This window comes from Liolophura sinensis, chromosome 6, assembly GCF_032854445.1.
Source record: "Liolophura sinensis isolate JHLJ2023 chromosome 6, CUHK_Ljap_v2, whole genome shotgun sequence".
NCBI lineage: Eukaryota > Metazoa > Mollusca > Polyplacophora > Chitonida > Chitonidae > Liolophura > Liolophura sinensis.
This window is the reverse complement of record NC_088300.1, coordinates 32286339-32358427: the sequence shown is the minus strand read 5'-3', so window position 1 is coordinate 32358427 and position 72089 is coordinate 32286339. Positions and strand designations below refer to the sequence as shown.

At 38.3% G+C, this 72089-nt stretch overlaps 4 protein-coding genes across 4 annotated transcripts; 1 reads left to right on the top strand and 3 right to left on the bottom strand.

Annotated features, from left to right (window-relative positions):
• Positions 1-11657: 11657 nt before the first annotated feature.
• LOC135469086 (uncharacterized) lies at positions 11658-13630 on the bottom strand. The gene is made up of 2 exons (XM_064747610.1): positions 12961-13630; positions 11658-12238 (listed from the first exon to the last, which is right to left on the bottom strand). Exons 1-2 carry the CDS (start codon positions 13585-13587, stop codon positions 12095-12097), a joined length of 771 nt encoding a protein of 256 aa, XP_064603680.1. The 5' UTR covers positions 13588-13630; the 3' UTR covers positions 11658-12094.
• A 138-nt stretch (positions 13631-13768) lies between these two features.
• On the top strand, positions 13769-33095 carry LOC135467101 (tRNA pseudouridine synthase Pus10-like). Its single transcript, XM_064744862.1, has 18 exons — positions 13769-13853; positions 15602-15736; positions 17102-17269; positions 19635-19721; positions 20155-20189; positions 21072-21183; positions 22502-22563; positions 22727-22775; positions 23336-23409; positions 24316-24401; positions 25006-25131; positions 26587-26643; positions 27875-28007; positions 28500-28617; positions 29595-29638; positions 30070-30168; positions 32248-32347; positions 32763-33095. Exons 1-18 carry the CDS (start codon positions 13836-13838, stop codon positions 33093-33095), a joined length of 1836 nt encoding a protein of 611 aa, XP_064600932.1. The 5' UTR covers positions 13769-13835.
• A 3473-nt stretch (positions 33096-36568) lies between these two features.
• On the bottom strand, positions 36569-50574 carry LOC135467623 (putative transcription factor p65 homolog). Its single transcript, XM_064745401.1, has 12 exons — positions 50435-50574; positions 49053-49151; positions 47250-47620; positions 46094-46242; positions 45120-45211; positions 44643-44774; positions 43417-43515; positions 42920-43014; positions 41275-41413; positions 40731-40805; positions 39626-39691; positions 36569-39243 (listed from the first exon to the last, which is right to left on the bottom strand). The coding sequence occupies exons 1-12, from the start codon at positions 50448-50450 to the stop codon at positions 38600-38602; spliced, it is 1977 nt and encodes a 658-aa protein (XP_064601471.1). The 5' UTR covers positions 50451-50574; the 3' UTR covers positions 36569-38599.
• A 4076-nt stretch (positions 50575-54650) lies between these two features.
• LOC135467100 (uncharacterized) lies at positions 54651-71876 on the bottom strand. The gene is made up of 12 exons (XM_064744860.1): positions 71716-71876; positions 70265-70368; positions 69694-69833; positions 68445-68623; positions 66571-66656; positions 65564-65737; positions 64098-64187; positions 62505-62584; positions 60716-60851; positions 57372-57497; positions 56354-56491; positions 54651-55458 (listed from the first exon to the last, which is right to left on the bottom strand). The coding sequence occupies exons 1-12, from the start codon at positions 71874-71876 to the stop codon at positions 54662-54664; spliced, it is 2211 nt and encodes a 736-aa protein (XP_064600930.1). The 3' UTR covers positions 54651-54661.
• Positions 71877-72089: the final 213 nt, after the last annotated feature.

Sequence of the window (72089 nt, the reverse complement as noted above, 5' to 3'; positions counted from 1 at the left end):
CCCGTGATCTTTAATTGATATTGAATATTATAATCCCCTCATTGTGCGGGAGCGGTGAGGACCTTAATGTCCCAATGGCACAAATATAATCGACGCCGAGACGGCATGCAAATTTCGCAAACCGTAATTTTTGAAACGCATGTCTCGATTGCTGAAGGATTGGTTCGGCTGTTAATTCGAAAATTAATATCATCTTTTTTTCTTTTACTGTGGCTGCTTGTAGATACTGTTCCCTGTTAAGACAAGAATTAATGTTATAACTCTCAAACACGTTGTCAATCGCCTTTTCAAAGGTGTATAATATAATTAAAGACGCACAGCATAAAGAGTAAAATCAGAGCAGCGACGAAAGCGTGACAGCTGGCAAATGATCACACGTAACCGGTGAAAGACAGCCTCTTGTCATTTTACCTCAGTCAGCTTTTTATTCTAAGAGTTCATGTAAATGCATAAAAAGTAGCAATTTACACGCCCCCTAGCACCATGGCTTAAACAGAACTAGGTAAAAAATGCAGTGATGTTAAATGTAATTTATTAGACGTCACTGGTCTAGATTACTCAAAATGCTGTGTTGTCATCACATTCAACATACGGTCACATTAAACAATGCAAAGGGACCAGACCTGGGGGATGCTTGGGCCACCAGCAGAACCCTGGTTTTTGCAGAAATACAATATAATTAAAGACGTACAGCATGGTGAGTAAAACCAGAGCAGCGACGAGAGTGACACTTGGCAAATGGTCACAGGTAACCGGTGAAAGACAGCCTCTTGTCAATTTACCTCAGTCAGCGTTTTATTCTAACAGATCATGTAAATGCATAAAAAGTAACAATTTACACACCCTCTGGCACCATGGCTTAAGCAGTACTAGGTAAAAAAAAATGTTGTGATGTTAAATGCAATTTATTAGACGTCACTGGTGTAGATTACTCAAAACGCTGTGTTGTCATCACATTTAACATACAATCACATTAATATAATCTAAAGAGACCAGACCTTGAAGATATTTAAGCTGTGCATTAAGGAATGCTTATGCAGTGTATTAAGCATCTTTTAACAGTAATCCAGGCATTTAAACTTTTGAATCGAACAAGTCGAACTAACGTTCCCCAAGTTTTGAATTCGAACTTCCGCCAAGTCTCGGCAAGGTATCTGATGGCTACGTTTTACCCATTTTATAGCCCTGATGTTTGTACATATGTGCCAAAGTATTGTAAATTTGTACAATTATTGTGTATATGTAATCAGAAATGGCGGGCTTTTATTAAATATATGTACTTCAAACTCTTCATACACATAATTTGCGCATCTCGTATAACTGACGACATGAGTTATTAGGTGCTAATCTGCTGTCACGACGTTAACCCCGGTCACAAAAGGGCTATTTCATCGACTCGGCGTGAAATACGGTTTGTTTATAAAGCTCGCGGCAGAGCAATTTGCTGCATTCAGATCAGGAAACCATTCAACGTTGGTATAACTTCTTCCGTGACAATGGGAAACAAGTTCTCAACTTCAGCCGAAAGACACCTTGGCAAAACAGACAGTACCAGCACCAGTGAGGCGAGTACTTACAGTAATTTGTACTGCGCGAATGGCAAAGATGGAACCTCTAAATTAGTCCGACCTTCCAGAAGTCAGCCAGGAAAAGGAAGGAGGATGTCCACTAGAAGATCGATTCTAAACATCTGTTTTGGACCCCAAAAAGCTGAAGGCAAGGCTTACCCGAAATGCGAACAAGCTGATGCTTTGAAGACGCAAATCGCAGGTACGGTGGACGAGAACCTTGAGAAGAATCCGTACAAGAGAGAAGTACTACGACTGGACAAGCTCTGATAAAGCCGATTGTGGGAAGGCATCTCTGGAGGAAGAAGAGATCAAAGGCTACAGTGAAGGGCGACGACGAAAACTGAGCAAGTGCCGACGTCGTTCAAGGAGTAAAGGAGACGCAACCAAAAAGCCAAGCATTGCTTTGACAACAAGAGGTGATCGACTAAGTGAGCGTCGAGTCAGCTTTTCAGAAGTCATATTAGCTGAGGGTGAACGACGTTCCTCGGTCACCATAGAAGAAGTCGGACATGGTGAAATCTTGATCACCAACACTTCGCTGCTCTCGGAATCATCAAGGAGGGACATCGCGTCAGCCTCACTCAAGACTTCGGAGAAAAGCAAAATTATGAACAGCAGAAAAAGGCGGTGACGAAGTGAAGGAAAAGCAAATATGTGAATGTGCGATAGTAATGGATAAGAACTATCCAAACCAGATGAATTTGAAGAAGAGACAAATGTCGAAAAACAAAGGCTCTGACTTAAGTCAATGCCGATGTCAGAACTGCCCGAGAAAAAAGGTGACATGCAAGAAAAATAGCAATGGTGACAACGCTTGCATCGGTGGCGTTGTGAAGGCACGTGGAAATAAAGGATGGTGCGATGCACCGAAAGAGAAGCATTCCTGCAAACTGTGAGCCGAATTACTCAGTAACCGTGGAGATTCACCACAAAAGCGTGCTGCCCCTGAGGAGTACGATGCTAGCATCAGGGACAGTACTGCACGCGTCATATACGTGAAAAATACGCCGGCAAGTCAGTAGTGTTCCCCTTATGTCGGCATTGTATTCACTATAGAAGAACTTGCAAAGACACACACTGACTTGTTAAGTATTTCTAGATTTTGTTCACAGTTCTCCCCTTCACCTCTCTATCTCAACGAGTTGCTGTTAATACATTTTAAAGACATCGACATTTAAGAATGTGTTTACTGTATATAGTTTCCAACTGCCAAAATGCATCATAATAAATTATGGCAATTAAAAATCAAAAGTGTTTTTATGGTTTTTAGGCCATATTAATAGCATTGTTCATACGCATATTAACAGAATACAGTTATCTATATATCGCTTAAAGGATGTTCTATGTGTCATTCGTGATTATGTGTATGTCTTTTATTTACTTTTTAATTATAATGGCATTTTCAGTCCCAGCCTTAGGCAGGACATTCTATTGGTTCTGCCACTTTCAAACTTCGTGGAATCTTAGTGACCATATAAGTGGTCAACGACGCTCGTGTGGCCGTTTGGACAGCTTATATACGGTTGGTTGAGGTCCACTTGTTTACCATCGATATGGTATGCATAAATATCTGAAGATGTGGAAAATTTCGTAGGTAAATGTAACTTATCAACAAAGGTCACCCCCCCCCCCCCCCCCCCAAGACGTCGGTCCTTCATCCATTAAACTAAGGGCCTTCGTATAAGGGAAAAATTCAAGAGCATGGCATTCAAAAAAAAGGACATCACCAAACATAGACATAGACCAAATGGATATATAAATCTCTGAATTACCGGTATCATGCAGGAAGCCTGTAAAGAACAAATTTTTATTTTTATGACGTTGCATAACCGAAATATAGCAGTTCAAAGTAAGCAAAATCGCGCACATTGAGACAATTCAAACTGTGCCACAATGTAGTTTTCAGCTTTACTCAGACAGGCGCGATCTGTTTCTATAACCCGACAACACAGTTGTTTCCGCTGGCTCTGTTGGTATACTATCACAGCCCCGTTTTGTTCCATAAGCTTACCTTGAACACCTCTGTACTTCCCTAACTGGCTTCAGTATACTTCTGCTGGGCATCAAAGAATGTGTCTTCAGTTCACGTAGTCACAGTCGTCTCAGCTATCAATTCCAGGTAGGTGTTCCCACGTGTCATCACTAGTAAACCCACACAAGCATGAAACTAAAGTGGGAATTGGATAAATTCCAACTCATAGCAATGCTTCCTCCCCGGCCGTACGTGAAAGGGAAGATCCGCCAGCAAGTTGCGGATGGTCGTGGGTTTCCCTCGGGCTCTATCCAGTTTCCTCTCACCACAATACTGGCTGCAGTTGTATAAGTGAAATATTCTTTAATACGGCGTAAAACACCAATCAAATTAATTTTAAAAAAATAACGCAGCTCATCCATATACTCCTCACTGGGCTATATTTGCCGCTCTCAACGGGTCGTCGACCGCTTATACTGTTGCCAAGGTTTCACGAACAGTGAAAGCGGGGAAATCTACAAATTTCTTGTCCAATCGTGGGATAAAACCCGCGAGTATAACAGATAGAAATGAAAAGATCCAAACGAATGACAAATGCGCAGAAAATTCTCTGAATCAACTGATACAGCATATAGAGAACTGTATTTACTTATAAGAAATATACAACATATGACGACCAAGACGGCCGAACGAAATTACTGCCGAAACATAGTGATACGCGTCATGAACAAAAGTAAGGTGAAGAACTTTCAAGGACGGTTTGTACGGAATAGCAAAAGGTGAGGGTTTTCTTTTTTTAAATGTGTGTGTTTTTTTTTTATTTCTTCCACTTCTGCCGTCGAAGTTTTTCTTTTTCTAAGCAGCCCCTCCGCCCCCACCCCCACCCCCACCCCTCCCAAAAACTATTAGTGGATGATTATCTCGGGGCTCGAGATAACTAAGTCGGGAGTGGAGATAACCAGTAAATCACTTGGCCGCAGGTATCGCGATTTAGACGAAGCCACGAACCAAGCTGCAATCCGATTGGCTGATTACCTCGGGGCCCGATATCTTTTTTTCTGGGCGCTTTTCTTTGTTTTTGTCTGCTTGAAAAAAAGGAAAACCCCATTGGAACCCGATCTCTTTTTCTGGGAGTTTTTTTTATGGGGGTCTGCTAAAAAAGAAGGAAAAATTCGCAAAGAAGACATAAAAAATAAAACGCACATTAAAAAAAAAATAAAAAGAAAACCGCCATATCCCTTTTACGGCTTCGTAGTTTTGCGGTCTTCTGGACAATTTTTATTTCCGTGGCGTTTTAAATTTCTTTCTGATCTGTTTGATTGGTGTTTTACGACGTATCCTCGTTTAAAATTTCCTGTATAATCTGCGTAATATAGTTCTTTTATCCGGCTCTCACACCTTTCCTAGCCGTTTTATTGGCCCACGTGTCACAGTCGTGCGATGAAGAAAAGCCCTTTGCTGTTTGAGGAAATCGACGTGACGCAAACCGCTCTTGGCGACCGGGGCTGTAAGATCGTGATAGCAAATTAACGCCATCTTCGGACTGAAATTCCCTCCACGTAACAAGTGGGCGAGCTGATGCGACATGATGCATGACTGGTTCTTACAGGCTTTTGTCTCACCACTCCTATACTCGTGCCATGTTACTTAGCACCCCCATCAGTTACAAAATGATTTTTTTTTAAAAGTTGAACTTATGCCCACTTATTCTACATGATTGCCGATTATTACAGTCGTCTACTTTTAAGGGAGGTGATTAAAAGAAAGTTGTCAATTAAACTGAGTATTTTTTTTATTTCATGGTTCTTCCGGGAAACGTAAAGGAACTTATGGCTACTAATTTATTTATTTATTTCTCGGGTATAAATAAACGATAAATACAATGACATTACGATTGAGGATGACAATAGCATCTTCGTGGGATGTCTCCATTTGGTAAATCTCCACGGTTACTGTGTAACTTGGCTCAGAGTCTACACCAGTGCTTTACATTGGAGGGTGATGTCCCCATGTATGTGGGTTTGTAATGGGAGAGATGGAGGCGTTGTCGCCATTGCTAATTTCTCACGCTTCATTTTCTTTCTCTGACAGTTATGACATTTGTATATGATAAGATTTGTCAGGCATTGGGTGTTTCGTTTTGAAGTTAAACATCACTTTGTTAAAGAACCATCTGTCATAAATAGGAATTTCATTAATATTGCTAAAACCTCGGGTAGGCGATATCGCCTGCATTGTCGAAGTTGGCCATGCTCATCAAGGAGGTATCTTGAATCTATGCGTCGACATAGACATTCGTATACCAGCCGTCAGTCAAAAAGGACGTTCCAGGTCAATAGTCGCCAGTTCAGTTCCCAAAACGGCGCTTAAATGCAACCACCAAAAAACAAAGTAAGTGTATTAACTACGAAATTAGGACGAAATCTTCCAAAGAGAAGCAATCAAAAGTTGTCCATGATGTTGGTAAAACGCAAGGAATGTTCTAGGCGAATGAACGAAATCAACATCCAAATGGTGTATCATGTTATATTATATAAGCTGTCTATAATCAAAATGTGTATCTCAGTTGCGCTTTGATTCTAACTGTTTATATATCCAACGTGGTAATCTAATTATCCCGATGAATAGACCGCCCCGGTTTAAGTGGAATTAGACACAAATTTGAAGCAGAGAAAGACTTTTTCTACAGAGTGGCAGAGATCAATATACATATAACTTAAACTCTAAAAATTCACTCTGTGCACACAATATGCCCATGCACTTAACACAGAACTTGCTACAGGGATAACGAAATGTTCTGAGTTTAAGGAGATTGAGTAAGGGCAACATGTATATATAGAAATCGGGGAGATCTGTACAGATGTAGGTGTCAGCAAAACCTAAATAAATCGTGCTTTTGGTAGTTTGCCTGAAAGTGAAAAGAAGATGATATGCTTTAGGTTGAGTTTGTTGTAACTCGGGAGGCGAAAGAGTGTTCTTTGATGATGCTGACTTTCATATACATGCAAATAGCCAAATCGAAGTGCACACAATTTTAGTTTACTGGATACATAGAACGCTTGGTTTTTATTTCTTAATACGGAACATATAATGTGGCCTTTAACAAACAGAAGTACAAACAAACTTCTCAGCTTGGGATGTAAAAATGTCTCAAAGGTGAAAATGTAATTTTTTCTTCTTCATTTTCCTTAAAAAGATATTTTTCGTTATATGACCTTCTCATGAATCCTTTAAGCAAGTTGTCACGAAATAATGCAAACCTCCACAAACTATCTATAATCAGTAGGACAAAAGTTCAAAACTGCATGGCCCAGGCAATTCATGAAATCGTGAACCTTATAGTGGAAGGCATCTACATCTGGTTCACAAGTTTACAGGGTTCTAAAGACGAACGAAAGTGCGACCATAATGATTCTGTATTTTACCCTCAATTTGGGTATGCACTTTCAGAAGCACATCAAGGATTTACAATGGTAATTAGGCGCCAACAGTTAAGTTTTTCTGATGAGGAATTATGACGTTCTAGTTCACAACAAAATTCTTATGTGGCTCTATATGGCCAAATCAATCAGACTCAAGCACAATATGTCGCTTGAAAAAATTCTTAACTTTATTTGAAATACTAGTATTTTGACCGCATATTTCTGGCGACAAAAGAAAATCTGGTAATGGTCATTATTTGACCTAATTTTGTTTGATCGCGCTTCTGATTTTTTTTTTTAATGACTTTTATTTATTGATTTAACAAAGTAAGCTGCATCAATTGTTAATGTGTCGAAGGAAGATGTGTTTTGCCATTGTTCCAACCCGTTGACTGCAGTGATGATATGAGTGGGAAAATGGTGTTAATTTGCTCTCATGTACGCATGATCTTTTAAGCCGCAGCTGTTGGCAAACCTGCTAACGGTTCTTTATTGGTTTAGTCTCAACATACTAGGCAGTGCTGCAAAGAGAAACTGTTTGAATAAGACAGGTCGCAAATGTATACTGGTACCTCCAGATAGGAAAGCCATTCAATGTTACTTCTTCGGTGACAATGGGAAACAAAAGCACCTGTTTTAGAGCACAAAGAAATGAACGTAAAGCTCGCCAAACCTCCGAACTTAATGATGTTTTGGAAAACGACAAGGACACGGTGCAAATCGAAGGTAGGACAGAGGCGAGCACTGAGCAGAATTCGGGCAAGACAAAGGGTGGAGCGCCTCAACAAATCCTTGTGAAGTCTATAGCGGAGAAGTTACCCCGGGAGGAAGAACAGAGGAAGGAAGTTCATGGTCGACGCCGAAAACTTAGCGCAAGCCGTCGTCGTTCGAAACACAACGGAGACGCGGCCATACAGCAAGTGAAGGAATTCATTGACAATGAAAGGTGATTTAGTGTCACACAGAAAGCCGAGTGAGCGTCGATTAAACTTTTCAGCTATAGGAGTCACCCAAGCCGAGACTGACTAAGCACAGAAGCATGGTAATAACTTGATAACCATCAATTAACTGTCTTATAGTCGTAACCCAAGGCCAGCAATTGTGATGTTGTTGACAATCCTATATGCACGTGTTTATGGACTAATGGTACATTTGTCAAGACATGCATGGTTTTAAAATTATGAACGTGGCAAGCATTGAATAACATAAATTATTCTTTCTGAATAAAAGCCCATATGGACTTCAACGTATATGGCCTGTCGGATTAATAAAGACTTCTTGAATCTGGAATCTTGAGCTTCAGAGAATGGTATATTCGTGGTTCACATTTAATTTGGCATTTAATATGAAGGTTTATACTGAAGTAAACTTAGAGGTTTTGTTTTAGAAGTACAGCTGTTTCGGGGCCTCCGTGGCAGAGTGATTAGCGTGACAACGCGGCGCAATGAGTCAGGAGCCTCTTACTAATGTAGTCGATGTGAGTTCAAGTCAAGCTCATGTTGGCTTCCTCTCCGGTCGTATACGTGGGAAGGTCTCTTACCAATTTTCGGATGGTCTTTGGTTTTATGGTTTTCCCTCCCACCATACTGCTGGCCACCGTCGCATATGTGAAAGATCCTTGAGGTGCGGCTTAAAACGCCAATCAGATAAATAAATATAGTTGTTTCGTTGAATTTTCTAGTTCCAATGGCAACTGATGACAAGCGGTATAATTATGATGGCTGTGCCCAGTGCACATGGCCAATTTTTTCCCCTGGACTGTATGTATCTCTCGGCAAGCAAGCATACCGGTACCAACTCCGCAAAGTTCGTACATTTTACGAAAATCAATGTGATGAATTAAATAACACGTATAAGATTCGAACATCTTTTCATTTATTTATTTACTTATTTGATTGGTGTTTTACGCCATGCTCACAGGAATGACGGTGGCCAACATTATGGCGGGAGGAAACCGGGCATTTTTCAAGTCAAAAATTAAAAAAAAATAAACACACAAAAAAGTCAAAACATTTGCGTGCTGTCGTCAAAGTGTGCATTGTTGAAGCTTAGGCATAATTCCCCGCATATGCGCACTGATTTGCATTCGAAACAGCTGTATGCTACGTGGTTTATTCGGAATAATGTGATTAGAAGACATATACACTGAACAGAAGTTCGATATTTGATATAAGGGTACATATTCATACTGAGGTGATCTACTTTTTACTAAACTGATGTTGAAAGTGGATCAGATTTCTGGTTTTTATATATAATATATAAGAACCACCCCAAAATAAATGATATTCCAAAACAGCTATTTTACTAAAGACCGATTAACCGATTGCTTTGTATGTTATTATTCCCGAGGATTCCAGTGCTGTGTTATACGAATTTCTTCAAAAAACTTACGCCCATTATCCGAAGCTAGTCGGTGGGTTGTTTCCCGTTTTGATTAGACACAGTGCGCCGTCAACACTTTCTGACTCGGGATGTTATCCTTGGCCTAGTTCCACAAAGATATGGTACATGTACGATAATGGCACGGTACATGTACGATAATGGCACATAGTGCCATTATACTATCTTACAACAAAAGTGCGACAAAAAAAAAAAAATGTCAAACATCACTTTATGAAACAGGGCCCTAAGTTCTGGCGTCGCGGCGTGATGCGGTTCTAACTCTTTAATTAAATTTAGGGTTAATTAGTTTACGTTCACACTCGTGGCGCGTCGTGGCGTGGTGCGGTTCTGTCCCTCCAAGCGTGCCGTACGTTCACACTTACGACGCGTCTCGGTGCGGTTCTAACTCTCCAGGAGTTACCGTACGTGCATACATGTGGCGCATCACGGCGTGGTTCTAACTCTCCAAGCGTTACCATATACGTTGACACTTGCTATGCGTAGCGGTGCGGTTCTAACCGAGCCTGAACTTTCCAAGCGTTAGGTAACTCGCTGCATTTAATGTGTATGATTCAGAGTTTTCTGAAAAGTGGTGTTGTCATAGCATTTGTGGTGAGAACATTTTTCTGAGATGACTGAGTTCTGACCTGAGGTACAAGATCGGTATTGTGCAATGAAGTGAAAAATGAGTCGTAATAACGAAATAATGATTGTGTTATTGTACGGAGCTGTAAAAGTAACGTGGTTAAAAAAAATTTTGCAAGAGAAAAAGAATTACATGGTGAAAAAAAAAAATTGTTGTTTGTTTTTTTTTTTTTTTACCCCCCGACTTTGAAAGTCAGGGCCCCGACATAACTGACCAATCATAATTAAGGGTTATGCTATAATCTCATCACTATATCTATAGGGAGCTACTGCCTGACCGTCAGTGCCATTATGCTTTTGCAAATTAATTTTTGTCGCTCGCAAACTATACTTACTCAGTCCCAAAATGTTCCTTTAGACGACGAGGAAAGCCAACACGATTTATGGTATAACCTCCAACAATCATTATTATTAATGAAGTAAACACTCAACCAAATAATACGATAAGTTTAAAACTTATCACAGCCGTCCTTAGACATGAATGCGACATATTTGGTGATAACGTATACACAGCTTGGCTTAATTCCACACTGGCTGAATCAGTTCTTGATTTAAAATACAAGTTATTTATCTCATGGTAAGACCCTAGGCAAAATATGTAGTTATCAGTGAGAGATGCTCGTCTGTGGCTGTCATATTGGCTGTTAAAAGTCGGAGTTTAAAAAAAAAAGATTCCCCCAAATTTTTTTTCACGTATTAATTTTTTTTTATCTTCAAAAAAAAAAAACAATTTTCTCTCCAAAAAATTTTACTTTCACCATGTCAATTTTACAGTTCCGTACTACTGGGCAACGCTTGGCCATTTTTCAACGCACCGCGGCGCAAGTATGAAAAATAATCTTGGTTGAATTAGTATCCGAATTAGAACGAGGTTTAAATGCCAAAATCTGACACGAGTTTACTGTTCGCGAACGAGATTTTCACTCCCCAGTGGTGTGCGACAAGAACGAGAAATGGGTGGTGAAAATCTCGTCTGTGATAAAATTTTGAATACACCCTTTATATCAGTCAGATGTTCACATCGCGTGCGACCCCATGTGGTATAACGTGATACAGCGCAGCTTAACCCAATCTTATATTTTTGGCCATACATGTACCTCTCCCTTTAAGTCAGCCCCTGGATATCTGCAGGATTAGTACGTGATACATAGATGTCAGTCCTGTTTTAAAAATACAGTTATCCAAAATGTTGCGGTGCATACAGTTACACATGAAATTTTTCGGCTGCAATTGCCATACCAATGTTTTAAAAAAATGACTGGGAGTAACATAAAATGTGGCAAAATATCCAGATATGGATCTTTAATGAAATGCATAATTTTTACCCATCGTTTTTAAATACAATATTACCTGTACACAAAAGACCAGTAAGACGTTTCACAAAGCAAATGTAGCACTGCGTGCATGTCACTTTCATGACATCAAATACTAATTTATGCCGCCATGGTCTCTACATGCAGGTAGCGCTATATGACCTTTGGGAAACAGGCCCCTGAATTATACTATTACACTGTTATTATTAATATTAATATTACATACTAAGTTATGTAATTATATAAACTGGACATAAATATTTTTGATAACACTGCTCATTATTTTTATAGTGCAAAAAAAAACAAAAACAAAAAACAAAAACAAAAAACACACTGATCACAGATTACTGGGACTAGAAAAGTAATAATCTATCAGGTGGTCTGTTGAACAAATTCAGAAAGAAATAATTTAAACTATCAATATATATACATCACAGCATAGAAAACAGGGTTACACTTCCCCATGTCCATAGGAAAGACAACCATTTCTAACCAAAAGGCACACAAAAAGCTTGCATATTCAGTGTTTACCTAAATAAAAATCAAACTTGGAAGAATTGGTTTTGCTTTTTTTCTTTTTTGAATTTTACTTTGGTAAAGTATTGAAATATACATTCCTGATGGCATGGCCGAATGTACATAATATATACATTAATATGCCTTTCATTGAATAGATACAAATCAGTCTCTCAGTTAGGTTATCAACATTTTAACATATAGTATTGAAAGTATATTATACGTAAAATTAAATTCCTCTCCCATGCTATAATATATAATCAACCAGTAAATCTAACTATCCATTTTCCCAATAGCTTGCTCAGATGGAGTCATAGAAGGTGAAGAAATTTGGTTTTTCTTCATTATTTGCAGCTGCTCCATCATAGCCTCCAAAGGATCAGCCGGGCGAGAATAGATAACATTTGCAGTCAGACCCTGTTCAAATACAATAAATAATTAAATGTATATTAAGACATACAGGCTTCAACATTTTGGGGGCAAAGAAGTCAAGCTGTTCATCCTTCGGTAAGTCTAGAAATCTCCAGTCTGAGATTGCTCTAATGTTAGGTTTGGAAAAATTTTGCTCAGCTAAGGGTGGCCCCAAACCAGTTTTAGAACATGCTCCATTTAAAAACCTGATGCAGTTGCTGTGGCAATTTGTCATGGCGTTTGAGACAAAAATCACCCATAAAAATACGTATCCACACTCTGAAGCTTGCTGAAACAAAATTTTGTCAAATCTAAGAAATGGACAAAAAAATCTCATACTATACGCAAATGTCCATGAATACGGATTCCACATAAAGCTACAGCATTACAGTTAATCACTTATAAACACTGAACATAGGCTTCAAAGTTTTAATTCAAAGTTTTAGTAGGATTATAAACTTTTAGTGATAATGGTAGTTTTTATGATAGGTCTAGATAAAAGAACCAATCAAATGAAAAGACCAGGATTTTTTGATATAATTACATCTTGTAGCAATCTTTTAAACATCTGCTGTTACATGTATTCATTGAAACTCTCATCTACTCGTAAATCCACATGTTGTCACTTGTGTTGTAAGAGACCAAACTGGTTTTACAAGCAGACAAGAGCTCCTGAGATGAACGCCTAAACTTATAACGGCATTAAAATATTACTATAATGTACTCACTTGAAATAGCTGTAAAATATTGTGTTTCTCTAAATATGAAATGGCTTTGTTGTACGGATCAGGAACCGGTTCCACATACAGATCTTCAAACACATCATCATCACCCAGTTCTGAACATGATTTGGCTCGTTCAAGATCGTCTCTTGTTCCATCACCAGCCATCTTCGCCCTCGCTGACAATATACTGTTTAAAATATCTTGCTGATACTGACTTGTCACGGTGTCAATTGTATTTTTCACAACGTTATCAGCGAGAGCGTTAACCTGCTCTGCTAGTTCCTGTTCTTTAACAATGACAGCGGAGTCGCGAATCACTTCAGCTGTTTCTTCTCTGGCGAAGTCCTTGGATTTTAATGCAGTATCTTCTCGCTGCGTAAGAAGCACCGGTGTCACAGTTGCGTCTGTAGGGTATTTCCTACCGTCAGGCTGAAGGGTTGCGTTTTCCGCAGGAACTTTTGCAACTGGCTCAGGTGCCTTAGCGGCGCTCATGGCCTCGTCGTCCTCCATTTTCAAACTGTGGTTTCCAAGGTCTATAGCGACAGCCAATGAAATCATGGCAGTTCTCCCCATATGGGCGAATTTTGAGACAGGAGAGCCAAACAGTCTGTCGTTGTACTGAGATGACATTCCGAAAGTTACAGTATTTATCTAATAACAGTAGTAGGCCAACTAAAACATGACTTCAGGAAAAGCTGAACGTAGCATCGTCATCTTATTCATAAAACAATAAAAAAACCTCAGTCACAATTTTAGATTAACTATCAAGATCGGTGACTATCTCCCTTTAAGAGCTCTTTTATGATTCTCACACGTGCTTTCAGTTTCTACTGAGTGAAACGACGTTCTCATCACAGAAACACTTGTGCAACTTAAAGATGGATGCCTTCAACCAGGTACTGTATGCTGCGAAGTGGGTTTCTCAGTGGAATGGAACGCGTTAAAATGTAATCAGTTGTGGATTGTTCGTAGATAAGGGAGCAACGTTCGTTACTACATGACGCTGCTGTGAGAACGTGTAGCAATATGAAAATTACAACAACGTCGCCAGCAGAGCTCTGTAGAGGTGTGATTCCGTTAGCCTATCGAGACATGATATACTTGTCATTTTCTATAAGCTTACCTATCCCCATGTGGCTGTTTCAACTCCTCTCTTTATACTGGGCTGGTAGAGTATCATAGCCACAGCAGGAGCCAGTGGTAAACCATACACTGGTTCACACCATATCCGATAAGTCCTTTCTAAACGATGGCTGCAGTCCAAAACCGGTGTCAACTTGGCTCTTACCTCTCAGCTCGCCCAAACACACAGCATCCCAGGTATGTTCCATTTGGTAAGGACCCACGAGACCCGTATTCTCAACACGACAAACCATTTCAGAACAAGGCGGCCATTAGCCTTGTCTTTTGAGTTTTAACACGCATAATAACTTTTTCAAGACACTTAGCTGTGGTAAAGGCAAAATGGCTGATGCTTTAGCGATGACTGAGGTGAATTTGTGGTCACCAAGTGGAATGTATGTCGGATGTTGTGTGTGCGGGTGAGCTGAGAGGTACAGTTGGCATATCTTTTGAACCTTCTGCTGTGGCTATCATACTCCTCCAGACGCGTATAAAAAGAGGAGTTGAAATAGCCACCTGCAGCTTACCCATAATCAGCATTTATCACTATAAAGCTTTCTGTACAAAGTATTCTTATTGGTATTGGTGTCAGTCATGTAAAGCCAGAGAAACTTGGTTATCTCCCTTGTATGCACTTTGCAAACAAACATGGCATTTGGAGTAAGAATTTGTCCAATTTTCACCAGTTTCATGCTTGTGTGGATTTACTAGTGATGACACATGGGAACACCTACCTGTAATTGATAACTGAGATGATTCTGAGTACGGACAGAATTAGATGCGTCAATTAAATTGGTAAATGTTGAAGTCTGTTTTCAACAAATTCTTATATTTACATGCCGCATCGTTTAATCATTGAAAAGAAAAATCCATGTGGTGCATTCTTTCAGAAAGCACTTTGCAAAACAGAATGAACCTTTAAATCTATTTTAAACCAGCAGCACTTTATCATGTCAAAACCATAAAGTCGTAGTTTTTAGAGCTAGCTTAAGCACGCATTCACCCAGGATATAGCTACTACCACTGTGGAGTTAATTAAAGGCAAATGAATATGGCATCAACCTTTACCAGCTGTTTCGTTTGTAATGGTGAAGCAATGCTGAGCCTGTTCCAAACCACTGAACTTGTGTTATTTACAAGCACCATTACCTCTGCTGTCCTTCGGGTCACACACATCTTCTGTGAATCAGAGCATGGAGGATGGAAAAGAACTTCATTTGCATTGCTGAACCAACCGCTGACAAGAATTTAATCTGGGAACACTGGTTTCCATTCCCATAAAACTCATCACAGGTGCATTGAAGAAAAAAAAAAAAAAAATTGAAAAATTCAAGAACCAGCATGGCATCAAACAACAAAGCATAGAAAAATAATTTACAACTGTATGGCCATAGTGCATGTATTTATACTGCTCATCGCTAGTGTGCTGTCACAAGGTATAGTAGTGTTAAATTGACTGTCTTTGGTAGATGCACTCAGTATTTACAGTTATGTCACACTTACGGGTTTCTGTCTCCAATAGGTATCACTGTTTTCTGGTTCCCCTGAGGTGATGGGTGCTGTGGCTGGTGTACTGATGGAGTTAGGCTGTTGCCCAAGGTGCACACTGCGGTTTCTTGGGGAGAGGAGATACCATGCTTACAGGGATAATCATCAGGTCTACTCTCTTCTTTATGTGTAGTATTTATGATGGCTTCGTTAACTCAGTGGTCTTGGGCGTGTCTTGTCTTGTGTGAAATTTTACATCTTAGGCCACTGAAACAAAGGAATCGTTTGCTTAGGTTAATTGTAAATTATCATGAGTGTAGCACAAACTTTCAGTTGTCACCCTTATATTAAAAGAGATTGTATGCTATGAGTGTTTTAACTCGCAGTGAAATATTACAGTCTACTGTTACTGTGTTGTAAATATTTAAAATCGCAAAAAGATATACTTTTCTTAAGGGGACGCATTCGGCTACTAGTTAGTAATTTGTGATTTGAAAAGATATACTTTATAATTGTATCAAAAAGATCTTACAAGATTTTATTTATTTATTTATTGAATGGTGATTTATGCTTTACTCCAGTCAAATATTTCACTAATATAACAGTGGCGAGCATTATCGTGAAAGGAAACCAGACAGAGCCCGGGTGAACCCCACCACCATCCGCAGGTTGCTGAAAGACCTTCCCACGTACATGTACCCCTCTTTGTAGTATGGACCACTGGGGATTTTCAGGGAACTTTAAATGTCAGGCATTGTTTTGTAATTATGTATCTTCAGGTGTGTGTTACAGATTATTGGGAACTCCAAATACTTTATAATTGTATTTAGTTTACTACACTATAATTAGGAGTCAAATGGTAGTAATTTTTGTATTTAGAGGGACAAACTCAAAAAAAAACTGAATTTTATTTAGCAATATGTTCCAGGTAATATCCCTGGGTTAGTTTGTTTTTCATTGATTTTTTCAAGAAAATTATATGGGTTCTGGCTAATATTGGTTGGGAGAATCCATATCAATCCAGTTCTAGATTCCCACCATTTTGTTCCGCTGGAATCCAAATCCAAACATCAAATCGAATTACCATTAATTTGTGTTTGCTATTCTTACATGAGTTTGTTATTCTTACATGAGTTTGAGTATTCTTACATGAGTTTGAGTATTCTTACATGAGTTTGTTTTTGTTATTCTTACATGAGTTTGTTATTCTTACATGAGTTTGCCCATGCAGAATATGCACTGATGTGCCAAAAAAAAATTCCTTCAGTACATGCTTCTGGCTAGACATTTCACTGTCCATGAATCATGGTACATATGGCAGTTACTTGCCTCAAGTCACAGTCCAAAAAATCATTTGATTGATTGTTTGGCGAATCCTGTTGGATTCTTGTGAGTTAAATTTTAGAGGAATCAGATTCCCATCAGATAGTAAGCCCTGAGTATGACAATTTGCTCCCCTCCTTCAGAAAAATATGTTTGGCATAACTGAAGAAGTTTGGAATCGAACTTCACTTTACTTTGTTTTTTATGACAGGAACTGTATGATCTGGTGAGGAAGCTAGTCAGTTTGAAGCCACTGAATGGAGACTGTGCAACAAAGACCGCTGATACAGAGATGGGCCCTGACGGGGGATCAAAGAAGCCTTGTGTTATTTGTCTGGGTGTCTTACAAGAATTTTGTACAGAGCAGTTTGCTCAGAAGGTGAGGAAGCTAAATATTGGTTAATAAACTGATTCTACACACACAATGAGCTGGCATCTATCAAGCCCACGGTAAGTCCACTATGAACAATTCTAGTGTAGGCTTTTGGGGCTGTCTAATACATGTTACCAAACGTCTCCCACCAGTATAGTACGCATATCTGTAACATATTAAAGACTACAGCCATATGAGAGTTGGCAAATGCTCTCATGTAATTGTTGAAATATGGCCTCTTGTCAGTTTACCTCAGTTATCGTACCTTCTCAACAATTACAGACACTTTGCTAATTGAGATACACTGAGAGTAAGTGGGTAGCTCAGAGGAGTCTCCTGCGAGGTGCTCACATGCTGGTATCAGCATGCCAGCTGGAGTATAGGCCTCACCAGGCCTACATGTATAAAGCCAGAATTTCCTGACAGCTTATACACTGCAACTCGCGGTGTCCGTTTTTCAGTATACAGGCTCGTTTAAAGAGTAAAAAAAAACTATGCTGTCTGATATTTATAGTCGATGGTTGTGTGGCATTATTTACAGGAGAACATTCAACACCCTACTGTATTAGGCATTATATCCGCAGGATTGTCTTAAATCTTGTGTACCTCGCCACTCGTGTACGGGGCCCATATAAGAATGGAACATGGATGATTGCAGATTAATCATTGAATTTACAATGCTGCTTTACATATATGGATAACACACCTGCAGCAGTAAGGCACAAGTGCCTGACCTGTGAGCAGATTTTCTATTTATTACTGAGCATGCGTCCATTTAGGCAGGAACATGACATTCCTCTGACAGCTAGTCTCAGTGAGGAGGGTGCCACAACTTTTTTAGATTATTTAAAAAAAAGATAGTTTGTAACATATTACCACAGTTATTTCAAGAAAAAGATGATATGTATGTTTATTCAGGTATAGATGTCATTAAATTAGACAAACATGGTTTTGTAACATTTTTAAATGCCTTAATTCAAAGCTCCCTGCTTACATACCAGACGACCGTGAGAGAATATCAATCTCTGAAGAGTACGTACTGCTGTGAAATGCCATCGCTAATTTTACAGAAAGTACATAAACAGTGTTCGCTCAGATAGCAAAGTTCAAGTGGTTAGATCCAACTGAAAAAATGGAAAGCCTGATTTCTCAGTTCCCAGACGAGAATACAACCCACATAGATTTCATCTAGCACCTGCAGGTTTGCGACATGCGAGGCTCTGTAGTCATTTCCAGACGCAAGACCTAAATATATATGTTCTGTGTCCTAATAAATGTCTAAAGTAAAGAGAAGAACTGCCAAATTTTCTATGGTATTTATCTTCCTTAGCACTCTAAAGGTATGTTCAGAAGCTACGAATGATGCAGAGTATGGCACAGTATCAGTAAATACATGAACAGGTATCTCAACACCCATCCCTTGGAAACCTCACTCAGTTCATTCTGACTGCATCTTGACAAACACTTCAATTGAACGTTAGTGAGACAAAATATGCACAGTGTATATGGCTATATGGAGTGTGAAAATCAAGACTGCATGCAGAACAACAGCTACAGGTGCTCGCTGTGTATGTACTGGGGGTACTGAGTGTATGTAATCGCGCTGATAATATATATTTAAGCAACTTTCCCAAATTATCGGCAGGCCTACAGGTACAGGTTTAATTGTAGTGCATTTAAAGTCAGCAAATCTATATCTTGTAGTGGATTTAAAGTCAGTAAATCTATACCTTCTAGTGGATTTAAAGTCCATAAATCTATACCTTGTAGTGGATTTAAAGTCAATAAGTCTAAACTTTGTAGTAGATTTAAAGTCAATCTATACTTTGTAGTGAATTTAAATTCAGTAAATCTATACCTTGCAGGGGATTTAAAGTCAGTAAATCTATACCTTGTAGTGGATTTAAAGTCAATAAGTCTAAACTTTGTAGTAGATTTAAAGTCAATCTATACTTTGTAGTGAATTTAAATTCAGTAAATCTATACCTTGCAGGGGATTTAAAGTCAGTAAATCTATACCTTGTAGTGGATTTAAAGTCAATAAGTCTAAACTTTGTAGTAGATTTAAAGTCAATCTATACTTTGTAGTGAATTTAAATTCAGTAAATCTATACCTTGTAGTGGATTTAAAGTCAGTAAATCTACACCTCCTAGTGGATTTAAAGTCCATAAATCCACACCTTCTAGTGGATTTAAAGTCAATAAGTATATACTTTGTAGTAGATTTAAAGTCATGATTACGTTCCTCCGAAATTTTTCCAATAATGTACTTACGATCTTTGTAATTAAGCCCATTTGCTAAACCTGGACAGTATTAGTACATGTACATTTTTGACGGATGTAGTTCTTACTGAGTTATTGATTGTTTCAGATCAGTGACTGTGTGTTTGATGCTGGGTTTCAGTACAATGAGCACATCTGTTCTCTCATGCTGCCACCCTGTATAATCATCAGAGAGGTGAGGCCTGAAAATAAATTACCAAAATAAGGGATGGTTTGGTTTAAGCCTGTGTTTCCCCTTTAACTGCAAGTGTTACAACTTTGTATATGTTGCCAAAGTGTTTACCTCACATTTATAGATGGTAAAACACTAGGGTTAGGTAAAGACACTCATTTTATAAATCTATACATGTTACAGGTGTGGTGTTGTCTGTCCATCCGTCTGTCTGTCTGTATACCTAATGTATTGTGTAAAGAGAATTTCACTTTGTGTAAAAAATATATTGTAATATTTTTATTTCATATTTGTGATTGTGAATTCTGTTTGAAGCATTCACTCTGGTTACATTTGGAGGACACCTTTCGATAAGTTTGAAATATATTTTCTGTTCTGCTCTGTCAGAATAAAGGCTGATTTTTGTGATATTTGTGATTGTGATTTCTGTTTGAAGCATTCACTCTGGTTACATTTGGAGGACACCTTTCCGTAAGTTTGAAATATATTTTCTGTTCTGCTCTGTCAGAATAAAGGCTGATTTTTGTGATATTTGTGATTGTGATCTCTGTTTGAAACATTCACTCTGGTTACATTTGGAGGACACCTTTCCGTAAGTTTGAAATATATTTTCTGTTCTGCTCTGTCAGAATAAAGGCTGATTTTTGTGATATTTGTGATTGTGATCTCTGTTTGAAACATTCACTCTGGTTACATTTGGAGGACACCTTTCCGTAAGTTTGAAATATATTTTCTGTTCTACTCTGTCAGAATAAAGGCTGATTGCTCTGACTGACAGTTCTTTGTCCCTATTGCTCGGGTGAAGTAGAATTTTTCCTTTTGGCCCCGTTTACCTTACTCCTTTGTGTCAGTTGTTTGGTTATTATCTCTAGTAAGAATGACTTTGGTATGGAGACAGTGTAGACGTGATACAATTATTAGTCATGGGCTTACTTAACATTGGCTCCACCTGAAAAATTCAAAATACCCTGTACTCCCACTGTGTGAGTGAAAATAATAGAAATCAGATATTTTTGTATTGAATATGAACCTGTTTGGGTTTTTTTCTCACTTAGCCCCAAGTATGATCCATGCCATACTACACAGAACTAGATCTGATTTACATGTGTGTATATAATAAATGTTGACGGAATTAAATATGCTTGATTAATTCACAATTTATAAGCTATTTTGAAGGCGATTATTCTAAAATTATTTCATGTATATTTTAGATTATGGATAGTGTGACTAATGCTCATTATTATTTTTTGCTTGTCGATCTTGAATAGGTCAGTAGTTTTATTATTACATGTATAAGCTCCTATAAGCTCGTGCCCTGTTTGTTTCACATGTCTGTATTTTTTTCTTCAAAAGAGATGTTTATAGCAACTGCTCTAAAGAAAGTGTCCCTACAATAAAAGATGTCTGGAAATGGACCTTGGGAAGCAATCTCTCAGAAAAGCTATGTTCTCCATTTGAAATTAAGGTATGATAATTGTGCTGGTTAGCCAGGCTGTTGCTGTCAAAACGGACTACATTGCTATAGCATATTGATAACCACTACATGTAGTTCCTTTGAAGTTTAATCAGTGCTAAATGAGGGAGTGGGCTTATGGTCTAGTGGTTGCTGAGGTGCTTTTCTTTCAGTCGCAGTGACACCCAGAGTGCGAATTCAGAACCAGCCTTGGACAGGGAATTTGTAGCTAACCTTCTCTTGTTGCTTATGGGGCCTTGGTGATAATAAGTGGTTGATGTTCTTGTGGTTGTTTGCATAGTCTATCATGGGTTGAAGATCCCTTCCACCAATGTGGTTGTCAAAGGTCAGTGGTTTACTTAGGGCGGTTTGGTTTTCCTCCACCCATAATGCTGACCACCATCATTTAAGTGAAATATTCCTGTGTGTGGCATTATACAATAAACAAAAATCAGTTAATAAAGAAATCAGTGTGTAGAAAGACTTTAAAATTGGCAGCCTTGACATTCATTTTGTACTTGGCATAGGGTATACATGTAGGCGAAAAACTGGTCAGCCAGTTGTGTGGGCTTGCTATGACTCTGTGTGGCACCATGCCTAGTTTCTTTTGCATTCCAGTGAGGCAGCACTATAATATTAACCAAAGAGACTAGTAATTAGAACTTGTGTGTGACTGTTTTTTCATTGTTTTACTCTGCCTGTCTCCATTTGTATTTGTTTATAACTTAAATCACTGCTGTTATTGTGGACGTCTTGTTTTTGATACATATTCACTCTAGTACTATAGAAGGCTGGAATAACTCAACAATAGGCCTGCTCTGAATTACCTCCCTTGTTACACGACAATGACTGTGATGTAAGGCGACATTAGTGTTTAAGGTTTGAAACTATGAGAAATGGTTCCTAGCTTATTAAAGCAAGCAGTATTTAGGTTATGTCACAACAGTGACAGTTGTTTTCTTGGCAATACAGTGTTAAAAAAAAAAACAATGACGTCAGCCTTTGAGAGTGGCAGAAATGTCCAGAGTTCTTAAGCTAGTGAGTTTGCCCAAGCTGTCTGTTATATTTAACTAGGGTCAGGTTTTTAAAATTACCTTCGAATGGATTAAAAAATACATAATATTGTATTGGGCTTTACAGATTATTTTGCAAAATTAGAATCTTAAAATATCGTATGCCATTTTATCCCCAAAACATGCGATTAGCCATTTTCTCAGATATCAGCGAACCACAGCTTATTCCTAAAAACGCACATATAAACGGTTGAGTGACCTCTAGGGATTTGTATTCACAAATTATTTCAATTTTTAGCCTTTTTTTTTTTTTCCAGGCCCAGTTTGACATCTGTGTCACATTTTCCTATAGTGCTTCAGATTCAGAATGCAGGTTTTTGTAAGTATTTCTTTTTTGCCTAAAAAATGAAGCTTGCGGTAAAATAATGATTTCTTTAATATCGTGACACTAAATGTTTGGTGGATTTCCAAACGGTAATATTTTCCTTCAGTGGAGTTATTCTCCTTCAGTGGATTATTCCTCTATGATTATGTTTTTTCAGAACTGAATTGTTTCCCGACACTTTTAAGAAGAGGAAAACCAACAAGAAGGTAACCATCTTTATAGAATAAATCAACTGTTTTTGGTCAATAGAAAATGAGTGAGAATGCACATTTGATACCAGTTTTGTTACTACACAAACCCTGCATGATTGAAGAATGTTTTTATAGACTTAGTCTTTCTGTTATGTAAATATAAGCTGATTTCTGGCTTCTTCATTGTTATTTTTGTCCGGAAAGATATTAAATCTTAGCTTCCACACGCTGGGCTATTGCAATTCAAAATTATTTTCCCTTCAGATAGCAGACTCTTTGTTTGAGCACGTTCTCGCCATGATATGACTGAAATATTACCAAAGTGGAGTTGAGCCATAATCCTCCATTAACTTGTTCCCTTCGGACAGAAAACAGAAGCAGTGTTGTGTGTTTTTTCTTATCACATCAAATTAAATGTGATCATCTCAAGCATCAGTCAGATGTTTGTCATAGCATGACTCCTGCTTTCCTCATTTCCTTAAGAGCAACTATAAAATTTGCATGCAAGGTTAAATAACATTTACATATAAAACTAAAATGGATATACTGTAATTTGCTGATCGTTTATGTTTTAGTTTGGTTGGGAAGTTTTCTCTAGAGCCAGTGTCATCAAAGCTGTGTCAGACACTGCTGACAGCACCTTTAAAAGGTAATTCTCATAAATGCAAAAAATTGTATTTTGCACACACTTTTTTGACAATTTTTCAGACTGTACTGAATCTTTTAGAATGTAATTTTTTTATCAAACTGAACATGTTGCTCTGTAGCCATTCTACAACAATTGATCACTAACAATTTCTAAGAAAATATGTAGAAGTAGTACATGTGTGTATTAAAAAGAGAAGAAAAAAACTGCTGATTTTTGGTTTACAAGCAGTGACTTGTGAATTAACATTTGAAAAATGCACCCAATGATCAAAGATAAGAAGAACACCATCTCGAAAAAGAACCACATGGCAAGTACCTTCCCATTTTGGAAACACCCTGAATAGGTGGATGAAGACTGTTGTAGGTGCAACAGCTGAACTTGAAGGAACTTTATAGATGTGCGTGTAATTTGATATTTTGTTTGTGTGGCAGTTGCTATGGAGCTCTGGCCCATGTTAGACTTACATATATGTATATGGTAAGGGGACTATGAACATTCCTATTGTGAATGCGAGCTACCATGAAATGAGACAGGTGTAACATTGCTAGAGAAAAGAAACTGTCTGATTTCTGTCACTAAAGAACATTATCTCTTTCTTTGTTTTTGAAGGGGCCTCTGTGGCTCAGTTGGTTAGCGCGCTAGCGCAGTGTAATGACCCAGGAGTTTCTCACCAATGCGGTCGCTGTGAGTTCAAGTCCAGCTCATGCTGGCTTCCTCTCCGGCCGTACGTGGGAAGGTCTTCCAACAACCTGTGGATGGTCATGGGTTCCCCCGGACTCTGCCCGGTTTCCACCCACCATAATGCAGACCGCCATCGTATAAGTGAAATGTTCTTGAGAGCGGCGTAAAACACCAATCAAACAAACAAACAAACAAACAAAACTTTGTTTTTGATATTTGTTTTAGGTATTACAGTGTCCCGCCTTCAAAAGCGAGGGATGTTTGTAAATGTGAGTCCATTGTGCCCTCCCATAAACAGATCTATTTGGCAGGTATGTTGGGGCTGTGTAGCTACATACAGAGTCGTGGCAGTACACTGATACAAGCCCGGTTCACAATGCTTGTCATAGGTTCGTAACAATAAGTCGTCAGTGACGTTCGTATGATTGCTTGTGTGGTTTGATTTTCGTTTAGGATATCTTCTTTTCCATGAATATGCAATTTTCCAAAGATTGGTAGTTAATTGTGTCTGCTCTTGTTTCCTCCACCAGTAGAATTGATGGTTGTCTAATATGTGAAAAAGTCTTGAGAATGGCATGAAAAAACAGTGAAATAAATACTGTAAAGGTGAATTTAGAATTTACATCTACTGTTGAATTTCTTCTGTGAGGTTACGATCTGAAATTATTTTCAGCTAAATGTGGTTGTACTTTATTCCACCTAATAATTCATTCATTAGAAAGTTATTTATTTTTCAGGACTGTGAAAGGTTTGTTATGTGCTTTAAAAATACATCTTTTTGTTTGAATTTTTGGATAAGATACTATAGTTCTCATCCTTCTAGGTCTATAGGAGTTAGTAGAGCTTCTATTTGATTAGTGCGTTTGAATGTTGTCCAAGGTATTCACCTGTAAATTGTGTCTGATCACCTGGCAGGTAGATATAACAAGTACAGCCGCAGTCTGAGTCAAACTCCATGGTTAATTGAGGGGAAGAAGAAAACGGAGAGCTCTGTAGAAGAACTTGTGTGTAACAGAATCCTCCCCCACTTCAAACCAGATGGTAAGAGTGTGAAGGTCAAAGTTGAAACATTAACTGGGGAAATCTGTCACCGAAGTGAAAACTGCTAGTGGTTGTGAAGAATCTGCCTTTGTAAGAACTTTCTAAAAACTGGGCACTAAACTGTCGTCAGTTGGCATTTTTGAATCTGACCAAAATACCATAAGATGATCAGTCGCACGTGATCAAGTGAAAATTGGTCCATGTTTAATCATATATACATATTTGCATTTCATGACTTTGTAGGTTTTTTGATACACAATATTTGATTGTGTTGTAGTTTCAAGGTTAACAAATGACGTCCTTTAATGATTGCTGAGATTCTATGAAAACAGTACTGGGACCGCTTGCACAAAGAGATCGCAGTTACAGTTGATTGTAGACCCTGCAGCTGAGTTCATAATTGATAGTGAAAATAAATTGCCCTGTTTGCACAAGAGAATTGTAAATTTTTGTACATGAATTGTAAAGTTAGAATCTTGATCATATTCCAGATTTGACTTGGACATAAAAGAGGCCTGTTTAAATGGACTATGTACCCTTCAGTAACTTTTCTAACCTTAATTTTCAGAAGAGTTCTACATGACAATGATTTAGCAGCTGCCAACAACAACATGTGAAAAAAGAATCATAACATCTTTTTGACACAATTACATTGCACACCTTTGCAAACCGAGTGAAAAACTACAAACTAACAGTCTACCAAAGGCAGGTGTTTGTACTTAATGTTAATTTTGGGCGATTGTAAATATTTTCAACAGGATCAACCCGATTGTAATTTCTGATTGTAATTTACAATTATCGTAGCTTATAATTCCTTCTTGCAAGAGAGTTTTGATTGTAAGCTAAGGCTAAGTCAAGATATTAGTGATTTACAATCAACTTTGGCTTAAGTTACAGTCCCTTTGTGCAAAATGGCCCCAGTTCATCATGTGGATCATACTAATTTTCTGTAACCTGTTTTGCAGTGCTCAGTACTGTGCAGGATCTTAGTCTGATTACTAAACACATCTCAAAAGTTACACCTGACTGGACATGTCCCTGATTAAGGTTTCTGTATAAGAGAGAGGCAAACAAGCAGTCAGTAGCGATTATTATTCTTAAAAAAGAAAAAAAGCTGACATGCCATTGTTATGTGGCATCCGGGCCATTGACTGACTGGTTTGATGCATGTCTGTTGATGTTGTAAATGTCTTGCCTGCAGAGTTAACCAGTCAGCGAAGCAAATCTTATCACCTGATTGTTTGACATGGCCACATGTATGCCTACAAAATGACCTAGTCACGTATATACTGAAACTCACTTTATTTCCAGGCTTTCACCACAGTTTGCATAGTTCTGACGATGAGTCCTTCTCCCGTGGATAGTGACAAGATGGTGTTTGACAAAATGTTATGAACATGTGAAGTATTGACTTGAACTACTATTGTAGAGGGTATGTTTTTACTGCCTTTTCAGATTACAAGTTTTCAGCTTCAGGACGAGAAGATGTTGATGTGCGAATGCTTGGGTCAGGTAAGGAATGATTGTATACAAAGTAACAAACCATCGCTAATTTCTCCTCTATAAATAATAAAAAGCTGGATTCAAGTGTTTGGCCAGCAGAAACAATTGTGCACTTTTGAAATGTTGTAAACCGCATTGTCTTTAAGCATTATTCATTTCTGATGACACAAGCAGTAATATACAATTATTTCTGATGCAAAATAAGAAGTGTAATATCATAAAATTATTTGCTTGAGGAAAAAAAAATCTACAGAGAATTAAAAGCAAGTGTTAAAACACAGAAAATATAGGGGAATATAATATATGTGGAGTAATGTAATTTCAGGAAGATTTGATCATTTTAACCTGTCCAGTTCAAATCCGAAGAAAAACTGTTACAGATTTTTGTCTGCACATTTCAGGGTTGTGATTGATAGAACTTAGAATTGTGTTTATCTTATGGACATTTCTGATAGAATAACAATAATAAGAAGAAGGGAGGAGGTAAAAGGCAAAATCAGACTGTACTTTTAAACTTTGGAGTATGTGAAATCTGTATTATGTACGGCCGTTGACAATTTCAAGTGCGTACTGGTTATGTCCCTAGACTGAGTAAATTTGTATCGGCGTCATCTCTTCAACATTACCCTTGCCACAAAATGAACTGTATACTCATTTGGAGATAATTTAAGCAGATGAAAACAAAATTTAAATGGCATCGAATTTGTTTCGCAAAATAGGTGAACTACTCAGGTGATCATGCGAACTGCCAGTGGGTGTGTTATGTGTAAATTAACCGAATCACAATGTCATGAGTCTTGTGACTTCATGCAGGTTTGGACAAGATGAGGTGAAGTCTCTCTCATACTAACATGACCGAAAGGCGTGATTTTATGGTAGCTGCTAGACAAAATTGAATATTCATCTTGCATAGTTTGGCCTGTCGCGTTAACGGCGATGCAAACAGCTACTCTAGTTTTTCAACCTTTTTTGCATGTTTACAAGTTGTTTATTTGAGCATGTTATGAAGGCATTATTCTGTGTTCAATGATAGAATTATACTTTTTGTAAAGCCCTGAAACTGGCCATCCCAACCAAACCAATGTAGTTTAGCCTCAGAAATCAAATTTGTGAAAAGATTGAGGAATTAGGGAACTGCCTCATCTCTTGCTAAGCTGTGAGAATTAGCAAGACTTGAATTGCAGATTGTTTTATTGTGGACATGATATATTGACAGTTATTCTTCACGCACTTCTTTCAGGTCGCCCCTTTGTGATAGAACTGATCAACCCCCACATCGTGACCCTCAGTGCCGAGTCACTGCGTGCAGTTCAGGATGTGGTGAACAGTCACACACAGGACATTGCTGTCAGAGATCTACAGATTGTACCCAGGTAAGCCAAATTTTTGATTTGTGATATCACAAGGTAGTAGAAGCGTCAATTTGTATTGGAGAAATGATGAGGAACAGTTGATTCTTGAAGAGGAATCGACAAGGTGCAGAGCGCCACGTCAATTCTTTTTCAAGAATCAGCTGTTCCTTCTTGTTTCTCCTACTTAAACGTGTTTGTAGTAATGTAACAACTATCTGTTCTTTTTCAAGAATCGGACGTTGTCATTTCAAAGAAATGTTTACAAAAAAACATTACATCACAATTAGTGTCAATGGAACGCTCTTTCGTGCCGACTGTGTCACATTTATTTTCTAGTTGAACCTAATACTTAGCATGGTTGATCTGTCATGACGGTGTTACATAAAGTTTTAGTGCAACGCCGTTAGAGCTTTTAGCCAATGGGAGTCCATTCTCTTGGTATGACCTTTTCAGCTTCTGTCTTGCACACACTTTCATGATGTTGTATGCTGTAAAACTCTGGGACTTTTACAGGGAAGAGACAAGCATCCTGAAAGATGGGGAAATAGAGAAGACCAAGTCATACCTGGCGTTGTGTTGGTGTGCTGACATTTTCACATCTCGCTTGTCTGAAATCATTCAGCAAACAAAGGTACCAGCTGTGCAGGGACTTATCACACAGAAGTTTGTGCCCAGAGAACCTCATTGCCATGTTGTGAGACATTAACATACATGTAGAGAGCAGATGTATACAATCCAAAATTTCTATTCAGATTTTCATCAAAAAGGTTTTTTTGGGATATTATGGTGATACTTTCTTTTTAATGTTTTCAAGAAATCCAGTCTTATATGGCTGGACAAAGCCATCATTGGCTGAAAAAGGAATTTAACAAAAAGCAAACTTTGATTATTTATTTAAAGGATAAAAGGCTTTATAAAACGAATAGTAAGGTTTAAAGGAACATGAAGAAAGATATGTCAAAAAATGTTAAAGGAACATGAAGAAAGATATGTCAAAAAATGAGGGAAAAAAAATTTAATTTTTAAAGTATATTATGTATGTCTTAAGGGGTCTCTGTCCCCCAAAGGGTTAGTACACCAGTGTGTCGCAATGTCCCAGGAGCTTCTCACCAATGCGGTTGCTGTGAGTTCAAGTCCAGCTCATGCTGGCTTCCTCTCCAACCGTATGTGGGAAGGTCTGTCAGCAACCTGCGAATGGTTGTGGGTTTCCCCCTGGCTCTGCCCACTTTCCTCCCACCATAATGCTGGCTGCTGTGGTATAAGTGAAATATTCTTGAGCACAGCGTAAAAAACCTAATAAATAAATAAATAAACAAATATATTTCTTAGTAAAATCCCTCTATTTTATGCACATTTTATGTAAATGATCGAAAATTTTGGGAATGACATCATATTTGAACATACTGGAAACACTGTAGTTGAAAGCCATTTCCACGCACCAAGGAGAAATATTTTTTGTAGTTTATATGTTAGGTCACATCATTTACAGCGTATCAAGAAATCAAGCGTTTCATGTATATTTTAATTTTCCTGTTAGAGGGCATCGTCAGTTTTTATGTGAAAGATGAAGATGCAAATGTGGCATTCAATTTTTTTCTTTTTTTGAAGGATTTGAAGCTCTTTCAGAAAACTCCAATAAGAGTATTACACAGGTATGTTCTTGTTTAGTTTAGTGGAAAGTTAATATTTTATAGCTAAAGGCATGTCACTGGCTGAAACTCTTCATCTGTATTGCATGTATATATATATAGATGAGGTATATGCATTTGTTGTTGTTGTTGCTCATCTATTGTTCCAACATGTTATTAGCGGTATCTTATATCTGTGTTCACGCCAGTGTGGCGCAATGACCCAGGAGCCTCCCACCAATGCGGTCACTTTGAGTTCAAGTCTAGCTCATGCTGTCTTCCTCTCCGGCCGTACGGGGGAAAGTCTTGCAGCAACCTGCGGATGGTTGTGGGCTTCCCATGGGCTTTTCTTCCACCATAATGCTGGCCACTGTCATGTAAGTGAAATATTCTTGAGTGTGGTGTAAAACACCAATCAAGTAAACAAATAAATATATCTGTGTCTTTCTCTACAGACGTTCTCTGGCAGTGCGTGAGCGTACAGTGTACAGTATGAGAGCAGAACCACTTGATGACCATCACTTTCACCTTCATCTCTCCACACAGGCTGGAACGTATCCACGTTGAGTCATTATTATATGCATGAATGTACACGTACATTTATTTATATGGTGAAAAAATTTTCAGACAAGCTGTTGAGAAAGCCCATGATTATGAGCTGCTGGGCTAACCTTGAGCTGGATTCATAACCTTTGTGGTCTGTGCTGGTTTCACAGAAGAGACCTTTGTTCTCAGATCTGATCTGATGTTTGTAACCTGGACTCGTCTAGCAGATGAAAGATTTGTACTGTGATCTGTTGTCACAGATGAAACCTTTGTAACCTGGACTCATCTAGCAGATGAGATGTGATCTGTTGTCACAGATGAAACCTTTGTGATGTGATCTGTTGTCACAGATGAAACCTTTGTGATGTGATCTGTTGTCACAGATGAAACCTTTGTGATGTGATCTGTTATCACAGATGAAACCTTTGTGATGTGATCTGTTATCACAGATGAAACCTTTGTGATGTGATCTGGTGTCTCATATGAAACCTTTGTGATGTGATCTGTTGTCACAGATGAAACCTTTGTGATGTGATCTGTTGTCACAGATGAAACCTTTGTGATGGGATCTGTTATCACAGATGAAACCTTTGTGATGTGATCTGTTATCACAGATGAAACCTTTGTGATGTGATCTGGTGTCACAGATGAAACCTTTGTGATGTGATCTGTTATCACAGATGAAACCTTTGTGATGTGATCTGTTATCACAGATGAAACCTTTGTGATGTGATCTGGTGTCACAGATGAAACCTTTATGATGTGATCTGTTATCACAGATGAAACCTTTGTGATGTGATCTGTTATCACAGATGAAACCTTTGTGATGTGATCTGGTGTCACAGATGAAACCTTTATGATGTGATCTGTTATCACAGATGAAACCTTTGTGATGTGATCTGTTATCACAGATGAAACCTTTGTGATGTGATCTGGTGTCACAGATGAAACCTTTATGATTTGATCTGATAAACAAATGAAGTCCTACTTGTCCATCGTGGGTGTAAGCATTTGGCATTGCTGACTATATCAACTTCAGGGAATTTACCGAACATAGCAGGACCTTCTGATTGATAACAGACCCTTTCAGTCAGATTTTGAGAGGAAATTTTCGTAGCAAGTCTGACTTTGCTGAGGAAAAATAATGCAAAGTCACAATATTTTTATACAAGCAATGACTCCCCCGAAGCCATTTTCTTGCCAGCTCACCCTGACAAGTTAATGCTGCCTACTGCCCAACATGTACGCATTGTGAAAACAGCCGTTCTCAGTTCCTTGCTAAATGTGTGGTTCAAAATGTATCACTTTAACAATTAAACTAACTGTAAAATCCAATTTATTGCATCAATATCTGTCTGTCTGTCCAATATGAGAAACCACACTGACAATCGAGAGCTAATAGGTTTTTTGATGTGACAACCAATTATCACGTGATGCTTTCACTGCTAGTGATTGGCCAAGTTTATAAGGGCTTCTACAACATGGCTACTCGGAGTGAATTGTCCGTCAGTACCTTATCCCAAGTGCTGAACTTCTCGGCTTTCAAAACTTTATAGAATGTTTTACATATTTTTATTACATAGTGATAACTATGTCCGAGATATCATTTTTTTCTATGTATATATAGTGACAGACTTTGTGTTCACTTTAACAATTGCCATCCTCTTGCACAAAGAAATTCAAATAAAATCTGTATAAATCAGATTGATAGAAACTTGCAACATTCAAGTCTATCTAAGGTGGTAGCAATGCCTAGTGTGTTATCAAGGTTTGGTATGTTCAGCCAACCAAAGATTAGTAACCATGAGCAAGTTGACAGCATCATTTGGGATTTCCCTGTTGCCTGCTGAAAGACATACATTGATTGGTTGGGGTTAATGTTACCAAAGATCACTGAATATACTGGAAGGTAGGAATACACAGATGTGCAAGCTAGTGAACAGTTTACTTACAGTCTTATTTTAATTAAATCGGAATCAGCTATAGAATTAGACCATGTTGATGGAGGATTTTTGTGTTTGCTACAGCTTTTGATGTACATTTACGATATGTTTAGATGTGTGTTTTGTTCCTTGACTTGTATGTAGATACATCAAAGAGTTTGTTCACAGTGACCTTGGGCGAACCACACCTAGTTTGGGAACGGTGCTGAACACAGAGTGTGACATCTTAGAACTGGATGTGGAGGTACAGTCTTCATTTTGCATGGTGTACTCATAAATACCTCTCCATGTTACCACACTGTGGTAAACAAATTTTTGGAAAGTAAAATAAAAAGTGCCTACATGTAGTCTTATGAAACACTTACATTCCATGATATTGAAGTAAAGTCATCTCTATGCCATTTGTGCCTTCGTGATCATTATTATTAAACCCATGTTTGACCTCCAGTCCAAAATAGTTACTTCCCATGTGGTTTCGGCAAGGTTTTTCTCAACTGTTTAGCAACAACTACCATTCATCTCCGTGTGTGATTTAGCATTATAAAGCAAAGGAAATTTTAATGTAGAAATAATTATGAAAATTTGCCTTTTGGCTCTCTTTGAAAGAAGTCAAAAATCATGTTTTCTTTGAATTGTGATGTGTCTTTGTTCTGTTGTAGTCTGTTGATATTGACTGGCCAATGCGACTAGAAGCAGGGATATCAAGTAGTGCTGGGGAGGATGGAACTGAGAACGCCGGTAAATCTGAAAACATGGAAAAAAATAAGATCATGGAAAATTCTGGGAACACGGAAAAATGTAAGAACATGGAAAATTCTGGGAACATGGAAAATTCTGGGAACATGGAAAAATCTGAGAACTCAGGAACCACAGACACATCTGCGAATATGAGTAAACCTGATAGTCCAGTCAAAAGTGAAGATATGCAGAAACTAGGCAGTGACAATTTATCTGACAGTAAGGGAGTTTATTTAGCTAATCCTCCAACTTGACCACAGATCTGGGATTATGGAGTGACCCTGTTGTTTGTTGTAATCTGGTAGACAAACATCAAAGCTTGTTTGCTCGTGTTTTGCGTAAGGCCTGATCTAGATGGGAAACACAAGTACGTTCTTGTGATTCCTGTAGAACTGTGCAGGAGCTAACTTATGTCATTTTTGGTCTATTTTTGCTTACAAAAGGTCACGGATGAAGGGCAGTCCTTGGGTGTTTGACCTAATTAAGCCAGATTAGGTCTTGCTGACAGGCTCATGTGGCTGTTACTGGCAAAGAGTCATTCTAACCAGGCCTTCTCAGTCCTAAACCAGTCAGGGTGCAGGTTGGAATCCTAATCATGCTGTGGTTTTACATGTAAATCGGGAAGTTTCTTGGGTACCACAAGAGGAGAGTTTCGAGTTGGCTTAGGGGTACAAGTAGGGCTACTGTGTCGTGTGACTTTTCACAAGACACTTTTTTTTTGTCTGAATTTTTTCAGACTCCCATGTTTTAGGAAATCTGATAAAAATATTTGTCTTACATTCTGGACATGTCACCCTAATTCTTCAACCCTTTCAACCACTTCTGCAACTAATATTTTGAAACCTTCCGTGAGAACTATGGGGTGTACAGAAATAATTAGCGCAAGTTTACGAAGCGTGCATCTTTGTTGACACCTGGGATTAAGAGACTAATCTTAATCCCAGATGACACAAACAAGTCATTTTAGTGTCATTTTCATGATAATCGTGTAGAACAATTGCATTGAAAAAAGTGCTTTAGAGCTCAAAACGGTTGAAGGTTTACAATAGTCGAACTTTTTTTTACCTTTAGCAATGGAAAAGTCTGAACTGGAAACTCCCCTTGTGTTGTGGATCTTTCAAACTCTGGTTGGTTTCCTCAATATATAAACTTGTGATAGAAGGGAAATATTGATGAGAGTAATCCACTTCTTACGCGATAAAACCCTCAGTCAAGGCAGTACATTTACAAATTGATAATATCAGTATCTCCTTGCTTTTTGTTCAGCGTATTGGGCTATAGACGTGTATTAGCCTGGAGTCAATAAATACCTTGATTGAAATGGGTAGAAGGTATTGTATAAGTGATTTATTTATTCATCTGATTGGTGTTTTTTGTTGCACTCAAAAATATTTCACTTGTACAACGGCGGCCAGCATTACGGTGGGAGGAAACCGGGCAGAACCCAGGAGAAAGCCACGACCATCCACAGGTTACTGGCAAACCTTTCCACATACGGCTGCAAAGGATGCCAGCATGAGCTGGACTTAATCTCACAGCAACTGCATTGGTGGGAAGTTCCTGGGTCATTGCGCTGTGCTGGCGTGCTAATCACCCCGGCAACATTGAAGTGAAATCTGTCAAATGAATAATGTATCACGAGTATGTTATAATTTGAATGGCAGGGCTTTATATAGAGCAAATTGGATTTGACATTGGGTCGAATTGTTAATAAGCCATGGAACAGTCTAGAACTATGCAGGTCTGCTGAACCATGGAACAATCTGTGGAACGATGGAGAAGTCTGGAATCATGGGACATTCTGAAACTATGGGACAGTCTGTGGAACCATGGAAAAGTCAGAAATCATGAAACGGTCTGTGGAACCATGGAAAAGTCTGATTTCATGGAACAGTCTGTGGAACCATGGAGAAGTCTGGAATCATGGAACAGTCTGTGGAACCATGGAGAGATCTGGAATCATGGAACAGTCTGTGGAACCATGGAGAAGTCTGGAATCATGGAACAGTCTGTGGAACCATGGAGAAGTCTGGAATCATGGAACAGTCTGTGGAACCATGGAGAAGTCTGGAACCATGGGACAATCTGAAACCATGGGACAGTGTGGAACCATCAGGTCTTACAAAAGCAGGCATTCTTTTCTACAGCAATTCTCTCAGCTGCTGTTGTATGATTATGAAAATTTTAAGAAAAAGTTTTTTTATTTATTATTATGATGGATTTATTGCTTCCTTGTACAAAAATCTGTTCATACTAAACAACTTGCAAGTTTCGATTTGCTTTCCTTTTCTCGCTTGGTATACCATTCTGGATATCTCCTCGAATATCAGAAAAAAAAATTTCTGTCATTGCTTGAAACCTTATCCATAACAAACAAACAAACAAACGAAACGTGGTTACAAAAAAAAAAAACACACCATAACTGTACCTTGTAATAAAATGATGAAAGGAAATGGAACATGTCAATGAATAAAGCACACAAAAAAAAAAAAAAAAGAAAGAAAGAAAGATTAATGTTCTTATGTACAACTAGCTTGCCCATTTTATAATAATTAACATGAATTTGATGATGTTCATCATGTGATGTATGACAGAAACAGAAGATAGCTGCGCAAGTTATTCACTTCAGAACACAAGATTTACTGAGTTTGGTAAACAAAAATATGTTAAAAGAATGATAGGATAATGTTACATATACATGTATATTATAAATGCTTTCAGCAGATGCAGAACTGACACATTATGGGAATGTACACGTGTAAACTAAGGTGATGCACCGATAGGGACATTAGGTCTATAGTATCGTACTTTCACTACACAGGATAAGAATATCAAAAGTAGCTAAAATATCTGGCGAATGTTAATCTAGTAAGAGGTAAGCCTTGGGGAAAATTAATTCACAAAGGTTGGGAAAGTAATGACTTTGTAGATGAAATGGACTAACGTCCCAATTACACATGGTAACAATAAGTATGAGATGTGTGATTAAAAAAAACTTACATGCAATAATGAACAAAAATATAAAAAGTGAAGATATATACAGTATAAAAAAACACTGCAGCAAATGTTTGGTGTAATATTAGTTATGGACCAATGAAATGGTGAGAGATACCATGATCACATTCACTTTTATAATTACAGCAGACCAGTGATTTGTCACAAGAATGGTAGAAGCCCGACAAAAAGTACCCAATGCAATAAGGAGGCCAGTGACAGAGCACGGTAATGTCAATCCGCGTCGAATAAATGCAACCACAAGAACAGTATATCAATATTTGTACACTAAATTTGAGAATATCACAACCTACCAACTACGAAAGTGATGTTGATCCTCGATTCAAATTATTCGTTTTTATTTTGTTTTTCATTTTAGAATTTACAGCATGACCCAAGCAGCAAAAAAATTTTTGACCCAAAATTGTGTACATGCCCAAGTTTCCAACAATGATTATGTTAAAATTAAACCATTTTATCACTAGAAATTTTTTCCCATCTACACAATTTAAAACTCTTTACATGTTAAAAAGTAAATTTATTTCACATGTTTCAAGATGCTGACACCATTATTCAATGTAAAAGAAAAAAAAAGTGAGTCATTTTTGTTGTATGTGGATTCAGTAATGTCTTTCTGCTGACCTTTTTATTCTGTCACATTCAATCGACAGGCCCCGAGATCACGATGCGATCTGTGACAAGTAAGTAAAACTCAATTAAAACATTAAAAACTCTTATTTCAGAGTCAAAATATACCTTGATGCAAAATATGGGTAGGTTAATGGACAAAAAATTTCAGCTGAAATAAAGGAAAGGAACATAAGAAACAGAATAATTAAAATTTTGACTTGAAGTCCAAGACTGCTTTGTGATCCAGGGATACCTTTTACTTGCTAAAGGCAAAAAAAGCTTAACCGTATTGTATCTGGTGAGGAGGTGAGCATTTGTGAACAAAGGAAGTCCCTGAAAGAATGATGTGTTATTTGAGCTTTCATTACACAGTGAGACAGGTGACCAGTAAATTAATGTCAATTAAGGTTAAAACATTTTTGACAAATCACATGATACAGTATTAAAAACTGTTTTTACCTTTGGGGACAAAAGAACTCAAATTTGAAAAACTTCCTTATGGTGATGTCACAGAAAGATTGACCATTTGTGACCAATGTGTGGAGCATCCAGATGACCTATTTGCAACAACACTGATTATGATAGGTTAATCTTGTGTTCCTGATATGACAGTTCCGGAAAGGTCTTTTATATGCTTGCTGAACAGATAGTAATCTGCATATTGAAGGATTGAATGTGATTGTTTTTTTTTTTTTTTTTACACCATATGGAAGCATGCATGATGTACATACCTGTGTATAATACAAACACACTGTGCATGTATAACCTAAAAAAAACAAACAACTGTTTAATGCCACTAACAGAGTTATTAACCAAAACAAACTAGTTTGCTAGTTTCAACATATATGCTGTAAAGAATGCCACAAAGGTTTTTTTCTCTAGTGGCAAAATTAGTTGAACCACCACCAAGTTCATGCACCAGTACACCATTGCAAAACACACATTAAGAAAATCTGGTATTTAATTGTTTTTTTTTCTTTCACTTTTTGTCAATTTTTTTGATTTATGTCCCAGTAAGACACTAATAAGGCTTAACTATTAAGTCGTTTGTAAGTATCGTTCGCACATTTACACTGTAAACTTTTTTCCCACGATAACTCACAGTTTAAAATCTGTGCACTTAAATGACAAAGCCCACAAGCTTTGAAGCTCAGAAGCAAAAACCAAATTATGAACAAGTTAGAATATACGTATATAAGTACAGTCAGATATATTTCTATTTTTACATACCTTATCTAATCATAACCATAACAGCTTAGTAGCACTTTCTGCATTTCAATACAAATGCAACATCAATAGAAACCTGGATCGGGTCATACCAAAAACTTTAAAAAATGGTACTTGTTGCTGCCTCGCTTGACGCTCAGCACTGGGAGGTTAGAACAAGGAAACAGGACTAGCGGTGGCACGTAATCGCCTGCTACAAGAAAGCAGCATATGTACATATGCCTGACTCCTCTTCGCCATATGACTGAAAATTATAAAACTGACAGTATAATGTTAACATCTAAGCATACATAAGCAAAATCAAAAACACTGTCGGTAAGAAATTACATTGGTGATTGACAGTCTTACATGATTGCATAAAATTTCTAAGTATCAAAACACAATACCTGGTACATGTGGTCCTGGAATCACGTTTCATGATCTTTTCTATTGTAGACAAATGGCACAGCAGAAAAGCTTTCCAAGGAAACATATGTCCAATTTAAAATTCCAAGATCACTAACATATTCAACAATTCAATCCCATAACAGTTTACTGATGCACATTTATGAACCAGTATTTGGCCTAATGCAGTTTAAGTTGAAAGTTCTCTGCAAAGGCAGATAACATTTACATCGTCAAAACTGACAACTGGCTGCAGGGCAAGATTTGTATTTTGTGCGGAACTCTTTAAAAATCTATCCAGTCAAATAAAAATGACTTCTCTATGATCTGTAATGGTACAGAGATCCAAACGGCCTCTACTAACACCAGAGCTTCATCTCGCCAACTCTGTACCTATAAAACAACAACAACATCGGGACTTCTCCACCAGCAGAATGTGATTAATTGACCAGATCCGAGATTTCACACGGCGGGCAGTGAGCAGCTGACCATGAAAAATACCTTAGTTTAGCTTAACAGTTGTTCACTTGAGGTCACTGAGGGCTCTATGCACTTCCTCACACTGACGCTGAGTTTCAAGGTCGTTCTCCATGGTGTCGGAGGACACGCTGACCATGGCTGCCACACCGGGGTCATAGTCTGTTGTTAGCAGATCGCTTGACAGACCAAAGGAAGCCATTTCCGTTGACTCCCCCTCGGCCAAGTTGGCTGGGTTGTCACGGAGATACTCCTGAAGGACAGAGAGGTCAAATGAGCTGGTGGGAACGGCAAAGTTAATGTCTGTTATGATGGGGTTAGAGGTGGTGTAGTTGGGGTACATGAACTCATTGTTCATTTTGTTGGGGTCTTGACCCTCAGGAATTGAGGACATGTGAAGGTCAGGTACAACCGGCAGTTGGGCTGCCTGGACACCACTTGACTGCTGGAACAGGTTGCCCATGGTGATGTTCCCCAAGTTGGAACTAGTTGCGCTTACATGCTGAGGGTTGACTTGTACAGTGGCCGCGCTGGTGGTAGCCCCACTGGTGAAGTTCATGGTAGAGACAGTGCTCATGGCCGGGACCCCACCCATGTACGCACCATGGGGAGGGCCGACAGCACAGGTCTGATTCTGTGACTGACCCTCAATGTTACCAATGTTATAGAGAGGAAGAGCTGGATCAGCCTCTGTCAAAGAAAAATCAGAAAAACATAAAAACCTCCATGCTATTTTGTGTTAGACAAAAGTACACATGTACCAGAATCTAAAACCATATGAAACCATAAAATACCAACATTAGCCAAGAAATGTCCTAGTAAATAGAACAGGTCTTCAAATTATAAACTCTGACACATTTGGAACTAACTTTGTTTGAAATGTTGGGCACAAATTTAGACGTATGGAATTAAAGAAGTTAAAGGTATTTTATTTTCCATAACCATATCAGCAGATTTGTGTAATGAACACACAAAAAGATGTAATACTAGCAATGCTACAAATCATTGAACATGCGATGTTCTTTGTGCGAACAGGTTATACAATTTCAGAAATTCAATATTCATCACTTACGTTCTTGTTTAATCTTTCTTGAAGCCTTAGCCTTGATTCGTTCCTTCACTGTGGCATTTCTTCCAGCTGCATAAAATATTCAAAATCCTTTATTGAAATTATGATAACATGAAATGTTACATAATGAAAGGGAACGTCCAGTCGGAATTCCACCATGACATTCAATAATTTACTGTTAAACAACCGAATTCACAGGTGAAACTTCTTGTAATTAAATCAACATTTCGAAATTATTTTCAATATACATGTACACCACATGCACGTCAATCTTGTCTTAAAAGGAATAGGCTAAGTATAGAAGGTACAAAATAAATGCCAAGCCAATGTTCTGTGATTGCTATATATACTTCAGGGTCAAAATGTTACAGTCACATGCGTAAAAATTAAATTGATTGATTGATTGATTGCTGTTAACACGATTTTACGCTTACGATGGAGGTCAGTTTAATGGATGGAGTGCCCAGATAAAACCACCAACATTTGGGAAGTTACTGATAAACTATCCCAGACTTGACATATTGTATGTATGTATGCTCAGGTTTTCACATCTTACTAAAAATATATGATGATCAGATGTCATTCATGGTGTTTGTAAATACTGTGTCTTCTTGTGGCAAGGCCAGTCCATGATCTATCACGCCTAAGACACCAGACTTAACTCCCTACCCAGTCACAATATACTGACATCAGGTCAAGCAGACTTGTTTCTTTGCTGTAACCTCTTAGTGCTGAGCGCGAAGTGACCTGACCCAGGTTTGATCTCCGGTCTCCCAACTTTAAAGCTGACTGTGAATTACTGATATGCACATTATACTGGTGGAGGATAAGTGGTGTTCAATGAAGGTTATGACAACTTTAACAGTCACACATCTATCATCAACTGATTCTTTGTCACCACTGCCCCACAACCAGTGACAGCAGGAAATTTCAACTGTGTGGAGGCCAGGTTTGATCTGACGTTTAAGCTTTACTTTTCAGGCAGGGTGTCTTTCATTTGGCACACAACTTTGTGAATAAGAATGTTTTGGGATGGCAAAGCTTGATTTTTTCCACAAAGAAAACACATGGTCAATGTTTTATTCTCTATATTTAAACATTAACCTACCTGGTGACTCATCCTGGATGAAAGAGTTAAACTTCTGGAATTTCCGCTTTCGTTTCTCCTCAATGTGGTGTGGGTCTGAAAAGAGAAAGATTAAACATGTGTATAGGTTAATAATTCTTTCAAACCTCTGTTCATACCAGACAAACTTCCAAGGATATACAAAGGAGCGTATATAAAAAAAAAAACAACAAAAAAAAGCAAACACACACACACACAAAAACATGCACACAAAAATCGTACAGTAGCTCTAAGCTGAATTACATGTACATTGTCCAATAAGATGTCATATATTAGTGAGGAATAACTAAAGCCCTTTGGTACTGAGCTGTTTATTTATTATTTAACTGGAAACTAGTAAAATCCCTTCCACCAGTCACAAATCAGTCCAAAGCTGTGAACACTTCTGTTCTTTCCTTTAGTATATGTGTGCTCATGACGCACATAAATGAAGTGATTACCATTTAGACCTGTGTAGCTCGTCTTCGTGTCTTCTATTAATTTCCCCATTAATTTCTGTATCTGTATAAAGCTGCAGACAACGTACCTGGATCCTCTGGCATGTAGGTGAAGGGGATACTGTCACTGACCTCCTGGTCTGAAGGGCGCCTCAGTTGTAGGAACACGTGCACAGGAGTGCTGATGTTTGTCTCCCTGTAGGCAGGTGTTCTGAATACAATGGCCAGCTACAAAAGTCAACATCAGATAGATCTGTTTAACAGCATCAATATGAACACCCAAGGGCCTGCTGTTCAAAAGTGTATTAAAAGTTAAACTAGGCTTAAATTTTAATACCAGTCTTTGCCTTTCATAAAACAAATGCGATTTTAGACCAAGCTTAAGTTAACAGCAGGCTTAACGGCAGATATGCTTTTCAACATCTCAGCCCTACAGTCAGGACACTTATTTTGAATCTGTTTAATTTTTTGCAGTTCTGAACATATGTGCTGTTGAGTAACATCTTTTCATTTATACTGTAACCCTGCACTTAAATGCCCATGTCTTTCAAAAAATAACCCACTGTCACCATCAAAGAAAACCTCCCAAACTGAAATCTCATACATAGTTTTTATCTGCAAGATAGAATTCTCAGATCAGAAAGTCATCAAGCCACTTTATTATACTGGTAATTGGTTTGTTCATCATATTTAAGTAAGTCCATTTATACCAATACATGTGGATTGTTTGACAACTGGGTATATCTAAACGACGGAAAAATTTCCTCACTTGATATGCATGAAATTTACAATGTCATAGATTTACAGTATTTATACATCTGATTACTGTTTAATGCCATACAAAGGAATTTTACACTTAAATTAAGTTTTATGGCTAGAGGAAACTGGATTTGGGTGTTATAATATTCCATCTATGTAGCTGGAGCTATGATTTTATAGATGACTTTCATTGCGGACGTGTACAAATAGGAGAGCCAGAAGAGACTATGAAATTCTTTTGTTAGAGATCCAACATGGCTGTGGGTACCAGTCATCCACAGCACAGCCTTTTGGGTTCATTTCATCAGATTCAATATATATATATACATATATATATATATATATATATATATATATATATATATATATACAATCCTACCCAGACCTACCAGAGCTGGATTGAACTTAATACACATACATGTAGGCTTCACTGACTGCTGGAATTCATCTACCAGTTTACCTGATACATGTATATGATGTTCAAGTGACATGTACCAGTTGTTCAAGTGACATGTACCAGTTGTTCAAGTGACGTGTGCTGGGTGTTCAAATGATGCATAGCATGTCTTTCAGTGATGTGTCCTGGGTGTTGAGGTCACGGATACTGGGTATTCACAGTATTCCGTCTGAAAACTAGGCGTATCATTCAGTAGGATTTAAAATCAGATCTCTCTGCTCAAATTTTCTCTCTCCCATCATCTGGGCTATTGGTAAGTTCTCTCTCGCTACTGTTTGTACCAGCACCAGAAAGCTGCCCCCATTACACCTCTCCCTTTCTCAAGACACTCTCTTTCAAGACACAGAATCAGAGGAATCTGTGTCTGTCACAGCACGAGTGCAACAGATATATGTGACAAAAAATGATCTTGGATGGGTAAACCAGCTTGAACACCCAAACCTTAGACAGTGATTGTCACTTACAAACCTGCTGTAAAAAGGCCTTCGTAGACACAATGCTGTGGGCCATTGACTTACCTGTCTATGAACATCTCCTTGCCCAAAGTCTGCATAGTCTTCCCATGTCGATGTACCATCTTCACCAAGTTCATAGAAACGTACACCAATGTCATCTGGAGGAGAGGTAAAACAGCACAACATAACAAAATAATGTTACAAACTGATTATTAGCAAGACTATCCCAAAATAGCTTAGTTATTATTAAATACAAAATACCAAAAAAAGCAAAAAAAAACATTACTTCTACAATTTACAAAACATCACATTACTTGTATTTTAATTGACTTTGAGCAAAAAGGCATATACAAAACATCACATTACATGTATTTTTATTGACTTTGAGCAAAAAAGGCATTTACAAAACATCACATTACTTTCACTGGCTAACCAACAAGTTTTTACAGAAAACATCACATTAACTTTATTGACTTCAAAGCATTATAGCATTATAATCATACCATGACATTACCGTCACTGACTTTGAGTATTATAGCATTAACAAACAAACACACTACCTTTGTTGACTTTTTCACAGAGCAGAAAGACTTCATCTCCTCCCCTGGCTCTGCCTGAGGTGTGGTCTATGCGACAAATCACCAACTCATTGTGTGCCTCTGAAAACATATGAAGGATACATGATAAGGCATTACAAAATGAACAGTTTGGTTTTAAGGATAACAAAAAAAGATATGCTGAAAAAATGAGAAAAATTTTCATTTTTGAGGCACATTTTACAACTCTTTTAATTTTATACATATGTTCCATCAGTGGAAGGGAATATTTGGAAAAGATGTTGTTGACAAACATTCTGCGAACACAAGGCCAGCTTAGCGCCCAATTCAGGCTCGCTCACCAACAAAGTTGTTTTTGACACCTATCACTGTGGATATCAACACAGCAGACTACTTAATTTCTGGACAGACCACTGGGGCCATAGGAAAAGGCATTCTTAGGCTCCATAAAGAAAGTTAAGAATCTTTTTGTACATTTATAGCTGATTTATACCCCATTTTAAGAAGTAAACAGCAAGCGTTTCATGTATCCTTTCATGCTAAACTTGTAAAACCTTTGTTATAATACAACAACTATTTAGTTTACAATGCTTCTTCATGATAATACATGGTACATAAAACCTAAACAATGTCTTTTTTGGGAACTAAATCAGCAGAACTATAATGCAAAGTCAAATAAGTGGGTTTCTAACATAATTTTACTGAAGTGAGATTTTACAGCCTGCTTCCACAATTCTTTCATAGCGTTACATGCTCTTGACCTTGAAAAAAAAAACAGACTTAAAGGGTTACAGAATTAACACCGAGTGGATGACAGTGGAGGCAGGGTTTTCTGAGTTAAGTCAAGCTTTGGTCACGCTTTAATTAATAAATCTGCCATACCTAAAATTCAGCTTAGGCTAGGCATGGCCTGGACTTGCCAATCTCTCACACCAGCCAATCAGAACTGACCAGACATAGCCTGGACTTGCCAATCTCTCATGCCAGCCAATCAGAAATGACAAGACATAGCCTGGACTTGCCAATCTCTCACATCAGCTAATCAGAATTGACAAGACTTAGCCTGGACTTGCCAATCTCTTATGCCAGTCAATCAGAGGCGGTCCTGTATACCTTTAATGACAAATCAGCCAAACTGACTTGTCCAAGGGAGGTAACCCATTGATGAGTTTAAAATCCAAAATATGTGAATGAATGGTGATAATTAATTAGTAGAGAAATAAACCTACTCTTGTCCAGAATAGCATTGGAACAAACAGGCTGAACAATTCTTGTAAACTTTCCATCTTTTCCAGGAAGGAAAACTTGGAAGCAAAGACGCACGATATTCAGGTCTATGTCCTTTGGATTGTCGAACCCAGCTGAAAACAAATGCATCAGAGTGTAAAGCAAGCAGTACTATAAGTCTCAATATTTCATGTACTATGGAAAGACATATAAAATATGTATGAAACCTTTCTAGCCACTGAGAGTATGTGCTTAATGAAGATAAGTTCATGTGGAATCTAAATGTACAGACCAAAATAATCTTTATTCCAGGCATTCAAATCTTTCATCCAGGCTGACTGACACAAGAATTCATAATTACACTACTTACCTTCTAAACCTGTTACAGTTAAGTCTGATGGAACTGCTTTGAATCAGAGAAATATTTTGTTATACTTTATATGATGTAGAACATCAACACAATCACTTTTTTGTCTTACTTTGAAAAGGGTCTACATTGATTTCCTTTCTGGTTCGAATGTGATCTTCTACATCCTTCTTTTTGGCACACTGAATACCAAGGTGAGGGAACCTGTGCGAAGAAACATACCGCATTGTGAAATGTCTCTCACTGTAATTCTTCAACCTTTTCGCATGATTGCAAGGTGTTTATTCAAGCATAATCTGAAGGCATTATTCTGTGTAGATTGATAAAATTATCCTTTTTTGTGTAGCTCTGAAACTAACCAATCCACCCAATCTAGTTCTATCTAAAAAATGAAACTATAAATGTGCAACAATTGCACTGAATGTTGCTCTTTCACATGCGAAAAGATTGAGGAATTTCCAACTGGGTAATTAAGGCAAAACTACATTCAGCATGTACATGTATGTACAAGTATGTATGCACAGCTGGGGTTTTACATGGTGCTTAACTGAAAATAAAGCAATACAGTGTAATATAATGTGCAGGTTTTCCAGAGACGGCAACAAAATGACTTCTATTGGGAAGATGACCTTGTCACTAACTAACTAACGAATTCTGTCATATTGAATAATAGACCGAGAATTAGCTCTATCACCCTGTAAAGAAACGACGTCATTTTGCACTCGGAGTGCACTCTGTTGTCATTTGGAACGAACGAATGAAACCAAAGTTTAACTTTGTCAAACTGTACAATTTGTTCTTTCCAGAGGCCCTCTTATAACAATACATGAACAAGTACAAACTGTATATACAATTCCATTTTTTAAACCATGAAAACAGCCAATAATACATCACTACATATATAAGATGACATCTAAAATAGACATGTTTTAATTTACTGGTTGAAATATTTTTTTTTAATAATTTTTAAAATAATGTGATTTAAAAACTTTGGCTTTGTACTAATTAGCAAGTTATTATGCAAATTAACTGTACTCTACATCTGGGATGATTTATAGTGGATGTGTGAAATGTGATCCTACTTACTTGATGACAGATGCGTCCCTCACACGTACGGTGCACACCCCTTTGGTACAGTCCTTCCCCACCAAGGCATGGGGATGAGGTCGAGGCTTAGGCAAGTCTTTCGTGACACATGACACCACAACAACAGCTGCCCCAGTATGGTTGTGGATCTACAAACAAATAAATATATCATGAAGAAATTTTAAAATTCACGTCTTCATTTCACCGATAATCAGGCCAGTTCATCTCATGAATAAGAAACACATTGGAGGTTATTTCTGGAGTAGGGTCATACCCTAACTGGACATTTACAACTTTCTCACTTCATACTTGTAAGAGCATATGGGTGTACCGTCACATAAAATTTAACTTTTATTTGCCATACTCAAGAATTTTTCACCTGATATGATGGCAGACAGTTTCATGTGCAGAATAAACCAGAAAGCCTGGAGTAAACCACCATTGTCTGGCAAGTTAATGACAGACTTGCCCACATGTGATAGCTGTGTACAGATATGCATAGCATGTTAGTGGAAGACAAATGGTCTTCACCAAACATTAGACTATGCTAATGGCAACACAGTTGTCAATGACTGCTATCTGCCACCAAAGACTCCACAAGCAGTGAAATCAGGGCCATCTACAAATTCCCTATTTAATTATAAGGCCGACTTTGTTTGTGTATTTAGGGTTTAATATCGCTCTGAAGGCTTTCTTTAAAAATGCAATTCATGCGTCCTAACAACTTAAAGGTAAGTGAATTTATCTTCAGATCATGGCTTGCTGGATATCTAGAGGGTAACATAAAGGTAAAGTACTTATTGTGAGTGTATTCTGACTCAGTATGTGTGACCACATTTGGCTTCTACAATAGCAGCACTACACATACATGTATGTTTAGAAGGAACTAGGCAAAAGGCAAAGCCAGCTACAAGGAGGAGTTTGAAGATTCACACTCATGTTCACAATGAAATTTACGCACCATAACCAACTGATGCTGAAACAAGGGGGTTTGCGTTTCTCTGGTAAGGTTGAATTTAAACAAAACAAAAACACCTGAAAAAATAGTTGATCCAAAAAAAATCTCTCAGAGTGATTCTGAAGCAAGAATTAAAGGCTTCAAAACAGAAAAAAAACTCTAGCCAACTCAACAGAAGACATCAGGCTGAGCACTAACCTTAATGGTAGGATACGTCTTCTTCTCTGGAGTGCTGTTTTCACCTGGGATACTCCCAGCAGATCGACCCTCGCACTCGTACCTGAACCTAAGCCCTTTGGTTCGAGGCTGTTCGATGATCTCAACATACGGGGCAGACTGGTTTTCAGCTTGACTTCCTGTCATCATGCTGGAGTGAGCTCCCCTTGCTGGCCCTTGTTTGGCAGCCCCAGCTCTTTGCCTACTGCTGGTACCTTGGGCAGGTTTGGGTGTTGTGGGTGCTGGTTGAGGGCTGATCTGATAGGTACCTGGTCCTGTACTGGAGGAGGGGGCCACAGACTCTGGGTCAGTCTGAGCTGCCGCTGCTTCCAAGATACGATTCAACTCTGAAGCTAAAATCAGACCAAAGATAATTTAATTTGTTTACTTATTTGATAGGTGTTTTACGTTAAGTTTGTTTAAGTAGTACTGATTGGTTATTGTTACCATACCTAAGAATGCTCCACTTATTCGATGGGGTTCAGTTTTATTGGTGAAGGAAACAAGAGTGCTGGAGGTGAAAAAAAAAAACCTTGGAAAGTTACTGATGGCAGTTCCTGTGTCTCAACACATACAATCTTGCACTTCATATTGATGGAAGACAAGTGGTTTACAGCAAGTGTATTGAAAGTCTGTGCAAACAGCCATGTGCATTATCAACAGAACTGTTCATTGTCACCAAAGTTCCTATGAACAGCCAGAAGGGAACGGATTAGGCACTCAAATGAGGAATGATCTATTCCATTGTCTTTTTAGTGCAGGCCAAATTGTAACATTTGAACAAAAGTGTAGTTCACCACATCTTAGCACTCTAAATAATGTTTGTATATCGATGGAGTTTTCATGAGAAGGGGTGTTACATGAGGATTAGATGATGAATATTGTATTCCTCTATCTTTTCACGTTACACCTGTACAAGTGCTACTAGCAGACAATCATAACTTCAGGTAAAGTCATTTATTTATCTGCCTGACAGATGCTTGGACGCCTGCATATCCTGCACATGGCCTCACTGGTCACTGGACCCAGACTGTCACAGCAAGTCAGCATAAACACTGCTCAATAACAATGTCTGCAATTTTGCATTGTCTGCTAAGTTATCATTATATGTTGGCCCACAATATCTTTCATTTCCAGCTATTTGCAAATTTTTTCACTGACATTTCCTGGGATTAGAATAGACAGGTTTTGCCAAGGCGCAACTAAGCTGTATGATATTTCATTTAACACATTAGAACTCATGGTAAAAAAGAATATTAATTTTACTTCATGTTGAACCTCAATGTCAAGAAATACCTGTCCCTGAAAAAGCCTGAACATTATTATTTTTTTTTTTTTTTTTTTTTTTTGATTGGTGTTTTACGCCGTACTCAAGAATATTTCACTCATACGACGGCGGCCAGCATTATGGTGGGTGGAAACCGGGCAGAGCCCGGGGGAAACCCACGACCATCCGCAGGTTGCTGACAGACCTTCTCACGTACGGCCGGAGAAGAAGCCAGCATGAGCTGGACTTGAACTCGTATCGACCGCATTGGTGAGAGACTCCTGGGTCATTACGCTGCGCTAGCGCTTTAACCGACTGAGCCACGGAGGCCCCTGAACATTATTATAGCTTTTATCTGTTTGTTAAGTGTTTAAACTGACGATCACCTTGATGAAAGCCCAAAGGTGTCAAAATTAGCACGTCTCTATGCCCCAAAAGTGGTTGCCCATGGGCATATGGAATATTTTAATGATTGCCCCAGGCAGATTTAACCATCTGCATATATGTGTACTACTTACATGTGCCAACATCACTGTCAAAGCCACCAAAATTCTGCAGGATTTTCTCCAGCTCTTTGCTGTCGTATTTTGACAGGTCCTCAAGCGGAAGAGCGAAGTCTGTGGAGGAACACACAAATTTCTTCAGCGATCTTCTAACAGAATGAGTTGGGACAAGACATGAGCTTATAGGTAAAGTACATTAAAAGAGACATAAAACATAAAAACGATTCAAGAGAAAATACCTTTTCTAATTCTTTTTTTTTTTTTTTTTCACAGAATTAAATGCAGTCAAACATGTGGATAGTAAAGCAAGATTTATGGACCATAGGGATAACATATACCACTGAAGTCGTACCACATTTTCTACACCTTGATTTTCAGGAATGCAAAAATTCTTTTCATCTTTACTCACATATGTCATGTGTACCTCGATCTGAACAAAAATTCAGTGAATCTGAATTATAATACCTGTAGAAAGGTCAGTGTGAAGTTGTAATAACAATATACATTCACTCAGTAGGTTCCTTCATTCATTTTTATAATTTTCAGTAAATGGCTTGGCAGAAGCTCTCTGATTTTCTCGAACCATGAAACTGAACGTCATCGTCTTGGTAAAAAATTCTCCAATGTTTACCAACAATAAAAAAATAGCGATATTCCAGGTCACTGGGATATGTATGACCTCATTTTACTAATGTGCATGCAAGTTTCAACACCTCTCACCTCATCTGCCTGGATGGTCTAGATTAAGTTGACACCAGTTTGAAGTTTAAACTAGATATACTGACTACATATAAATATGTACATGTTTTATTCCTATTTTCCTAAGACATACAAAAAAAAGACAAAAAAACATCAGCTATAATATTAAACTTGGCGGTCATATTTTCTAATCAACCTGAAATACGCTACAGATTTAAATTTTTCTACCACTCACAGTTTACCTCTGTCTGGTGTAAAGATGTCAGTATGCATTTGGCTGTGTTAACAAAGTGACATAAATACAATATAAGAACTGATGGGCCTCTTAAGTGACATAAAATGACACCGTTTATATTTAAAACCATATATATTCCTAAGCCATATACACTAGTATACATATAAATTCAGATGACACTGTATCCATAGGTGTATTGTCACGTGTATCTACATGTACCTTGATAAAATAGGAATTTCGTTTGTGTAGAGAGATCAAAAAACTTAAACAGTAGCAGACAAAGTGATATTTGAAGCAAAAGCAGATTTCATCAGCAACCACGAGGTGTAGCCGCTACGCAAGGCTGTGCGTACGGCTTCAGCACGACATTATAACAAAATGGACCCGAGACGGAAGTCGACAAGTGAAATGCTCTTCGAGAATTCGAGTCACGTTTTACTCTCGATTTATGGTTTGTTCTCACCTTGACTTGCCGCCATTATTTCTTCGAGTCGCTATCAGACTCCAGCAGCTACTGTTTCACGTGTCTTGGGATTCAACAATTCGTGTTATGGCTGTCACAACAATTGTATCTCTTAGCTCCCATCTACGTCTAGCTCCGATCTAGTGATGTCGGGCTGTGTTTTCCCAGAAGTGGAAAAGATCTAAATTTAGCTCTTTCGAGGGAAACCCCCTTACCGTCCGTTACGTTGATTATACTTCCTGTGCGCTTTGGTTGGTTGTTCAACGTCAGCTGACAACACGTCATTAGAAACTGAAACTTTGGGGGTTATGAATGCGAAATGTGACATGCGTACGCCAAGTTCACACAGCAGACACATGTATGCACTGACATTTGCGAGGTTTATTGATTTGTTAGAATGAACGAGTAATTAGCTGTATTGATAAATTTCTAAATCGTTTTAATGCACAAAAGGAGACAACTTAGAATTACTCACAGTTCATGTTACAGTAAATTAAAAATTAATGCTGACAAACGCTTAGAACATACATCCTTATCGAAATAGTAATTCTGTAAGACGGATCGAAAGCTAGAAACCACGTGATCTCCTTTGCAACAAACTGCGTGGATTAAGAAAACGGTTCTCCCACCGTTATTGCATAGGAAAATGCCTATTTTTGAATAGCTGTCAGCGATCTTGTATCCGTTGGTTTTGTATAAATTTCAGCTTTCCAGATAGCCTGAGTGTTTTTGCAGAGCTTTCGTGACGTTATTTTGTACAACTAGGCTAAAAGTGACCTTTTCCCCACTGCTGTAATATTGGGCGGCCATTTTGTATTAGGTACGAACGGGTGGTCACGTGACCCTCAACTTCCGACCCATCTTACTGAATCGGTTGTAAGATTAAGGGTATCCGGATTTCGCATTTGTCCGAAAATGTGCAGACCTGCACTTGACTGTATCTCTGTATCTATTTTACACAGAACAACAACCAACCCATCAAAATAAGCCTCAGAACACACCATATCAAGACTATACACTGATTAAATCCTTTATTCATAGTTTTGCAGTGATGTCATAGCTACTCTGAGCCAATCATCAGTACACTCTTTAGTCACGTGAGTATTAGAGGTGAAAACAAAGCAAATTTAACCCAGGTGAGATACACATTGGAAATCGGCAAAAATCAGCATTTCACCCATATTGCTCCATGGTATTTATCACCTCCTGCTTCTTGCGAGAAACCAAAGTGCTCGGAACTATGAATGGCATGGACAAGAACATGCAGAACTTCCTAAATGTTAAAGTGAATGATGCAGACTACAACAGAAAACAAGTCTTGTGCATGCCACTAGGGCAGCCTGCCCATATTTCTGACAACAATAGGGTCAAATTCATCTTCCAAAGTTTACGGTTTATGTTGGTTACATTTCTTTAGCTGTTTAATGATATAAAATATGATATTTTCAAAAAGCACACGACTGGTGGGGTGCCCTGTATTAACACATGCATGTTGTTTTACATGATTTTGTTTATACACGTAAGTGAGAAATACTCAAGACCCGTACCCAAGAATATCATCGCTTATATAAGAGCAGCCAGCATTATCGTGGGAGGAACATATCTTTAATGTGACGTCATCATGATAAAATTGGCCGGGAAAGTAACATTTGACGTCAATACAGTGTCAAGGTCCATCTTTTTTGAGCCAAAGTATGATATGTCAATAGGCTGAGTAAGGTACCGGTATTGGATCTATATCACCTGGCTGGTGAACATAGGCCTAATCAGATTCCTGCTGCCAGGTGTTTGACACGACCCCACTGAAAAATGAAACCCACATTGACCTGTACCTGACCAGTAACCATCTGTATTTATTTAGTTATACTGATTTGGTTGGTATTTTAAGCTGTACTCAAGAATATTTCACTTACACATACGACAGGTGCCAGCATTGTGGTGGTAGGAAACCAAGGAAACCCACAACCACAGGCAGGTGCACCCTCTGTAAGTCAGTTTCAAGCTGCCATCATTCTTAACTGGTGTAATACTAGTGAATCATTATTCACACAAGGTTAGAAGAGGTAAAGATATTATATTCTGCTGGATACCAAGTCATATTGGTATCCATGGAAACACAGTCGCAGACAGGGAGGCGAAAGCTGCCCTAAATAAACCCATATCTAAGATAAAAATCCCTTATACTGACATGAAGTCCAATATTCTTAAATATATTCGTGGCCTTTGGCAGGGTGAATGGAACTTGCAGGTCCATAATAAACTGCATGCCATTCATCCGGTCATTGGCTATAATTCATATACATTTAATATGTCTCATAGAGACCAAGTCGTTTTAACCAGATGCCGTATTGGACATTCTCATCTGACACACAATTTCATCTTGGATGGGAGCAGTGCTTCCGAGTGTGTTGGATGTGATGCTCAATATGGCATCAAACATATTCTGGTTGACTGTGTAGACTTTGCCCATGTTCGGCAGAGATTCTACCAGTCAACTCTATATATGATTTATTTGACAGCATCGCTGGCGATGTTGTCATAAATTATTTGAAGGCCATTGGCCTATATCATAAAATATAAATTTTAATTGTCATAAATATCTATAGATAAACAGTTATATATATTTATACATGTACTATAACCCTGGTTTTCGAGTTTTAAATCTTATTTTTCTTTTATTCGATTTTAATCACGTCTGTACTTTTTGTTTTACTTTTGGTGTTCATATTATCATATCGAAAACCTTAACCGTCTCTTGCTTTCACCTTGTTCTCGCCACGGTATGGCTGAAATATTGCCGATGTGGCGTTAAGCCATAATCATTCATTGTTTTTTATTCACACAAGGCACAAATTGTACTGTATCTACGGAATGCTTTCCTCACACTTTATTTCAAGTCTGGATTTACAAATGTGTTTCAATGTTTCACATGTAAGTTCTTACCACAATAACTACAGTATTCATGGAGATATGCATGTAAATGCAAACTTAGTACAAACACAAAGGTTATTCACATTATTCTGATCATGCATTTTCAATGGGAAAAAAAGCTCTAATTTAGCGACATATTTTAAAAAATATGAACCATCTGAAATCTTTGCACGTTATTCAATATTGTCTATAAAATAAAATTACCGCAGCAGTACATATTTGTTTGAAAGCATTTCAATTTTTATAGCATTAATTATGAAGAGAAAATTAAAAATATATGAACAGACCAACAACTTCATCATCCAAGCCAAACTTGTCAAAGAACACAGATGTACATAAGTAGTTTAAAAAATGTATATGGTTTCAAAAAAAGAAAAGCATTAGTGAATTTTCACATGATAAAACCTGCTTAATTCAAATTAAAGCCATTTAATATGCTTCCATTTTCAGCCAAATTACACAAAAAATACAAAATAAACACTCTGAATGTGAGTGATACAAAATAAGCATCTGGATCTCATTCACCTATGACACCAAAAAAAAAAATACAATAGTGAATATAAAATAAACATATTTCATAGAATGTATATATTAAATATGAGAGAGCCAACACCACAGATTATGCAAATACTGGTACAAGTAAAAGCAATAATACAAAAAGCTGAATATACAACAAGATAATGGCACAGAATTAATCCCCTCCCAACTTATGGCACTATATTACTAAAGACACTCCATGTAAATTAATACAAGTATTTGATTGGTGTTTTTCGCCATACTCAAGAATATTTCACTTATACGACGGCGGCCAGCATTATGGTGGGAGGAAACCGGGCAGAGCCTGGGGGAAACCCACGACCATCCACAGGTTGCTGCCAGACCTTCCCACTTACGGCCGGAGAGGAAGCCAGCATGAGCTGGACTTGAACTCACAGCGACCGCATTGGTGAGGGGCTTCTGGGTCATTATGCTGCGCTAGCGTGCTAACCAACTGAGCCACGGAGGCCCCTTTAATACAAGTATGTATGCTATGATAAACCCAAACAACCACATCTTCTTCCAGGAAATAACCATCAGTTATTGTAAATTTTTCCAGATACATGTAAAGTATTATGCTTTTGGAATTGAGACAGCTTCACAATTTGGGACAATAAAAATAAAAACAGAAACAGACTTTTGAAATATCAGTATTAATAAAGCTGATGGCCATCCAGAGAGACAGTTGCACACCATGAGCTTTGGTTCAGTTATTAAAAAAAAAATGTTATGCTTTCAAAAAAAAAACAAAAAAAAACTTTAAAAAAAAATCTTTTCGTGATCCCATGTCAGTCCTGCTTTCTCTATTATTTCAAATAACTTGTCTAAGAGATCCTCAGGTATATACTCTACTAAATCAAATAAAGAGCCATGATATGTGCTTCTATTCCCAATTGCAATGGGAACTTCTTGTACAGGATTTACCTGGGATAGATCTGAGATCAATTCCATACATTCAGCTGAAAGATCTGTTCCATGAGCAGAGGTGTCTGCTTGGCCAGTGGCTTCCTGGTTGACCTGGCCTACTAAGGCCCTTCCCTCCAGTGTAAAGGCATGTTGTGTATCGTAAAACGGTGGATTTACATGAAGGTCCTCGTATCTTAAATCCTGACATTTATGACTTCCTTCTGATATATTATCTAAGGGACCTTGATCTGTATTTGTGTTTTTAGAATCATATTCTAATATAAAATCTTTCGGGTATTCCGGTATATGTCCACCACCGTTTGACTCGTCAACAATGGACATTTCGATGTGGTTGTTTTCTCCTAAATCACCAAGCCGTGTTACATGCTGAGAACGAGCTGAAGATGTGCTCAAATGGACGTTTGCAGATCCCCTATCTGCAGATTTCAAATTTTTCCCCACATCAAGAGGAACATCTGATCTTTTACAGATTTGTTCAGTATCAGAGTCATTCCCAGAAAAAAAAGTGAATGACTGCTGCATGCCTTGCTCTTTATCACCAGATCCACTTGATCCTTGGATGTCCTTAAAATGAGAATTGCCTGCAGAACTGTTGGGGGTATAACCAACTGCCTTCTCCAAGGGATGCCCTGGTGTGCATGAGAAAGAGAAAAATGCAGTAAAAATCTGAGGATTTAAAATGTGTTAGTTTTTTTAAGATTTAAGAGAAATGAATGTCAAGAAACTGGTCTACCAGTCTCACAAAGCAGTCGCAACATGCGCTCAATTATACGACAAACTCCATAGCCTGAAAGGTTTCCCAAAAATTGAGCACAATAGCTGGCACCTGCAGCTGAAATTCAATTTAACTGGACCTCTCTGTGTTTTATACCAAATGACGGAACTGTTTAAGTGATCAAATGATCAAACTGTTAAAGGAGTAGTATTATTTACTGGATTACATCACATACACTGTATCAACTTACAGAGAGCAGCACGATCACTGGTAGCAAGACCTTTCGCAATCTGTTTGCTTCTTAACTTGTCTATCGTATGTTCACGCATCTTGCCTAAAGAAAAGATGAGGACAGAAAAGTGCAAAGAATAGTTTACAGAACAGTTCCACGAGGATACACGATCAACCAACAGTGGAAACAGGATTTTCTGGGTTGAAGCCTTCAGCCTTGGTCTAATACCAGGGTCACACAAGCCTGTGTCTCTTTGGGTGTATTGATTTATTATGTATTTGATTGAGCTTTGATGTCATACTCAAGAATATTTCACCTACACGACAGTTGTCTCATTTATTTGCCGATGAAATGGTACAGAAGCTGAAGCACAATGAGCAAATTCCCCAAATCACTCTGTAGAATGCTAGATGTATTACTGTACATGTATATAACATTACAACAGAAGTTTGCAGAACGGTAGGACAAGGTCCAACTTTCCCCAAATCATCCTGTAGAATTAGGAAAACGTGTTTCCTCGATGAAACATACCATTCTGAAATGTGTAGGAAGTGTTAAAACAATCTGGCTAGTATACCTGGTTGGGATGAAGATCTGTTGTGTCCAGAGTCACTGTTTACCTGGGCTTTGTTTACAGGCAATGTCGTGGAACTGCTCTTAGAACCACTCAGCGAGTCGAATTTTGAGCCTGATGCCAATGAAACAGACAGCCATTCTGATATACAATACAGAGGAAAACAAAACAATTAGGATATATTTACAACCAGTGTTCGTTTTACATTTACATTTGCAGAAGAGAACAAGAGAAAAAGTGGGCAAAGCTAACTACATAATACCCCTGCTTTCCTTGAAAATGCATCAGTGAGATTTTCCCGTGCATTTAAGAATTTGATTGTAGATTTACGCCATTCTCAAGAATATGTCACTTACATAATGTTTGCCAGCATCATGGTGGGAGGAAACCCAGCAGAGTGCGGAGGAAACCCAGCAGAGTGCGGAGGAAACCCATGACCACCTGCAGGGTTTTTTTCTCCCATGAAAATGGGAGACAGCAGACTATTTATTTATTTATTTGACTGGTGGTGTACACCGTACAAGAATATTTCACTTATACGACAGCGGTCAGCATTATGGTGGGAGGAAATCGGGCACAGCACCGGGAAAACCCACGACCATCTGCAGGTTGCTAGCAGACCTTCCCATGTATGGCAGCAGGCTATGAGAGGGCTCCATGACAACTGATGTGTATTAAAAGCCATACATTAAAAGCAGTGTTTGGCATACCAATCAGAACAGAACACAGGATAATGAAAAAACTGCTAACAGACAAACTTGTGTTGACAACCATGTGTTATTGGTTGGTGATATAAATTTATTGCTGCTTTATACTGCACTCAAGAATATTTCACTTATATGACAGCGACCAACATTATGGTGGAAGCAAAGCTTGGAAGAAACCCTCGACCATCCGTAGGTTGCTGTCCACGCATGACTGGAGAGGAAGACAGCATGAACTGGACTTGAACTTACAGTAAACGCATTGGTGAGAGGCTCCTTGACCAGAAAGAATAAGGACAAATAGAATGCATGTATACCTGTACCACCATCTGTTACTCTCCTTGCATAAATGACATCAGTGTGAGTATTTACTGAAAATGTTTGGTTCCCAGTTCCACACTTAAGCTTTTTTCTTGCTCTTCTCGCCATGATGCCATACTCATCTGCTCAGAGAAAAAAAAAATATACATCAATCTGTGATGTTCCAAAAGTAAATGTAATACTGTTCCTTTCATGTTGAAACAGTTTTAATGATAGAGCAGACATTGTGATCAAAATAAATCTGAAAAACAAGCACTGACATTTTATATGTGCTTACAAGATGTTATCTAAAATCTCATATCCCGCTCCCATTTAGTACATGGAAGTTTGTTTTATATAAGGAGGAATGTGCCTGCATAAGGCTTTAATAGGCAACCATGAGATCCATAAAACAAAAAGACTTACAATCTTGAGTCACCCAACCCTGTTGCTGATAATCATACAGCATATCTGATAATCATAGGTATATCATTCAAGTATACTCAGAATCTTTTCTATCAAAATCAGGTGAAATAATGATTAGCTTGAGCCATTTTGGTCAAAGAACAAATAGTTTAAAAAACCATGATATCCTTAAAGGACAAGACAACCAGCCAAAACATATTTCAATTGATTCTCAAACTTTCTAAAAAGTGTTACACTTGATTATTTTAATAAGATTTCACTGAATAACATGTAGAACAAAATGACAATACTGGACAAATGGCTGGTGTGAGTTGAGGCAGCCATCTTGATAATTTTATCCAATCAAACACACTGCTATCAGTTTGCACAGCCTAAGCTGTGACGCTGCGATTACCCATTCACTCCAGGAAGTGACATATGGTAAGCAGTTTAGTCAGCAGTTTCTAAATAACAAATATCAGAGTCAGTGCAAAATTAATTTGGGAAGCCAAAGGTTTATGGGAATGAGAAGACGGCATCTCACCAGACAACACTTAATATGACTTAAAAATCTTACTTAATTTTTTTTCTCTGAATTCATTACAACTGAAGAATTTAAGTTTTGCTCCTTCGTCTCTCTGGCCTACAAGGGGTCCGTTTTTTATTATAAAATGCAGTAAAATTATTGAAATGCCGTGTTCTAGCCAAGGTGCTTTCTCTGACATTTGCGATAACTAGGTCATCACTAGGTCTTTCATCTAAGAAGCCAGAGCTACAAAATTGAAGCATAAAGTCCAGCGACAGTCGAATGCCTAGAAGAGCCTTATTGGTGCTTAAGTTTATTTCCATTTGTTTCAGAACTGAGTATGAATCTTGTACAACAATCCTATTGTAATTTTGTAAACATTTGAGATCAAAATCACCAGCACAACCCCTCCAGAGGCTACCACCTGTTCCAGGACTACCTCAGCCATGTAGCCCAAGACCTTGGTCTAAGTGTAGCTTATATATACTGATAGGCAGGCAAGTTGGCCACCCTTGTTATCTACATCTAACCCCATACTAACAGATCACAGGTGAAACCCTGGCCATGCATCTGCATCAACAGCAGGTCTATTGACATGACTGAAGCAGGGTCATTGAAGTTCCTTGTAAATGATAAAGTAGGCCTGCTGTATCAACAGTTCAAGCAGTGGCAAAAATATTCTTCCAGCATGTCCATTTTCCTAGAAAACAACATTTTTCACAACTTTTTTCTGTCATAGGCTACTGCTGTTTAGACTACCATACGGAAAATACCTTCGACATTAGAGAGCTGGAGTAAATGTTTTTACTGAAAATCTTTTGTTTAACACTGATTTTAAAACAACACACAAAATCAGGAATTCAATTATTTATAGTATTTACCACATATCCCCTTTGTGCTATTATGCTTTATATGTGTTCAAACCCCGATCTTAATACCTGAAGAACTTTTAACGACAGCATCCTGAAATTTTGTTTAACATTGCTTTCTTTGTACAGGTGAGCTAGAATGCGCAGATTATTTCTCTACAGTCGATAATTTTCTCACAATGTTTCAAAATATTGGTGACGATGGTGGCTGAAAAGGTTGATTTGATCTGATTTTATTCGTGTTTTACGCCGTACTCAAGAATGTTTCATTTTTACGGCAGCACCCAGCATTATGGTGGGAGGAAACCAGGCAGAGCCTGGGGAAAACCCACGACCATCCACAGGTTGCTGCCAAACCTTGCCACATACGGCTGAAAAGGTTGAAGAATTAGGGTAGTTAAGTATACTCGAAGATTAATACAGAATTTTAAAACGTTTGGTAGACCAAACGACAGGCATAAATCACAAGCTTCAGAGATTCATGGTCCTCCTATCACTAATTAGTTTCATAATTTCTTGTAAATTACAGAATAACATACATTGTAAAGCAGACAGACGGACAGACAGACAGGCATTTGGACAGCCAACATTTCAGGTATTGAAACATGCACAGCTCAGAAGGGACTGGTTTAGTCATTGTGACTTGTGAGCATCATGATCCTGCTGTTGACTGTTCACAAATTCCAGGCAGTTACAGAATTATATACATGTAGATGGACCAAATGGAAGTAAATATGAATACACATCAATTTAATAAATAAAAAATATGTGCCAACCACAAGAGAGTATTTAAACACACTTAATGTTGCTTGATTTTCAGGAGTCTCCTTTGTATTAGTTTTCAAGAGTAAATGTCACCAAGTTCTAGAAAACCTGACCCAAAGACATAAAAACAGGTGCACCGATGGAAGTGTGACTGGGGATTTAAACAAATGATCTCTCATTTTCTAGTCCACACTTTTACTTGAGCCGCAGGTCAAGGGTTAAAATTTCGACCCAGGGTTCAACTTTTCATACGCACTTCCCAACAGGCGGTTAATGATTTTGTCCCTTCAGTATTTATCAAATGGAAAGCCAGTCTCGTGCATATGCAAAGCTGAGCTAAGAAAAATCAGCATAGCTAGGTCGACCGCAGAGCGCTGGCATAGTGGCGTGGCATCACAATGATGCACCACGGAATGCAGAGTCACAGAGAAAAATGATATCAGCCTGTGCAGTAATATAGCTGCACAAGGTATAAATTTAGTGACACAAAGAAAAATGACGTCAGTCTGCGCAGTAATTCAGCTGTGTAGGGTTTAAATTTCATATACCCTTTGAGGGCATGGCCTTCAGCTCAGACTAGTGTCAACATTTTAACCGGACTACTCAGCCAATGGCAATCATGAATCACCGATGATGAAGGGACACACAAAAATATGCCTCCTCCCCACTGCACGGGCAAAAGGGTCATTCTGTTGTCATACATGTAATTTCCAGAAACCCGAAAATCTATAGAGCTTTGCAATGCAGGTCAGTGTTTGTTGCGAATGTGATATTATATCTGCATGAAGACACTTGCCGTGGTAAAAGGTAAATGGCACATGATCACTGTCAATTTGTCCACTCGCAGTTTGTCGGCGGACAAACACATCGACTTTGATTTCCTTCGAGTCTGACTGTCCATCATACACAGGGGTGAGGATATTCATCTTTTTCTGCACAAAAAATAGGTTAGGGAGATAAAATTCCATCAGGTATAACAGCTTTGTAAGTGAAATCCACCATTACCAGTCTATTGTTTCAGAACCCAGAAATCTGATTGACTGAACACCTACACCAACCTGTTTGCCAAAGTTGAAAACCCTGTGTGAAAGCTTCCATTTGTGTTACTCTAATTCCTCAAACTTTTCGCATATGAAAGAGCAACTTTCAGTGAGAATTACGTACCTTTTTAATTTGCTTTCACAGACAAAACTACATTGGAGGGGTTGACCAATTTCAGGACTTCACAAAAAGAAAAATTGATCAGTCTGTGCAGAATTATGTTAATAGAATACGCTTGAATAGACACTTAGCAAACATGCGAACAGGTTGAAGGTGATATGCAAATTGCACACATTTATTTTCACACTAAAAATAGACATAATATTTATGCTGTGTCATTCTGTTAACTGCATTTTAAAATACTACAATATTAACAAGTTTCACTTAAAGTTGGACAGTCTGCCTGTCTTTTCACATTTCGGCCACTTCTGGATAAACACTAACGAGCTAACATCTGGTTTGTCTGACAAGAATTGGGCTGACATCCACGGACTGAGGGTAGTACAAATGGAGAATTTGGCAATGCTTCCCAGTCCCCAGAAAATAAATTTTGTAACAAGGTCAAATGATACCAGCCTGTGTCACCAAGCAACTGGGTCATTAGATTGTCAGTTGCGAGAATAATTGGTCGCTCAACACCAATCAAAGTAGCAATTGAGCTAATGATTTCTGTTCACTGGTAAAAATAAAGCCAGCATGAATTACATTGAATGGGAATAGCAACTGGTAACTCACAGAAATGCCAATTTAAATTTTGTAAGGGTAGCCATCAACCTCTTTAAGGTACAGCATGCCGAGAGTCTCACGTTTCAAACAAGCAAGGACAAGCTTTCATTCTGGGAGTGAAAATCTGGACTTTCTTTTCTTTTTTGTTTGGCTTTATTTTGGGATAATCCTCGTCTGGGCATTTGTTTGAAGCAGGCCTGCTTCACAATAAGATCTGGTAAAGCCAGGATTTACCCCGAGGCAGCGGTTAGGAATGAATGAATGAATGAATACTTTGGGCTTAATGTCCTACTTAACAATTTTTCAGTCATATGATGATGAGGAGTCATTAGGCGTGACTACATATACTGTGTCTCCTTGTTGCAGGGTGAGTCCGTGCTGCTAAAGTGTTGCCGTCACTGAAGTATCATGCTGAAAACATGAGACGTCACACCCCACCCAGTCACATTATACTGACACTGGGCCAACCGGCCCTGTTTCCATGCTCTAACCTCTCAGTACTGAGCGTCATGTTAAGCCTCAACAAGTCTCCGGTATAGCCCGCTCCAGGTTTGATCGCAACATTTGTGAAATTTGATTTTCTTTACAGTTCTTTGTTGTGGATTGACAATAAAATGGTGTCAAAATGTGGAAATTTAAAGGCTCTCATAGTATTCACATAACAATAAAATAGTAACGTGTTTTTTGATACTTTTATTATTACTTTTCCCATACTGTGTAAATTCTGAGGCTTAGCCGGTTAGGTAGAATACCTAGGTAGAATTATCTTGGTATAAGATAATAAATTATCTTGGTATTATCATCGGAATGTATCTTACCGGTCCACAACACATATCTGCTGTCACCTTTACTTCAGCAGACCATCCAGTGTTTTCCTCAGAGAATACTACCACATCACCTGAAACCAAGGAAACACATTCAACGTGTCAAAGTCAGATGCAGTCAAAAGGTGACAATCTCACTATCACTTTGTTTCCTATCAAACATTACATAAGTCTGACATATATGCAGCTGTATATTTATTTATTTATTTGATTGGTGTTTTACACCATACTCAAGAATATTTCACTTCTACGACGGCGGCCAGCATTATGGTGCGTGGAATCCGGGCACAGCCCAGGGGAAACTCATGACCATCCGCAGGTTGCTGGCAAACCTTCCCACGTACGGCCAGAGAGGAAGTTAGCATGAGCTGGATTTGAACTCACAGCGACCGCATTGGTGAGAGACTCCTTGATGATTACGCTGCACTAACCAACTGAGCCACGGAGGCCCCCTGCAGCTGTATATGTTGCTGCAGCAGCGAAGTTAATTGCAAAATGCACACTTTCCCATACCAAATTCCTCAAAGTGCACGTTCCATTCTCTATGCCATCATTAGCAAATTTTTTACAAAGATTTTGAACACCAATTGTCACGATGATGAGGCAGAAAGTGATTTTACGAATAGAAACCCATCTTTATCTGCCTGTGTTTCTGCTATTTACTGTTCTGTTTTTCTATGTACAAAGTATTTATACATACACTATAAAATGGACAGGGTATGTAAATTTTGAAAAAACACAGCTTCGTAGATATGAATTCTCATTCAGTGAATTCAGTGAACCAGCAGCTGACCAATCCTTTGACTAATAACAGAGGGGGTGCCAATAATGAAAATGACCCAGTGCTATAGATCACAAAAGCCATTATGGTGAGAGGAAACCAGACAGAGCCCTGGGGAAACCCACTCACCACGGTGAGAGGCTCCTGGGTTAATATGCTGCACAAGCTCGCTAACCACTAGCCTTGGAAGACCCTGCTTTTTAAAAGTTTCTACACTTTGATATCCTCTCACAGTTTGATGAAACTCTCTCACTCACCAGAAATCCAGACAGATTTTGTATTCACACAGATAGGCAAACCTTGAAACTTGCTAACAAAAGCTATTTCAGTATTTATATATTTATCTTATTTGATTGATGTTTTTTTGCCATACTCAAGAATATTTCACTCATGTGACGGTGGCCAGCATTATGGAGGGAGGAAACTGGGCAGAACCCGAGGGAAAACCCATGTATGGCCGCTCAGGAAGCCACAGCTGGACTTGAGCTTACAGTGACCGCATTGGTGAGAGGCTTCTCGGTCACCATGTTGGCTTGCTGACCATCTCGGCTATTTCAGTATTATAACAAACTGCTAATAGTCACATAAGATGAACTTACACATGGAAATACTATAATCTGGCATATTTTGAAATCAGACCCTATGAGCTACCATGACAAAAAACATTAAATGTGAAATTATATTGCGCCTAAACTGCCACAAACATCCAGAAAGGAAATGTTACATGAGACAGACTTTGAAAGAAAATCTAACAGAAAACGGCACTCCGGGCAATCTCAATAACACCCGACATGTTATTAAATCACCTGTCTGAAAATTTATCCCCCAGACACCAACTTCTTTCCTCTCACTGCCTGGTGCAGAAGATGGGTGGATTTCCTCCATGACAATCTTTTCTAGAAACCGCAAAAAAAAAAAAAAAATTTTATTTATGCATTAACAAAATGAGTTCATGGATACTATATTATAATGATATTACTTCTTTATTAGTAAAACCACATACATCTTCGTACTGTATTTCACCTTAAGCCTGGATTTTGGCTTCATTCTGTTGGATTCATTTACCTTTGTACAGGGCCACTTAAAAGTTTTTTTTATCAGAAGCACCGAAGTGTTGGCATCAAAAGTATCATCTTAAGGCCTCATTGTGCACATTTAAATACCTAACTTTAGGTGAAATGCATTAAGTTATCCTATGCCTCAATCTGAAAATGACACCACATTTTTCTATAGGTATCCAGGCAGACATCTCTGGGTATGCCTATAGGTATCCAGGCAGATAGCTCTGGGTATGCCTATAGGTATCCAGGCAGATAGCTCTGGATATGCCTGTAGGTATCCAGGCAGATAGCTCTGGATATGCCTGTAGGTATCCAGGCAGACAGCTCTGGATATGCCTATAGGTATCCAGGCAGATAGCTCTGGATATGCCTGTAGGTATCCAGGCAGATAGCTCTGAATATGCCTATAGGTATCCAGGCAGATAGCTCTGGATATGCCTATAGGTATCCAGGCAGATAGCTCTGGATATGCCTGTAGGTATCCAGGCAGACAGCTCTGGATATGCCTATAGGTATCCAGGCAGATAGCTCTGGATATGCCTATAGGTATCCAGGCAGTTAGCTCTGGATTGTTGGGATCTATACATCACATTTGATGGAAAGTGCACGAGACTAGAATGAGATATCTATACATCACACTTGATGGAAAGTGCACAAGAACTGGTGTGTAATACCTATATATCCCATTTGATGGAAAGTGCATGAGAATTGGTCTGTGATATCTATACATCACATCTGATGGAAAGAGCACAAGAACTGCTGCTTGATGTCTATACATCACATCTGATGGAAAGTGCACGAAACTGCTGCTTGAAAATCAATATATAAATTTCTCTATACGGAATAGATTCTGACCATAAAGCAAGAATTTAAATTGGTGAGGCCTGACAAAATAATCACATTTATAATATTTCCTTTTAATCTAGACTTGTTTGGCATTTTTTTTTCCTCATGGGTATAAAAAAATTGCCTGCATGTGGCCCTGATGACAAATCCTGATCAATATATGTCTAATTATTTGATTGATGTTTTCTGCCATACATAAGGATATTTCACTTATACAACAGCGGCCAGTATTATGGTGGGAGGAAACTGGGCACAGTCTTTGGTGGGACAATCAATATAAAAACTTCCCAATATGGAAGAATGGACAAAGTTATTTAATGCACAATAAACAGTGGTAGATATGTTTCAGCATGAACTACAGATACCTGTCCTTTCTTTAGGCATCTTTGAAGTATCCATGATGGGATTAGAGTATAAAGGATCCAAAACCAGAAATGATTTGTCAGAAAACATCAGCTTCAGGCAGATGCAGAGCCTGACACCATTCATACCGGTCTTCAGTTGCAACTTATCATCTGTCTCAAAAATCTGATTTAGCTCTGAAACAAAACAGTACAAACTACTAGTTACTGCATTTCACTTCAAATTTGGTAGGTAAAAGTTAACTCTCACAAGCACTTAAAGACCTTAAAATGATACTTTTGCTGCTAACACTTAAATTATTCTGATGATAATAAAACTTCAGACCAAAAAACCCCTATAACATGGAGGAATCAATCAGAATGAAGGAAAATGTGTCACTTAGAAAAGTGCTAAACCTTAGGTGAAATATGGTCGCTGACATACTGATGCGGAAGATGACATTTTTTGATTAATAGACATTGGATTGGTGCATAACACCTTAGTCAAGAACATTTCACTTAATTCTAGTTGCAGTGTTAGGTCTGGAGTGTAGTAGCTGGACTAAACCACCCACAACTGTCGATATTTATGTACGACTTCTCAAGTACTGTTTACAGTTTAATGCCACAAAGGCTAAAAAAGTACACTGGTTGAAATTCATGTTTGTGAGTTCGGGAGTTCATGAGTTTCTAGGGCAAACCACCTACCTTTGACAAGTTACTAACAAACTTTCCTGTGTCCACAACATAAATATGTACACTAATATGCACATCATGACCCCAGTAAGTCTAAACCTGTTAATCGCCTTAATCACAGTACAGCTTGATCACATCTATCCTCTGATCTACCAGTTGACTTTTGTTTCTCTAGTTGTTATATTTAAGCTCTTAATGTTTTGATGTCATTCACTTGATAACGATGTTAGTAACTACATCAAAACATCCTGTTAAGACACCAAAAAGTTGCATATCTATAAGAGAGACTTCCCCAGTGTAAGAGAAGGGGAGATAATTCACTAAAATATACTTACGTCCACTTGAGTCATATGCAATCTTATCTCTCAGATTGTTTTCAACCTTTTTCCCTGAGCATTTTTCAATTTTTAATCTGGGAATCCTGTGCAAATAAAAAATTTTTTAGTTAGTTTCAATTTAACCATTCGTAGTCAGATAGACAAAAATGTGACAAACAAATCGTACATGTAAATTCTGTTTCCTGATGCTCTCACTGTACACAGGACAAGCTGACTTTCAGTCTTCACTTTCTGTGTACTGGTTACTTGTAGTACCTGTTTTATCTTTCACATAGGTGGCAACACCAGGGGAGAGGTTTGAAATCAAAGTCATCAAAATGTGATGAAATAATGTTTTTTTCTTCTACACACCAAATGACATTGGCTGAGTGGTTTTGCCCTGATCCCTCAACCTTTTCACATATGAAAGAAGAGCTTTCAGTGCAATTTATGCACATTTTAAATCTGAATTTGCCTCACAAGTATTCAACCAAAAGGTCCTGAAGCATATGCGCAACATTCGCAAAGTTCCCTATGATACCAACTTTAAATCAGTCAACGTACTCAGATAATTTTGAATAGTGATACATAAAGAGTACAGCATCTTAAACAGCATTGAGAAAAGGTTATGAATAATTTCATTAAACTAAGAGTCAGAAACGTTTGTCTGTTTGAAGTTCAATACCCTGTCCACAACAACATGAATTGCACCCAACAAGGAGTAAATCTGAGACATCTTATTGCTTCATGAGACCCTTTTCTTTCTCCACCATTCAAACTGACCACCAACTACAACTCTAGACTTGCTTGTCAACCTGTCGAGCTCTTTTTTTTTTTTAATGCCGGTCTTTGGCTGATAGTGTCAGGAGCGAGCCGTAAATCCTTCTTTTACGCGTGTAATCAGCTATGTTTGTTCACATATGAAGTTTAACGAGTGGTGTGTGCATGCTCCATTTCCACTTAATTCACAGTTCCCCATTTAATTATTTTTGCAGAATTTTCAGTTTTCGGTGTTTTGATTATTTTTAAACATTCACTTAACCTACAATGCTTGTGGTGGGATTAATGATAAGCTTGTGGCTTTCACTTCTTTAGAAAAATACCCGATAATCATGTCATTCTGTGATAATGCAACAATACCAAATATGGTTAGTTGAAAGAGACTGACAATATGGTTTGATTGTCAAGTATTGAGTTTCACTTACATTTACATGTTAAGAACTTCTTCCAAGCCCATGGGAAACAATATACATGTATAAGAATTCCTTGAATTCAGCAGAAAAAAACTTTAATGCTTGTGTCTGTCTGGAGACAGACAGTTTCAAAATAATATTGAAAAATAGGAAGGCCCTACGGCTTAACATCCACTGGTGTTCCATTGTTATATGTTGCATTTCTAAAACATCCTGAGGTTAAAAACTTAGATTTAGTGTTAAGGCTAAAAAAGAGCACGCCTGTAAGAGACACATGAATACAAAACTTCAGCCCAACAATTTAAAGTACATAAGGTACTGAAGTCATGGGTTTGGTAATTTACAGTAATTAATATGCACACAGAGTATCAGCAACAGAGTGAGTGAGTGCTTGGAGTTTAACATAGTACCCAACAATTTTTCAGTCATATGACGACCAAGGGTTATCCTTTGGGTTTATGTAATGTGCCTCCTTGTCGCAGGACGGATTTCCACCACTCTTTTATCTAGTGCTGCTCCACTGAGATGACTTACCGTCAAGTGAGCCTCCCCGCCCGAGCCATTATACTCATACAGGTCAACAAGTTATTGCACTATCCTCGTCATGCTGAATGCCAAACGAGGAAGCTCTACCAACTGTGCTATCCTAAATGAACATCACTGAGTAGTCCAGGTATTATTCAAAATTAAATTAGTTACCTGATTGGTTGGTTGCCACAGTGTTCCCTCCTGTACACTCCATCCAGCGTGCCTGTGCCAATCAAGGGGAATGGATGAGGCAAATACTGTCCAGGACCAGTTCTTTCATGTGCAGCTATGTTACAGGTATACATAGTCACCTCAATACTTCCTGGAATTGGTTCATTTCCACGCTGCAGCTGAAAATGACAAATGTATGTTTACTTATCTATGCACAGTACACGTGGATAACTGAGGCTTTACTCATATTAGATTTATAATAACACGGCAAAAGAAACATGTTTAAAAGTACAATGTATGATAGTACTGGTTGAGCCCATGCTGCCAAAGTGTTGCCGCCACTCAAATATCATGCCAAAGACACCGTGACACCTTACTCGGCCACAACATACTGAAAACGGGCCGATCAATTCTGTTTCCTTGTTATAGCCTTTCAGTGCTGAATCCCCTGCGAGGCAGAAACAATCACCATTTTTGAAGTCTGGTGTGAACCAACCCACATTTGATCCCAGGTCTCTTGACTCTGTAGAGTGACACACTGACATACTCAGCATTGTTGCAGTTTTATAAAGGTATTGAGTTTTGGGGATGGAGGATAACATATTACCAGTGGAAATTATTTGTTCAGGTTTGAGCCTATACTGTGTGTCAGGTCTCTTAAAGCAGGACATGCCTGGAGACTAGATTTGGCGAATGTGCAGAAAACCAGTCCCCAGTAAGGCTTACCGTCAAGCTATTCACATACAAAATCAGAGACGTATCAGACAATCATGACAGAAGTCTGCTGTCAAGATGTTCAGCAGATAACAAACTCCTAACAGATGAACTAATTACAAAACAGCTGAGAGAATCCAGACAAAAATTAATCTCAAGTAAGGTTTCATGTGATGATTTATTACCCACAATGGCCACAGTTAAGACCAATCCATAAAATTTTTGCCATGAATTAATGTGGAGACCAACTACCCAATGGATAAACTACCAGATGAGCAGTATGGCACAGGCAGGCAAAAAATAACACCAGTCCATATCCCAAATCTGAGACCAGTCCAAAACCTTCAGGCAAGATATCATGTGGTAACCAAATTCTGATGACAGTATACTCTCCTGCATTTATGTTTACAAATGCCCACTAACTGTGTATCAAAATTTTCCTTCAAACACAGGTTGATGACAATGACTTTCTGACAACACTATTAAATCAGTGTTCAGCTAAGGAGTAGAAAAAAAACATGAAGTTCATATTCACCTCAATTTCTATCCAGGCATCATCTCTAAGCAAAAGAGGTGCTGTTGTGAACCCTTTCTGGCTACAGGAGCAGTTGCCCTTTTTTGCCTCGCTTCTGTAACGCATAGGTTGGTCGCTTGGAGGCTGTTTCGTAATAACAGCTGAAAAGCAAAGAAAAACAAATCATCAGATTTATAGTTTCATAATCACATAAACTAACAATTAACATCCAAGACAAGCACATGTTGTGTGACAAAAATGAAATTATAGTCAATCTGGTATCACAAGAATTCCTATGTTTTCCTTACTACAGCTTTCAATGACTATGTTGCTTGCTATTTTTGCAAAAATACAGCAGCAAAGAACTTAATATCATAAACCAGCTCTAGAGCTCCAGATGGTCTGAGATGCATTATAAATGAATTCCAGGGAATAAAATAAGAAATTATAAAGATGTATAACAAGTTTGGGAGTCCCAATACAAATTATATAGATCAGCACATTCCAATTATTGGGATGGAGCCAAAGACAGTAGGTGTGGCTTTCGAAATGGGAAACAGTCAGGAAAGAACAGATTTGCATTCCAACTCACCTGTATACTTGGCTTGACGATCAGCATGATGTAGCCCATGTTGCACATCTACCATATCCCTCTCATCATCATTTGAAGACATGCTGAACATCGTACCTCTTTCACTGAAAACAACAGTGATACATAAGACATTTACATCTATCTTAAACGCACACAATATCCCGGTATTCTGGAGGTGGAGGTAATTATCTTTGTCGTCGTTTGACTGCGCCAAACAGCTCAATGGGAAGTCAGTGGTATTACTTTTGTTGCTAAGGATGGCGTTCTGTTTGTTCTTCACCTACAGGAGCATCTTGGAAATACACACGCCTTGTAGCTTGTATGTATGCATGGGCTTGAATATTGTACTTAAGATTATTTCACTCATATGACAATGATAAGTCATTAGGTGTGTGTACATATATTGTGTCTTCTTGTGGCAGAGTGAGTCCATGCTGGCAAAGTGAGTCCATGCTGGCAACGTGCTGCCACCACAGAAACATCATGCCGAGGACACCAGACATGACTTCGCCTTGCAGCTTGTGACACTGTCAGACAGCACATCTGTAATTATTTGTTGTCTACTTTTACACAATGGCAGTCAGGATCAAGGGTGGAGAAAATAAGAGTGCCTGCAGTAACACCACCCACAAACTCCCAGGTATTGCACCACGCACAACACCCCCAGACTTTAATCAGCTGTGGTGAGGCAATCTGGGGCCCCTATCACCCCCCACTCTGACACATGTAAAATGATACTTACACTTATCTATAATATATTATTTACGGTTTTATGGTATTATGACAAGTCCCGAAATATTTTTTAAAGTCTGACATGTCATACAGCCCTGAACAGTGAATTAAATAGAAGCAGGTAACATCAGACCTGCAGTCAGTGTATCTCCCGAATGATTTTAGATGCTCGATAAATTCCACCAAATAAACATAAAATACCTAAACAAACATAACATCCTGTAAAAAATGTTCAGCATGCTTACAGCTGTTAATATATAGACTGTCGAGACGTTGTTACTTGATGAATAACATTTATTGTACCCAGATCTGACATAAACTATGGAGGTCTACATGGCTATTAGACGTTAATAATAGTATGACTTTGTGTGCATGCTCATTACAGGGTAATCATAAAATCTGAACTTAATATGGAATTGATTACATATCGTAAAAATGGTAACCTTCAGTACACCTTAACTATGGAATTCTATATGAATGACGATCATATATTAAGTATGGTACGAAGTAACGTAGGACGAAGTGACTTGAAATTCTACAAAAAGAGCAGGTTTTTATGGGGATTCCCCATCTGTAAAAAATACTTCAGCACATGCACGTACCATGGATGTAAACTTGAGAGCAATATAACATGAATATTTTTCTAACCAAATCATTTTTTCATTGTGAAAAACAAAGAGTTATGTTTTGCAAGATGACCGAACGGCTACAGGCCTTACCAGAGGTTCAACGGGCGGAATTTGTATTCGCACCAATGCTCCTGGCTCTCAGGCTTGTTCGCTCCGTTAGCTCTCTCGCTCAATCTCGTCTGCCCCTCTTTTCCTAGTAGCACTGGGCAGCCGCCATCCATGAGCAGAACGTCCACGAGGAGAACGGACATCCATGAGCAGAACGGAACATGTAACTTGTTCGTTTACGAATAATTGGGCAAGGTACGAGACTACAGGCCTGTATGTTTATATAGGCCTATAGCCGAGCAGATAAATTCTCAACACTTTAAACCCCTTATTATCCGATGACACAGACATTACTGTAACCCTGAAGACCTTCTCTAATGTGTCATTGTTAATTAGTAACCTAATAATCCTCCATC

Coding starts and splice junctions, on each gene's coding strand:
- LOC135469086 (XM_064747610.1), bottom strand. CDS start 13,587: ATGTCATCTCAGTACAACGACAGACTGTTTGGCTCTCCTGTCTCAAAA. Junction 12,239..12,960: donor ATATTTTACAGCTATTTCAA/GTGAGTACATTA, acceptor GTATTTGAACAG/GGTCTGACTGCAAATGTTAT.
- LOC135467101 (XM_064744862.1), top strand. Junction 24,402..25,005: donor TAAACAGATCTATTTGGCAG/GTATGTTGGGGC, acceptor ATCACCTGGCAG/GTAGATATAACAAGTACAGC. Junction 30,169..32,247: donor CTCTCCACACAGGCTGGAAC/GTATCCACGTTG, acceptor ACTTGTATGTAG/ATACATCAAAGAGTTTGTTC.
- LOC135467623 (XM_064745401.1), bottom strand. Junction 47,621..49,052: donor TGACAGTGATGTTGGCACAT/GTAAGTAGTACA, acceptor GTCTGATTTTAG/CTTCAGAGTTGAATCGTATC. Junction 46,243..47,249: donor AGACGTATCCTACCATTAAG/GTTAGTGCTCAG, acceptor ATTTGTTTGTAG/ATCCACAACCATACTGGGGC.
- LOC135467100 (XM_064744860.1), bottom strand. CDS start 71,876: ATGTCCGTTCTCCTCGTGGACGTTCTGCTCATGGATGGCGGCTGCCCA. Junction 70,369..71,715: donor TTCCGCCCGTTGAACCTCTG/GTAAGGCCTGTA, acceptor TGTTGTTTTCAG/TGAAAGAGGTACGATGTTCA. Junction 69,834..70,264: donor TCGTCAAGCCAAGTATACAG/GTGAGTTGGAAT, acceptor TTTGCTTTTCAG/CTGTTATTACGAAACAGCCT.